The sequence below is a fragment of the Rhipicephalus sanguineus genome, chromosome 9 (genome assembly GCF_013339695.2).
Source record: "Rhipicephalus sanguineus isolate Rsan-2018 chromosome 9, BIME_Rsan_1.4, whole genome shotgun sequence".
NCBI classification, from domain to species: domain Eukaryota; kingdom Metazoa; phylum Arthropoda; class Arachnida; order Ixodida; family Ixodidae; genus Rhipicephalus; species Rhipicephalus sanguineus.
The window spans coordinates 50,303,029-50,375,117 of record NC_051184.2 but is presented as its reverse complement, the minus strand read 5'-3'; the positions used below and the strand labels follow the sequence as shown (position 1 = coordinate 50,375,117).

Sequence of the window (72,089 nt, the reverse complement as noted above, 5' to 3'; positions counted from 1 at the left end):
ACGGGGCAGCTCCTCCAAGCAAAGTAAGGTAATTCAGTTGCAAACGAAATTCGGTGAACTGGGCTCGGCATGGGTATATCAAGCGAGCACGCTTTGCAATAGGCACGATGGCTTTTTTTTATTGCTGTTGCTGCCGGTCTTGCTCAAAGTACGGAGATCGCCACGATTGTCGATGGTTCAAGCTTAATAAAGAGAGAATTGACGGGCATATTGTTGTCTGTAAACCAATTAAGCAGAACGTGATACTTAAAAGGCGAAGCTGAGTGTCCTCCAAATTTTTTTCCCTTTTTTTTATCTTTTGCGCCCCCTCTTCCCATGCTATTATTATTAAGAGTGCCGTAGCTGTAACCTCCCACCTAAACCGTTTATTTGGCAGCTTAGTAAAAACAAGAAGAAAATTCTCTGGTTGGCTCAAGTACTAAAATTCCCTCCTTGTTTTCTTCGTGCAGTTGCGGCTGATTTGTACTACAGCAAGGTCATCATGTGTACGAATAGAATTCACCGAATAATATAAACATGTTTTTTGAACGTGCGACAGTTTCAGTTTCAGGAAATGCATTTCCTAACAGGCCTGAAAGAGCGAACTGCATGTTGTGGCACGCGAAGACAAACACTGAAACTATGGCGGACAAGTCTCAGACTGTTTTCATAACTATAGATGAACTCGGCTGTATGCTCGGATTCCACTAACTTCTAACGCAAACAGCAATCGAGAGAAGCCTCGGCTATGCGCCCCCGGGTATATATTGGTGCGCTCGGTTAAGCAAGACGCCACAGTTTGTTTAGCGTCAGTCGTTATCGTACAACTTGATGAACCGTGCCATAGGCTATGTGTATACCACCTCAGTAGTGTAGTTTATCACATGTCAAGAGTAGAGACAATAAGGAAAAAGAGCCTGTTCGTTTTTCTCCCCGAAGGCAAGCGTTAGTGGTCGTAAGATGACAGACCAAAGATATCGAGAACGCTTTAAATAGTAAAACATCAAACAGGAAGCAGCCCAGAACAGTCCTTGATGTAGACATACAGAAGGAAGGAAAGGTAGGGTGGTTATTCAGACACACATCCAATTTGCTACCCTGCACTGGGGGAAGCGATAAAGGGGTGAGAAGGGAGACAGAAGAAATGGGAGGGACGGACAGAATCACTAGCGCACTTGGGGGAGCACATCCAGTCTACAGACGGTCCCACAGACCTGTTGACTTCAGGTATTTCAGTAGCGCTTTCGTTGCGTTCTGCGCCCTCGACACACATGTCTATGTTCCTAGAATTTCGTTTACATTAACTGGTCTTGAGTCCAGTTTGTCCAAAAGCATCCGGAGCGCGAATCGCTTGGCGTCATAGCGATCGCAGCTGCATAGGACATGTTCGATTGTCTTTTCGGTTCCGCCGGAGCCACATGTAGAGGTGTCTGCCATACGTCATATTTGTGAATGCACCACCCGTCCAAAGGCGGCATAACAGCGTCGCATCGGAGCGGGAAATTCACGATGGTAGCTGGGGCTTCAGCGCACGGTCAAGTTTATGTAGCTGACGCCTTTGGAAGCTAGGGGAAGACCAATACGTGCGTGTAAGATCCCGAGCTAGCAAGTAAAGTTGTCCTGCCGCATCAGTCCTTGATAGAGGAATCGGAACCACTCTACTTCCTTCATGGGCTGAGCGGGCTGCGTCGCCGGCTAGTTGATCACCAGTAATACCGGCACGTCCTGCTAGCCACTGATATATGCTGTCGTGTCCTCTTGCCCGAGCTTGATAGTGACAATCTCTTATTTCATGCACTAATTGCTCGTGCGTCCTCTTGCGCAGGGCAAATTGCATACGCTAAAGTGTTGCCTTTGAGTCGCTGAATATGATCCATTTGCGTGGTCGCTCTTGTACAATGTATTGTAGAGCGGCTCTCATAGCAGCAAACTCTGCTGTCGTGAATGTCATTACATGCGACTATTCAACCTTCATTGTTATAGCTGCAGCTGGAATTACAGCTGCTCCTGATGAGCTGTTGGACGAGGCGAATCCATCAGTATAGATCTGCCTCCGGTCCGAGTAAGTCTCATGTAATAGTAGCAGTGTCAGTTGTTGTAATGCTATTCTGCAGTGATCGTTTTTTTATGCCCGGAATTTCAAGACGTACCTGTGCCTGGTGGAGGCACCATAAGGAACATGACGTTGCTGGCGTATGTCCTGGTGGAATGCTGTTTATGTGCTTCACTATGATGTCTCAAAACGTAGCATGAAGTTTTACGGAGGGCAGAAGGGCCAAGTGGTGGTCGGAGACACGGGAGGTACGTCGAATGAGCGCGTTGAGGCATTCGACAACGACATACGTCGTGACTGGATGCTCCTTGTCAAGTACAATCGTAGCATATGTAGAAGAGCATCGGGACAGTCCTAGACAAATAGGACACAAAGAAAGGAACACGAAGGATGCTGGACCAACAAGGCCAGCGCTCTTCCAGCAAGCACCTAGTCCAGAACACAGGAAGAGTGCAGGACTAACAGTCCGGCAACACACCCCGTTCTGGTATCTCTGTAGTGTATGGATGAGGTGGGGAAAGAATACAGGAATTAACACCTCCATTTAGCTCACCTTCAGCACGAGAAATTGAAATGTGAGTGAAACAGGGAGACAGGCAGATACCATGCCTCATTCTAAATAAATAACCACTGAATTTTTTTTTTCTTTTAACAGCGAAGCTGTTTAAGCTAGCCGACCGAGAAAACATTCTGTAAAAGTGCATATAAAATAAAGTTGGCCGCGTATCTGCGTGCTTCGCCTGCAAATGTCGTCGAAAGACGATAGAGGAGTGCTGCGTGAGTTATGGGCGCCATCTGGCAATACATCGGGAAACGAGCTTGTGCAGAGGGCATGGAGGAGGAAAGTTCTTTCCTTCCTCCGTGTGAGAGGGCTTTCGTTGGCGCGTCGTACTTTCAGCGCAGCCGCATTTTCAGCGTAGCTTAAGAAGCTAGGGTCTTTAGAATTACGTATCTATGTGTTTTCTATTAAAGGAACACACCACCTAATACTTACCTAGTGATGTTGCGCTTCAGATATGCGTAATATTTACATTTAGGGGCGTAGCTTCTCTTAGTCTAACCTTGTCCCATGTCAGGCGTACCCGGCAGTATCTCCCGAACAGTATAATAGATGGCGCTGTCCCATAGAGATGCATGCAAACTACAGTTGGGTGACGATATATTAGACGGCGCTGTCCCATAGATATAGAAAAAAATTAAAAAATAAAAAAATAGAAAATAAGAAACTTAAAAATATATTAAAAATAACAGATATAAAAATAAAAAAAGAAAAAAAAAGAACAACGGAAAAGGAAAAATAATCAAAGCGGCGTATCGCTTTGATTACTGCTGGGCGAAACCCCTGAACATTTCACGGTGTACACATGATTGCTTCAGGAGCTTCGCCCAAGCTCTTCATCATTCACCCGTGGATATGCTGTAATTTTTTTGATCGGCAACGTTCACAAGTATGAACAGCCGTACCTGTTCAAGATGGGCGGTACGCAAGCGGTTCAACTTTGGCCGGGTGGCTGAATCGGGTGACAGACAGACAGACAGACAGACAGACAGACAGACAGACAGACAGACAGACAGACAGACAGACAGACAGACAGACAGACAGACAGACAGACAGACAGACAGACAGACAGACAGACAGACAGACAGACAGACAGACAGACAGACAGACCAAAATTTCTGTGTTTAAGTTCCCCAAGAAAGACTATCGTCTTTAAAACTATCACCATCATGAACGGGTATGCGCCACAGAAATTGGGCAAATCCCACTACTCACCGCTGGTCCACTAAATACGGGCGGCAAACACCAATTAAGACTTCTAGAGAGACATAACCAGCAATTGAGAGGAGGAGGGGGAGGAAGAAAACATGAAAGGAGAAGGCAGGGAGGTTAACTAGGAAAATTTCCGGTTGGCTACCCTATACTCGTGGATTGGAGAAGGGGAATAGAAAGATTAGAGAAAGAGAGAGGAGTGAAGGGAAGAAGGAAAAAATAAGAGAGGCAGAGTATTCACTGCAGCGTGCCGTATTTCATCACAAGTCAGAGGCGTCCGCACAAGCCCGTCGGCCTCAAAAAAAAAAAAAAAAAACAACAAAAAACACAAGAGTGCTTTCACTGCCTTGTCGGCCATCGAGAGGTGTGGACGGTGCTGTAGTGGTACCTGCACGGAAAGTGGTCGATCATCCAGACACTGCAGTGCGTTGGAAAGTACTTGTCTCTTCGAGGCAAAACGAGGGCAGTGACACAGCCAGTATTCAATGTTTTCTTCGTTGCCGTAAACATCGCATGCCGCGCTGTCAGTCTTCCGATTAACGTAGTATATGCCTTCGTAAAAGCAACTACCAACCAAAGGCGATAGAAAAGCGACGCTTCGCGTCGACGAAGGCCGGATGGAGGTCGGAGTTGCAGTGAGGGGTCCAGTCTGGTATGCCTTGTTTGGCGCGTTTCACTTCGCCAGTGTGAGACAGCGGGCATGCTTTAGTAAAGCGTCACGATTAACCCAGTAATAAGCACCGTGGCCGCACGTTCCATCTTCGCAGAAGCATCTGTACGGAGTGCTTCAGCGGTGCGTACAACGAGAGAATAATAAATAATGGGAAAGGTAGCAGCGACTGCGAGAAGAACCCGAAGCCAAAGAAACCCTACGCGAACGACGACATGCCCGTAGATCTATGAGAGGTGTGAAAGCTTCGTTTCAGCGCGAATTTCTGTCTCTGGAGTTTGGACATCCGTGTCGTGTCTGTCGGTGCTTTAACTCGAACACCTCTGCGCTGAGAAGCAACCAAGAAACAACCTAGCATCATTTAGCTAAAGACTGGCAACAATCTAGAAACAACCTAGCATCCCCTAGTTAAAGTCTAGCAGCAACCTTGAAGCAACCTAGGAAGAACCTAGCATCACCTAGCTAAAGTCTAGCGACAATCTAGAAGCAACCAGATTGGACTTCAGAATCGTCCAGCTTGGATTTTTCAAGCTTTGCGCAATTTAGTGCAAGCTTAGCCATTTTAGATGCTTTTTTTTTTTGCCTTTAACTTCTCCAACTCTACCTTTCTCAAGTCCCTTTGCCCAAAGCACAATTTCTAACCTCGATTTGAAATGCACTACGCAGCCATTCTTTATTTCCCTAGTTAAGATGGGGCGGCATGTCCCACATAAAATGTGTGCCTTATCGGAAACCGATAGCGAAAAACTCGATTGAGCACTTCTACATCTACATAATTTATACATGCAGTGGTATAGGCGCTAGCTCAGTTTCTCGGGTGCATTCCTAATGAACTTGATCCCAAGACAAATGTACGCCAATAAAAGCACGAACAAACATATCTATTACCAAGTGTGCTACGCCTCAGGACAGGTACATAACATCACCTATTCCATGCGCCCGCGTAGCGCTGGGAGAAATACGAAGACGCGCCCAGCATATGTTATGCAGCTGATGGCGCTGTAGTTCATTATGCAAGTGAAATACCACAGGTGCGTCAGGTAACGAATGCCGTTACATAAGGCTCACGAAGTACGCTGCTAGTCAGCTTGCTAAGATTGTAGTTGTTTTGCTGAAGCTGTGGGACGATGCAATAGGATAATCATCTAAGGCAAACATTCACGCATACAATGCAGCAGAAGAAAAGTAGTAGTCTGGCAGCAGCATATAAGGAACGGAAAAACGAAGGAACATTACCGAGTGACTGCAGGGCATTCGGTTAACAGATGAGAAGACTGCGAGAACTGATTGCCGCGGTTGTCCTAGCAAGCCTGCGGGGAAACAGGGAGATCGATTCGCTCCCGAACCATCTGCCATCTCTCCGTTTGCTCACTCTCTTATTTTTTATTTATCTCTTCTTCATCTGACATTGATTGGAACAACCATGTGTATATGCAATAGAGTGGCCGTAGTTTCTTTGCCCCTGATAGCATATAGCAGGAGGTCGCTTTATGCGTTGATTTATTGACGCGAAAGCTTGCTCAAAAGCTAAATATGACTGTCGGCGTCAAGACGAGCGATGCAAAAATCATCATAATGACGTCACGTTGATAATTGGCGTCATCATGTAATGACGTCAACTATCTTAGTCGTTTTATATGGTGCGGCACCTTTCATTTTTAGGTTAACAGTTACACAGAAGAAAGAAACAAAAAAGGTACTGCGGGACAATATTATGTTTTTTTTTTTTTGCTGGTTTGTAAAATGTAACTCGAATGCAGAACTATGGCACAGTTGAATCGTCACTTGTACTGCAGCGCAAATGCGATCGAAGGCCGATTAAAAACGGGCGTAAGCGTCGTGTCCCTTCTCCTACTTTTCTTTTGCTTCAACTCTTTGTTATGCTAGTTTAATCCCATAATATATGAAGACGACTGATTGTTACTAATTTGGCAGCGTCATTCTACACGTACCTACAGAAAGCATTCAGGCTGCCCTCATAGGTGTCTTAGATTAGTAACACGAACTATTATTACCGATTTATGACCGAACAGTGATAATCCAGTGCATGCAGAATTGGTCTTACTCCGAGAGTGGCTAAGATCTTCCTTTTCATTTCATATTTATGCTTTAGTGGGATGCCGTAAAAACAAGAGTAAAGTCACAAATTTTTCTTCACTGGTTTAGTAAGGCTCATTTAAAATCTAGCGCAATGGTTGTGCTCCTTGTTAACGTAGCACTCACAGGGAGGCCCCAACGCAGACACGGTTTTCCATCAGGCTGCGCGCCCGCCGAATCAGCGTAGGATACCACCCTCTCTTACGGGAGCGCTCGAGTAGCAACGGGATTTTTTGTGCGGAGCAACAGAGGAACTTGGAACATAACTACATCGTGGGACCGAGTGCCGCTGGGGAGCAAACGCTCCAACAACAACAACAACAACAAGTAAGAAAAAGCTCTGTGGAAGCTCAGCTGAGAAGAAACGCAGGCGTATAACGGGAAGATGCAGTTGTTGCATAATTCAACGGGATCTCGGCGTGTTATGTCGGCGCAGAGTCTGGCTTTTGCCAATGATGCACGCGCTTGGAAGGGAGGCATATTGGTGTCGTGGCGGCCAACGTCAGGAAATGCATGGATGCGTACGGAGTAACTCCGTGGCGTGTGCTGCGTATAAACGGAGTGGAAGTGCGGGTGCACCCACATTCTGTCTGCCTAGAGCTGGGACATCTCAATATTTCTTCACGAGCTGCACGACATGTGAATGAAATGCCTATGCCGATATTTGATTAGATGTCTGGGACTTTGCCTTTTGTAAGTTGTGTTATTCCTTATTCACAATGTTCGAGCGCAAAACTTTTGATGACGATATCCAAACAGCCAGAATACTTGAGGCGACATTCGTGTTTAGGACGTCTTTTCGTTCTCTTTCTTTTATTTTACTGCACGGTGAGTACGCGTTGTACAAAAAAAAAAAAAGGTAAATCCCACCTGTTTGTCCTTAAAGCACATAAAAAATTTGCGGGGCTTGCACTAAGCCTCTCAAGACTGTGTCACTGCAGAGGTGGTGGGCAACTAGCTGGCCCTGACTTGGCTTACTTACCCTCTCACCTGTCTTTTTCCCACCCTTTACTATACTATACTAAACATGGCTATGCTCACTTCCTTTTTTATCTTTTCTTTAGTCTGTCTCTTTCTATCTCTTTCTGTCTATGTCTATTTGTTTCTGTGTCCTTACATCTTTTTCTGTCTTTGTACCCTCTATTTCTTTCTTTTTTCTCTTTTAAATGCGAAGCATTTCCTAGCAAACTTCTGCGACTTTGAGCGTATCTATCTATCTATCTATCTATCTATCTATCTATCTATCTATCTATCTATCTATCTATCTATCTATCTATCTATCTATCTATCTATCTATCTATCTATCTATCTATCTATCTATCTATCTATCTATCTATCCATCTATCCATCTATCCATCTATCCATCTACTTATCTATCTATCTATCTAGCCGCCTACGACTTTGTGCTCTCCTGGCCGTTTCGTTAATCGGATGTATGCCAAAATTGGTGTGTCATAACATGGCCTTATTACGAACATAAATGACAGGTCATATCATGAAAATCATGACACGCATGTCATGAACAGCATGAGTTACATTCCACGACCTTAGGCTCTTGCGGCCGTTCCGTTAATTTCATATACACCTAAATTGGTACGGCGTGACAAGAATTCATGACGAACATAATGACAGGCCCTAACATCCAAATCATGACGCGCATGTCATGAGCAGCATGATTTACATGACATGGTCTCTGGGCGCTCGCGGCCGTTTAAATGAAGGGATATATACGAAAACTGGTGTGACGAGACATTTCTGTATGACGAACATAACTGACACGTGGTAGCATGAAAATCATGACATGCATGTCGTGTATGACATGATTTACATGCCACGCTCATGGCGCACTCGCGGTCGTTTCGCTAGATTGATATACACCAAAATTGGTATTGTGCTATGTGACTGTATCAAGAACATGAATAATAGGTGGTAGCATGAAAACCATGACATCCATGACATGTATGTCATGATTTACATGCCACGCTCATGGTGCATTTGAGGCCGTTTCGCTTGCATGATATACACCAAAATAGGTATTGCGCGACACGACCGTATGACTAACGTAAGTGAGAGGTGGTAACATGAAAATCATGACATGCAAGTCATGTACAACCTGATTTACATGCCACGCTCATGGTGCGCTAGCGGCCGTTTCAGTAGATTGATATACACCAAAATTGTTTTTGCGCGAAGTGACTGTATGAAGAACATGAATAACAGTTGGTAAGATGAAAACCATGACATGCATCTCATGTATGTCATGATTTACATGCCACGCTCATGATGCATTCGCGGCCGCTTCGCTAGGTTGATCACCAAAATTGGTATTGCGCGCAGCGACTGCATGACGAACGTAAATGAGACGTGGTAACATGAAAATCATGACATGCATGACATGTACGACATGATTTACATGTCATGCTCATGGCGCACTCGTGGCCGTTTCGCTTGCTTAATATCCACCAAAATTGGTATTTTGCTATGTGATCAAGAACATGAATAACATGTGGTAGCATGAAAACCATGACATCCATGACATGTATGTCATGATTTACATGCCACGCTCATGGTGCATTTGCGGCCGTTTCTCTTGCATGATATACACCAAAATTGGTATTGCGCGACAAGACCTATGACGAACGTAAGTGAGAGGTGGTAACATGAAAATCATTACGTGCAAGTCATGTACAACCTGATTTACATGCCACGCTCATGGTGCGCTAGCGGCCGTTTCACTAAACTGATATACACCAAAATTGATATTGCGCGAAGTGTCTGTATGAAGAACATGAATAAGAGTTGGTAAGATGAAAACCATGACATGCATGTCATGTATGTCATGATTTACATGCCGCGCTCATGGCGCATTAGCGGCCGTTTCGCTAGCTTGATATACACCAAAATTGGTATTGCGCGAAGCGACTGTATGACGAACGTAAACGAAAGGTGTTAACATGAAAATCATGCCATGCATGTCACGTATGGCATGATTTACATGCTATACTCGTGGTGCACTCGCGGCCATTTCGCTCGTTTGATATACACCAAAATTGGTATTGCGCGATGTGACTGCATGACGAACATAAATGAGAGGTCTTAACATGCGAATCATGTTATGCATGTCATGTACGGTATGATTTACATGCCACTGTCATAGTGTGCTTCCGGTCGTTTTGTTAACTGGATATATACCAAAATTGGTATGGCACGACACGAGTGCGTGATGAACATAAACGACAGATTCTATATACCAGAACATGCGTTTCATTGGTATGGTGTATACTAGATTGTGCATGCATGCGTGCATGGCAAACATGCGATATATCGTGGACTAGATGCCATGGCGTGAATGATTTCGTATGGCTCAAAGACAAACAAGGCGATGTATGCAGCTCTTTGCTGGCTGCTTCGCATTACATCGATTCTCACAGTGCGTGGAACCTGCCGAATTTCTCTTTAATTTGATGTATTTCTTTCTCTATATCTCTAGATATTCTCTCGCCTTCTATCTTTTTCGCTCGCTCTTTCTTGCCTATCCTTCGATCTATTTCTCCCTTGCCATTTCTTCTATCCCTTTCTACCTGCGACACACGCAAAGCTCAACCATAAAGGCTCTGCTGTGAAACTCCTATAGCGGGTATGTGCCACATAAATTGGGCAAATCCCCCTACAGTCCCTACACTGGTCCACTAAAAATTAACGAGGGAATACACGGGCGCACGTTGCAGCTTATCCTAACCATCTGTACAGAATGCTTGGGCGGTGACTGAGCGCGTCCCATAACCATAACAGCTGCGCGACCATAATAGCTGTGCTGCAAAAGTTGAGCAACTCCCACAGACTATGTGGATGTGCTTGTCTGCTGCCCGTCTAAAAGATCACGTTATCATATTCAACGGTATTGTCTTTATTATGGTCATCAGCATTATCCCCGTGAACATATGATCAACACCATCATTCGAATAGACTGATATTGAGTGATGGTACCCGAAGCTTCCTACCAATAAAAAGCATAATCCCTCTATAGCTTAAGGCGTTGTGATGGGGCGAAGTTCCTCTATTTCCTTTGAACCTCCAACGCAGCGCTATTTTTTTTTCTGTCGAAGTTTTCTCCGGAAATGCGCTGTGCGAACAAAATTCCGTGCACGTCTGAAGAGACCCCGAAATAGATCCTTTTTTAATGCTGGATGCCCTACGCCTGTGGCAAGGCGGAAGCACCCAGACATGATGAAGGTGAAGAAGGAGATCGAGAGAAAGAGGTCGGTCGCGAACGGACGGAATGCGAAAAACAACACCCACTGACGTCTCCTGAGTGGGCTCCCTTTGTCCAATAAAGCCGGGTCGGATTCAAGGACGGAGGTCCGGCTTCTGTATAATCCGCTTGACGCGAGTTGACCTCCCGCCTTTGGGTTCGCTTCCAGGGCCGAGTGTCGTTTTCGCTCGGCAGTGTTCTCTCTTTTTTCTTTTTCGCGCCTAGTGAAAGTGTTTTGATGTTGGATGAAGGCTTCCTTCTTAGATCCAATCGCATGTGCGGCAGCCGAAAGAAAGTGAAAGGAAAGAACAAATACTAACATAGCAACAACTGCAAGCAGTTGACAAAAGTTCACAAGAAATGTTTAATGAAAGTTTGATAAAAACAACTGCGATTCGGCTGTGAAGCGCTCACTCTGTGGAAGAACTTGCGAACCTCCAATGAAGCTTCCCTCGATTAGCTTTGCGCAAAGTAGATCTTGAAGTCAGAAAAGTTGATAGGGCTAAGCGAAATTTAATAAAGGCTGCCAAATCTTTCTAAGCGCTCTTTTGCATCAAATAGTCATAGGGGAGACTAATATGTTTACACGCAAGAAAACTGCAGATATCGCCAGAGAAAATGCTTTTTTTTTTGCTATTTCAACTCTATCTTTTGCTGTCAGCGTTTAAGGAGGTTTTGATGCCTGTATAGCCAGTATGCCTGAAACCGTGAAAAAAGCTTCATTAAAGATAACAGCAAAAAGAACATTGAGATTACAGATGCAAGGTCTCTTAACGCTCTCAGAACTCGCGTTCCTGATTAGTTCGCAATACGCGGACTTTCAAGCGGTAGCACAGACAATGTCCCTCAGTGGCGCCGTTCCAAGCACAACACTCGTGAAGCGCACATGACAGTCATGGGAACAGGATAACGAACGGGCTTACCAATTTGTTTCATTTAAACGAGTGTAAGGGGAATTGATCATATCGGTAAACTGCACATGATCTGCAAATTAAGTAATGTACGAGATAATGAACTTTAGTTCATGTGGGCGAAGGAATTGTCATTGTATGTGGCTCGTATCAAGACTACATTAGCGCGCAACAGAATCACGTCAGACCCGCTATGCGAGTATGGCGGTTAAACCAAGCACAAACCGTGGAGTGCACTTTATGCCTGTAGTGGAGTACACGCTACACCACTGTGAAAAACGGAACTTCTGTCTATCTGTTCTGACAGCCTTTTTTGGTAAAGGTGAGTACCGCAAGCGCTGTTGATTGTTCAGTTTGTACTGAATGCGAATGACAGAGGCTCCGCTCTTGGAAAAGAGGAAGACGACGATCGGTGGCTGTGGTTGTCGCTCGCGCTCCCGTTCGACAGTAGCCAGGCCTGCCTTACCAAGACCCTTCCACGAAGCAACGTCTGAACTTGCTCGAAGTGAAACACCCTCATTTTAAGTTGTTCTCTTGGTAAATAATCTTGCTGACAGAATCAAGTATCTCGTGTTAGAACAGAGTACAAAGAAAACCACCGATTTTTGCACTGAAGTGTTCTACTTTATCGAGGTAGCATAAACGCATCACGTTGAACGACGCAGCAGCGAAAGGGTCAGGCGATAAAAGAAGAAAAATTCCTTCAAATTGGCTTAAATAAAAGAAAAGTGCCTCAAATTGCTGTGTTTAACAAAACACGCTGAGGGGGTGGTTGGTGATCCATTTTTTTTTCTTTATGGAAGTTAACAAGCGCTAAGTTGTTCCAAAACAGACACAGCGCCCATCGTGCCATGTGGTTCTGTGTACTTCTTTGAAAAATTATTACTTCACCCTAAGGAAAAAGTCCAGTATTTGGGGAGTATTTCTTGCTCACGTTTCCCGCGCCATGTTCGCGTTTTTTTCCTTGAAAACCCGGCTCTCTTCACTTTCCTATCAAGAATGCTATGTCACGCTGATAACGCCCGCTGTTAGTGACCGAGAAGTGCCGGGACCTTCAGTGATAACACGGGGAAAGTACGCGAGGTGGATGGTGATTATAGCTGTGTGGCAGAAATACTCCCCAAATACTCAATTTTTTCTTAGTGTAGTAAATTTCACAAATCTTAAAGGTTATTCTGTCAGCGGAGCCAAGAGGTGGTCCCGTGTATTACCTATCGGCGTCTTCAACTGGCATGTGCGTAGAATACACCAAGCACACATGGTTTTCCGACCAATCACGTCCGCTCCCCTTGGGGCTCAGAATCTGTGGCCAATGGCAGCGACACGCTGAAACAAGTGGAACGAAAGCTCAGACTGAAGCGCTCGACGGAGGCTCTAACGAATCAAGCCTCGCCGGATGTTTTGCTTCCATGCGCTGGCGTCCGCCCGACAGTCGAGCCAATTTAAGTTCGCGATGCTTCCATCAAGGCACCCTGCACTATCTCCTAAACAGGCCTGCCTCCACTTGGCCTTCGTTGTGTTTTTCTTTTCGCTTTCTCACTCGAAAATACTCGCGCCTGTTACGCGCGAGAGCCCTCTGTTTGCGCTTTGTCTACATGAACAACGATCTCTCACAAGCCCATGCTGCCTCCTCGACTGCAACGGTTGCTACTCGCTTGCGCGTAATATACGTGGTGGTGGGTTGGTTGTGGTGCCTGCTGCAACACGGCTCGCTGTTCGCAGGCAGAGGCGAGACGCGTGCTTCAGTTGCACGTCACGTAGATAACTTCGATCGCGAGGGGAAACGTGCCGCTACCAGTTTACGGGAGCGGCGGGTCCTACTGGCGGGAAAATCACGTCGTCGTGGTTGGAAACCTGGCTGCAAAACCACGTTGTGTCGTGTTTACCTTGTGAGAGGCGTGGCGTAAGCATCAACCCCTGGATTTATCGACGCGTTTGCGCCACTCCCTCCACCCGTATCTTTTTGCTACATGTACGCCGCCTTGCTGCGGGGCGTTTATCCAAACGCCAGCCGAGTGGGTAAGTGAGTTTACTTCGCGTTGTTCCTTCGTGTTCTTGTTTTTTTTTTTGTAGATTTATCCTTTCGAGAGGACAAGGCAGCAGTTAGCCTTGGCTTTTTGGTGAAATAGTACGGGTCAACACTTCAGGGGATGTCGAAACAGTGTCGCTACCCTCACGTTTGATACCGCTAACCAGGCAGTGTACCGACCCACCACACCAAGAGCAGTTAAAGAATATGACAAAAAAATGCTAGGAAATATGCTGTTTAACTGCTGGTCCTGTTTCGCGCGAATTGCCTCGAAGAGGCGGCCCGTTTCATGTTTCGGCACTACTAAGGATCACACGTCAAGGAGACAACAATGAGAGTTGCATTAGCCTCTGATTTTGACGAAAAAAAGGACACCCTAAAGAATCAGTTCCACCCCCCTTGAAGGAGAGGGAGAATAAATTTAAAAGAAAGGCAGGGAAGTTAACGAGGGCTGTGCCCGGCAGGCTACCCTGCACTGGGGAAGGAGGAAGGGAGAAGGAAAGTTAGGGAGGAGGAGAGAATGGTCACTGTTGCAGCCGACGTAAGACTTCCACGTTTGAGATCACAGATGGTGAATGAGTCCGGTATGCTTAACAAAACGCAGCAGCGCTTTGATTGCCTTTCGGAAACGTGATCGGCTGCACACACCAAGTGAAAGCTGTACGAACTGCAGAGCATTGGTTCGCCTGTGTTTCCCTTGTGTTAGTGTTGTGTTTATCTGCTAATTTCGGTTCTTTTGTGTTCTTTTCTTGTGCATATCTGCTTTTCTGTGCTCTTCTGTTCTCATCATGTGAGAACCTATTTTTTTCTCTATCCTTTTCTGTTCTTTTCTCGTGATTATCTGACTTGTGCCGCGATTATGTATTTCCTCTCCTACATGGTCTCCTTTTATACTGTTTCGCTAATGTTTGCTGCTCCGAGCGCGGTGCGTCCAACTCCCGGCGCTGGCGTTTCGATGTCGCTTCGCTGGCTCGGACAGACGAATTAGCCATTCGGCGATCCTGGCGTTCGCAAGCAAGCGCGCAGTCGCGTTCAAAACGCGCAGCCTGCTAGCCTTATCTTTATCAAACGTGGTACCTGCGCAATGCCAGCGCAAGACGTGAGACTGCGTGACACGAACGCGAGAGATAAGACGACGACAAGGCGGTCCCTTAAACTGCTCCGCAGTTAAAGGTTAAACTACTGGCTATCAAGCGGACCCATCTTTTTACGAAGCAAGCTCTAAGTTTACCAAGACTGAGTACAAGGTTTATCTAAAGGCTACTACTCGCTTGAATCAATGCTGGTGCCTCAGAGATACAGGGGTAGAGAGAAAGAGGCCAATAGGCATCCTTAAAGAGACATTAATTAAAAATCAGAAGATGGAATTGTTACTCGCCTTACAACGAAAGCCTGCATATTACACTATCAGCGGTCTAAAGCTGTGACTGTAGTTAACTCGCATCCGACAAATATATCGTATATCTAAATGCACTATGCTACCGCCACAAATGGGCTGGTTCACCGTTGTATTCTGTACATTTCCAGGCGTAATTAACAGACGCCAACAGTTACATCATTCCTTTAACCAAGCTAATAGTTTTCTATAAGCGTTCGACTATTCTTTTCTGCTGGTACTCATTCGGAATAGTTTCTGCCGAGTTTTCGTTTATTTACGATTGACTCGCCTGTCTCACTGAAAAATTGCCAGCAGTACCCGAGCTCCAAACATTGTAAGCGCTAAGCTATTTTCGTGCCCGATATACACAGTTTGAAATAAAAACCTAACGCGCCTAGTAACGAACAGCCAATGGCTTCCAGTCATACATAAGCAATAGCTGATTAATTTAACAGGGTTGCAGAAGCTGAAGCAGAACCACGCACTACTGCTGTCGACGAAATGAAAGGGCTCTGCAATGGAGTGCTGCGCTATCTGCTCTATTAGGCGTTATTTGCTATTTTTTATCGTTTTATTTGTCGGAACATGCATTGATGTAAAACACTTTTTATAGAAAGTGAACGTGAATCTATGTGGACCGCAGTCGCAGTCAAACAAGGCATTACATGCACTAAAACTGGAAAAGAATCTCCTACAGTAAATGCAAAGTAGGGCATATACAACTGTAGTGAAGGCGTAAAACAGCTTTTATTTTGGAAAAAAACGCATAATTTTTTACGAACGCTACCGCATTCACACGAACAAATTGAGCACTGGCTCATAGGCGTGCGCACAGGGGGGGGGGGGCTACTCACCTAACAGTGGGGGGGGGGGGGGCAAAGTCAGCCCCACACATTGCCACAATACGGATGGGGGGGGGCGCTGCGACGAACCTTCATCTCCCCTTGAAGGGGAACCCTGCGCACGCCTATGCACTGGCTAACATGTTCACTATCCACTCCTAGATTGACTTGATCAAAATGGTATGTACTCGTGTTATGCAATGTCGCACACCTTTGAACAATTAGCATAATAAGGTAGTTTCCCTGGGAAAAAATAAACAGCTCCACTACTGTGAAAGCTGAAGAAGTACGTAGCGCGGGCACCCAGCTATTCCCGTTCGTAGAGTTCTCATTGCTCCGTTTACCAAACCGTCGATGACGCCAGTGTTTGAAGTGAGCGTGTAGGGTTTCGCCGGCAACGAGTAGAATCTTGTTAGGGAGATTCGCAAACTCGGTGTGCGACATGTGCGCTACCTCTTGTTGCGCTTTATCGACTTCCTGCTTGTACCGGCACTTGAGATGCGTGTCGTCTGCATCGACTTCCGTCACGTTGTTTACCCCTAGAAGTAGCGCCCGTAGACAGCCGGTGAGAGGAGAAATCATGCGCTCTGCGAGGCGGTGGCGCCTTGCAGAGCGCATGATTCAGCGCATGAAGTCAGAGCGCGTGAGGTCAGGCAGAGCGCATGAAGTCATGAGCTGCATGTTTCGAAATGTTTGAAGCGATTTTAGGTTAATTCTTGTGATCACTTCTTGGTTATTTCTGTTATATTGGACCTTGTTCGTTCATTTTAACCCGCTTTTGAGCATTGCTAGCCTTGTTTTAGGCCTGTATTGAGCGCTGGTTTGTGAGCGTGATCACGCCACATGAGATCCATGGGTGGACAACAAGCCGGGCCCCTGAAGTGCGACGCACTTATAATTCGCCACACTTTAAGGACAAGAAAAGCTGCTTCTCTAAGTAATTGTGCGCATCCGTTACTGGACGTCCATTGACAGTATCTTCTTTTTCCGTAAGAGCCAAAGATGGCGAAGGGCGTCAAGACAAGAGCCATTTATGCGGTATTTGTAGCATCGTCTGCGCTCCTTAGTTTATTAGTGAAATGAAAATAAATAAAGAGTCACGACGGCTGCCCCTTTCACCTTAGTACCTAACTCTAGGAAAGCAAAGGGTACTTTTCCGTGAAGTCCTGAACTGTCAGACATAGAACCAGGCCCGTAGCCAGCAATTTTTTTTCGGGGGGGGGGGGGGGGGGCACTTCCTGAAAACCTTGACTATTTCAGAAAAACACCTATTTTTATTATTTATTTTTGGTAAAAACACGTACTTCACCAAAATTTCGGGGGGGGGGGGTGGCCCTAGGGCCATCCCCCCTCCATTGTTACGGGCCTGCATATAACCCTCTTTAAGGATACGCGTTAACTCTCTTCTTGAGTCACGCACCCAACGACACTCCGAAGAATAGTAAAAATATACACTGTGTTTAGATGCCGGAACCACGATATGATTTTGAGGCACACCGTAGCGGATGGGTCCGGAAATTTCAACTTCTTGGTGTTTAACGTGTACTGACGTCGCACAGTACGCTGGCTTCAAGGATTTTGCCATGGCCGGGATCGAACCCGTGACATTCGGGTCCGCAGCCGAGCACCGTAACCACTGTACCGCCCCGACTGACGGTGAGTAGACTACAACCACTACTACATGCCATACCAGAAACCAGGCATGGGCTATATGCAAAAATGATATCGCGATCTGGACCCCCAGAAGCTCATACGGCGAAATACAGGTAGCAGTACAAGCGACATCGAATGTCACCAAACTATGATACGAAAGATCCTACTAAACACTGGACACAGTGAGACTGCCATATTGGGGAGTCAGAAACAGTGTCACAATCGGAATCCACTTTAATTACAGTACACCTCTTGGGGATCCCCCAGGTAAAAAGCTGTGCAAACAGCTTGACTAGACCTGAGGGCCTACAGAGGGCAACATATGCAGGGCATTTCACATAGTTCTGCTCATTGTAAACGAAAGACACTCAGCGTAAAACAAAGAAAATATAAAAGATCGCATATATACAATGAACACCAGAACACTGTTTCAATATAATATACACAACGTGAAAAGTTTCAGTCGCGTTTCAGTAAAAGAAAAAAAAAAGATTTATGGCTTCTTCAGGCATTCACGCACTTCTGATTTAAACAGAGTCCGATGAAAATCGTTGCTTTAGGCCACGGACTTGCGTCCCTGGTGCTGAGGCACTCGAGCACTGCCGCATATAACATACATCTACCCGGATATACTCGTCTCGGTCGGCTCCTGGCAATACACAACGTGGATGTGGGAGGCGCCAATTGCCGATCTGTTCCTGGGAAGCCAGCTTGGCGACTCTAGGTCAGGCCAGGCGAGCCGCAGTGGCCAGGGGGGCCCTGGAAGAGAGGGGCCTCGCCCGCGGTAATACATCTATATACTGCTTTGTTTCATTAAAGTTTACTCTTCTTCATCTTCTTCAGCCAGTCGTAGCGGCTACAGAAGATCTGCGGACCAATCAGAGGTGGCAAATAGACGAAGTTCCTCACCAGTGATTGGTCCACAACATTCGGTAACACCGCCTTTTGGAAATATAATCGTACGGAACAAGAAAACAAATTAGTCATTCAAATTTTCGTCAAGGCGAATAAGTTATGCGTGCCGAATGGGCAGGCTCTCAGCCGCGTAACATCGATGTCCATTGCGAGGATTCTCGAAAGCTACTGCCGGAAAGAAAAGCAATTCAGCCAATCATTCCGAGAGTACGGCAAGAATGGGGCTTCATTCAAGAAACCTCAACGGGACGGCGCGCGGACAACTCAAGAAAACGCGAAGGAAATCCGTAATCACGTGGCAGATGGGGAGTGTTCGGAAACGTATTTGGAGTAAGACTGCTCCGAATGAACTGCGTGGGAGCGAATGCGAAATTGGATTGAGCGACGGGGATTAACGTGGAAAGATTACCACACGTTCGGACTGCAGTTAGGGTGAATGGCGCGGACAGAAGCTGCCTCGAAGTGGTCTTGATTGACTTCGCAGAGAATGGAAATTTGCACTCGGCCCTCCACTACATTGCGTAGCGCGCCACGAGCGCCAATCCGGCGAGCATATCGGGTGTGCGCGGCAGGTATTGATTGATCTAGCGTATTTCTTCACATTTCTTTTTTTATAACAACATTTTCGTTCCACCCAAAGTAACGTAATTATATTGCAGCGCATAGAAATGGTCGCCGTGCGACTACAATCATTATTGAGTCAGAGATACTAACAATCTCATTATACCTGCACTCCGCTTCGAACATCCCCTCTGTGAACTTATTTCATTTACACCTTTATGCCCTTGCGTTAATTCTGCTAACGTAATAGCGCTAATTTTCTTTATTTAAAAGTTTTACCAAGCAAGCAAAGCGCGGTGATATACGAGCACTTTTGTGTTAACCAAACATGTTTCCGTGATCATTCATCCGCCTCGCTATGCAGCAGCGTGACTTATTGTGTTCTGTGCATCCACAGCGCTTACAATAATTCACCTGGAACGAAGTCCGCCTCTCGAAAGCTCGTCTGGAGAATAATATGAAACGTCAACGCCGGATTCAAGTTGTTCGTATCCACAAACTAGAATTTCTCTTCGCAATCGACAGAGCGTGTTATTGCACAGTCAGCTGGTCAGGACTTGGAGCCTTGTGCCAGGTCAGTCATATACATTCGATTCAATTGTTAATCACAGCATGATCTCTAAAACGCGGAGTTTTAATTGTCTCGCCGATGAACAATTTTTTCCATTATGGTTTTTATTTTTGGTGCTCAACCTTGACAAAATAGTCTAGAGCCCCAAGAAAAACACTGGAATCTGCGGCAGGCATTTCGTGGGCAATATTAAGACCACTCAAGAGGAGCACATTGCGTGGTTGCTGAAGCATTCTTTTTTTAATATTAATTTTCTTTACAAGAAGGCCGGAAAATCTGACACTTCAGCGGATATTTCAATTCCACTGAATGTGCGCCGCTTACTTTTCCTGCCGTGCGCACAAAGCTACGTGTTGCGATAAAAGTCAGACTCTCGTTTTCGTTTCTGTTCTTTTTTTTCAGCGTAGCTATATCCGAGTTTTCCGGGCATTCTTTCCTGACATTCGGTAATAAAGTTGCTTCTCTCTCTCTCTCTCTCTCCTGACATTTGGCATACATATAAAATCACACCATCTCCGCTAAAGGGAACCATGAGGCGATGCGAAGCACCGTTTCGGCATGTCCAGCCCGCCTTTCAGAGGGGAAGTGGAGAGGGGGAGGAGAGAGGGAAGGGGAGAGGAAGTGGAGATGAAGAAAGTGGGAGATTGGAAGTGGGAGAGTGGAAAGGAAGAGGGGAAGGGGGAGGGGAATGTGGGAGAGGGGAAGGGGAGAGGATGTGTGTGGAGGGGGTTCGCGCATGCGCAGTAGGGGTGGTCACGCCTCACGCCACCACCCGATTGAACTCCGCCATAAGACGCTACGCATCTAATACCTTTGGATGACTCGCTTACATCTGCCAAATGAAGCGGCGTGTTTGTACTTGCTGGCTATGTCCGCTCTGCATTGGTAAGTCGCGTTAAGTACGCATTTCTTTCGAGGAAGCTTCCATACAGGATAAAGCGTAGCGTGTCCAGGGCATAAAAACCCTTATTTACTATTAACTTTGACGGTTCTTCGGCGGGACATTGGTCGGCGTTCGGTAGACACACCGACCTCGGTAATCTTGCATCGGTCCGCTAAGTTACTTCTTTTACATTGGGGACGCGGCGTGCTTTTTTTTTCTAGTGTCCTGCCTTTAGCGACGTTTATTCGAGCCTTGCATTATATCCATTACAGGCTTCGACATTCCGAAACCCAGCGCACAGTTGCAGCGGAAAGCATGCAGAAGGTGTGTGCTCACTTGCACGGTACGAACCGAAGGCAGGGGAATGTTATCACCCAAGTGACACGGAAGCGACCGCGGCGGCGCTGAACCCCGCCGCGCGTATAGCGCCGCCTGTTCAAACGCAGTGTGCCCATTTCTAGAAGCAAGCTAGACTGCCGCTGACACAGAAATGAGTGCGCATAGAAATGATCTACTCATATTCGGGAAAATAAATTTCGGTTATTATTGAAAGTGCTGATAAAACAATCATTGAAAAGTTCCTTCAATATCGCGATGGACACTGCACAACCAGAACCTCTGGTATTGCCTGCCGTAATTTAAAAAAATTTTTTCGTTTCCGCGCAGACACTGTCACCCCACACATGCGCATAAGTGGGGTTCAGACATCACGTGTCATAACTCCACTCACGCATTGAAACGCAACGATTTAAGGTTAAGTATTGCACGCACTTACGTTTCCACCACCTGCACTTCTTGTCATATTGGTGTTATTTCGTCTCGAATGGTTACATCAGAGTCAGTGTTACATGAATAATAATTGTTGGGGTTTTATGTGCAATAACAACGATATGATTGTGACAGACGCCGTAGTGAGGGGCTCCGGAAATTTCGACCACCTGGGGCTATTTACGTGCACCTAAATCTAAGCATATGGGCCTCTAGCATTTCACCTCCATCGAAATGCAGGCCGCCGCGGCCGGGCATTGATCCCGCGACCTTCGGGTCAGCAGTCAAGCGCCGCCATATCTACTAGACCACCGCGGCGGGTCAGCATTGCCTTTAACGGCCAGATTCGTACCGACGTGACGGGGTTATATAAAGCAATCGCGCAGACCAGTGGCTATAGTAACTTTCAACAGTGAAGCCTTTGTAGCTGGCCGTAAATTGTCTAGCGTTGCAATAAAATATCATCATTATGCCGGTGCGCGCTCTCTTCGTCGTCTTCTTCATCTCCCCTAGCACGTGTGGCCGACGCGCGCTCTCCCGCTGCGTCGGTTTCTCCTGCGTGGTATACAATAACTCGGATAAAAGGAAAGAGACAACGAAAGAGAAAGACTGGCATAGAAAGGAAGAAAGGACACAGATAAAAAGATAGAAAGACAAAGAAAGAGGGAGAGAGAGAGAGAGATATGAAGAGATAGAAGCAAGAGGAAGAGGGAAATAGAGAGAGAGAATGAAGGAAAAGAAACAGGAGGGGAACGTGTCGCAAAGTCACGTAACACTAGTCACGTGACAGGTTCCCACCAAAATCACGTTACACTAGTCACGTGAGGTAAAATCACGTACCTCTAATCACGTGACATGTTCTCGGCAAGATCACGTAACACTTGTCAAGCGACGATAAATGACGTGACACAAGTCACGTGACATGTGTCCACCAAATCACGTAACACTAGCCACGTTACATGTTCCCGCCAAACCCATGTCGTTTAAGCGCGGAAGTGGCACGGGCTTGGGAGGGCAGCTTTTTCCTCGGGAGACCGAGCAATCGCTCTACTGTTGCTGCCAGCCTTGCACCAATAGTGCAAGCTAGCTTCACTACTACCTCAGCCTTTGCACCACTAGTCCGAAGCTGCCCCCCGCTTTTATTATTATTTTTTTTTTTCGCTGTAGCGGCTCACTCCATGAACACTAACCTACTTCCACATCTGTCGCTGCACCACGAGAGCCTGCTCTCGCGTAGTGTCCTGATATAATACAGTCGGTGAATGCGGCCGCAAACATGTGCGATACATTATGCAGTGGGGGTGTGGATGCTTCGCGTCGCATTAAAGTTAAAAGGTTTTCTCAATAGCTCGCTTTAAGTCAATTCCTGATTGTATGCCCATAATTTGACCTGACCGTGTCGCGTTATGAGTCGCTTCATATGCAAACTTATTCTGTGTCGCTTTGACTCGACTCGGCGCACTTCAATATTACGGTACTGGGGGTTGTGTAATATTTTCAGTATATACGGCGTTCGTGTGACTGAATTTTATGTGAACTATAGTGTTATGTGAGTGGAGTGTATTTTTGGAGTGCATTTTGTGACTTATATGAACCCTCCTCAGGTGCTCTACTTATGTAATATTTTTTTCATTGCTGTGATATTGATGAATTCTATTACCTGTGAAAATCAGTGACCAGCGCTGTATAAAATCGCTAACATTCCCAAATAACATATATCAAATAAAACAAGTGCATACAATGAGGAGGCTCGCGACTTTAACAACTGTACTACAGTGACGGGGGAACATTTATTACACACGTGCGGCGGCTGAACCAGATGTTAACGCACGCGGAAGTGCCACGATCACACTAGTGGCGCCTAAAAAAGTGCCGCGTCGCCATATGGTTCGGCCGGCGCACGTGTATAATAAATAGGCAGTTTTAGAACAGCGTATGCAAAGCTTTACGTTAGCGTTCGTCGCCACTACGCATGAGTCATACGCTAACCTCACGGATGGGAACGTTTTATTTCGAATACAGCATACGTACTCAGGCAAAGCTAATCATATTCTAGGATTGTCTAACGTTGCCCCATCATTATAGCGCAGTTCTTAAGTGGCCGGCCCCCTTGCCGTAGTGAAAGCCTAACGCAATACACGTGCACGCACAAGAATGGAAATTTACTTGAAGTCTTAAAGAGGCCCTGCAAAATTTTTCCAGCATGATCAAAAAAAAAAAAAAAAAAAGCTGCCGATCGGTAATCGATGATGCTGAGAACACGCGAGCCAAACATTATAGCGCAGCACACGCCCTGGCATTTACAATTATTTCTCGAAATCAGCTACAAATCGTTGCCTCTTCTCTCAACAAATGAGGTCATAAACCCAAAGTCCGCGGCCATTGGCTGGTTTGAGCATCGTGTGCTGCATAGTTACTGCGGCAAGCGTGAGATGTCGCCACGTGCCCGCGCACGTGCTCGAGATCACGCCGTAGGTAAGCCGCGTGCTCGAAGACAAAAAAAAAAAAAAAAAGGAATGTACTCAAGTTCACGACACGCGCTGACGAAGGGGCGCATCTTCTTGCCCACTAGTCATTCCCCTCAGTGCGCACCTTTCAGCGCGTTCGCTGGTATGAAAGGAGAGAGAAAGCGCTCGGAAGCATGCGACAAATTCCCGTAACTCCGCTCGCACTGCACGAATTAACAAAAAAAATTCGGCAGCCGATTCGCGAGGCAACAAGCTCTTTTAAGGAAGCCATTTGATGATTACTTAGAAAAGTGCTGCAGGATATTTTTAAGTCTCGCTGACGACTACGATTTATTATATTTCACTAGAGCAGGAACGTGGAGCAGGAACGCAGCGCCATAAAAACGAAGGTGCCAGCTGTCTGATCATTCAAGTTTATTTAGAAAAGCCTTCGCAGATAGTAGATGTATGGGCGGGACTGTACTTTCCAGTAAACTGCTGTCTGTGAATATTGACGTAAACCGAAGTGTAGATTACACAGCAGGCGCTGGTTGACAAGATGAAGGAGACTGATTCAGGCAGGTTACATGGCGCGAAAGAAAATGACACGTGTACACATATCAGATCTACAACGCAGCATAATGGGCGCGCATAAGCAATGAATAGAGTGGCAGTTAAGGTAAGTCTGTGACAAATTGAAGGAATCAAATGAGAAGACTCCTACACGTATCGTGTACCTGGATGATCCAGCACAGACGGATCATTGGCAGGTTCTTAGAGAGGCCTTCGTCCGGCAGCGCACATACGTGCGGCGTGTCATGCTTACAGCAACTCACGCTGAGTAAGAGAATAGAAGATTAGTTTCTAACAAGTTGAGTCTCTAGTGGTTGGACCTTCTAGTGCGGGAGACCATTGGCTCTTGCAGCCGTCCGGGCTCTGTCGACTAGGGCTTGCTGCTGCCCTGGGTCAGAGATGGACATGGTCGACTCCCATTGGACTAATGTAGGATTATGTTTGGTCGATATATTGGGATTGTCTGGGCACTGCCAGACCATATGGAATAAGGTGACCGTCTGGGGACAGAATTTGCATTGCGGATTGTACGCCGAAGGTTCTATCTTGGACAAGACATAAGGATTTGGAAAGGATAATGATCGTAATCATCGCCACGCGATCTGTGTTGCCGTATATAAGTTAGGATCCGGTGGGGGTAGAGTGCGTCTACTCAGCCTAACGTGTTGGATATCGGTATAGGAAAAGGAGGGGCGCGGGGGGGTCGTCCTGTTCAGCGAGAAGTTGCGCTGTCGAGGAAGCAGCGGAGGTCCGGTGTAGCAGTTTGCGGGCGGAGGCGTGAGCAAGCTCATTGCCTCGAACTCCTGCGTGCCCTGGTATCCATAACAGCTGTACGCACTGACCCTCTTGACGAGTAGCCGCAGTCTGCTGCGGTATTTAATGCGCTAAGCGACCGACTGGACCTCTTGCAAAATTACGATACGCCGCCTGGGAATCCATGAGGACAAAGGTGGCTCTTGTATTACGCATAGATAACCCTATACTGGTCTTTTCTATGGATGTAATTTCAATTCCGCTAGCCGAGATGCAGTCCACGACCTGTCCCCTGTTTACCACGGCTGCCATGGCACGGCTGTGCAGGTGTTTCAGTGGCTATATGCCCAAACGTTGTAGCAGGCAATCTTCACACCAGCTTTCACTGAAAGTACTACTCGGCGCTAACACGGCTACCGAGTGCCTACTTAATTGCTAGTCGCTCACTAAGACTCATATATACCAACATATTGCCTTAATGGCACGAGCATAGCACGAGAGAGCATAGTTTTACCGGCTCAGTTCTATTGGATACAAACGCACCAGTACTTGACTCAACCGGGCTTAATCACAAACTTCGCGAAATTGTGTTACCCCGGGCTCACTCCACGTGATAATTCACCAAATTTATACTGAGCCTGAACCAACTAAAGTTCATAACTCATTAAAATTCTACTCAGCTGGTCACACCAGATTTCCTATTAATAATTATAATTTCAGGGGTTTCACGTCTCAATACCACGATATGGTTATAGGGACACCGTAGTGGATATCTCCGCAAATTTCGACCACCTGGGGTACTTTAACGTGCTCCTAAATCAAAGTACGCGGCCCTCAAGCATTTCGCCTCCATCGAAACGAGGTTGCCTCGGCAGGCACTCAATCTCGCGACGTTCGGGACAGCGTTCGAGCGCCATAACCACTACGCCACCGCGATGGCTGACCACATCTGGTAACCCTACTAAAACGTTCCATATATCATTGCAATAATTCCATGTATTTCCGTACGATTCTTACGGAAATATATGCAAATATAAAGAAAACATATGGAATATGTATGGATTCCGTACGAAAACATGAGGAATTACTGGAATGACATACCGAACGTTTCAGTAGACACACTGAAAGTTCCAGAAGAACTTGAGTCCGGCCAAGTTAATGCTTACTGTTTGACATCTTTTCGCCCGTGTCGTCGTACCTCCCTCGGTCCTCGTCTTTTGTGTGCGGTCAAAATGTCAAAGACCAAAAGTTACACTGAGCCGGGCCCACATGGACTCAGAGGGAGAGGTCGGTCTCATTCTAAGTGAGTCGTCATACGAACGATATCGCTGACCTATGAATAGCGCAGCCAATAGATTTGGTCCGCTGACACCGCACAATGCGCTTCCTGTAAATACCGTCCCAATAGAACAAAACAACTCGGCTGGAAAGAAACAACCGAGAGCTGCCGACGGAATGGCGTCTGGCGACTTTCACCAACCACTGGCGCTGCCCGGGAGGAAGGCGATCGCTTCGCTGTAAGCAACCGGACCTCTCTTCCGAAGAGATAACTGACGTTACTCCGGCATTTCTCGGCCGGCTGCGCTTTATGCAGTGGCCAGCCGGCTGTGCGCGGGATGCGATTCGCGCCGATGAACGCGCGGTGGGGCCCCGCGAAAGTGAGCCTTCAACTCTGCCCTTCGGAAAGGGCGAGACCGATTTATGGCACCCGCTTGTACCACGCAGCGCAGGTACCTCTGGAGCGGGGGCCCACCTTTTAGCACATATCGGGTGAAAGTGTATGCGTAACGAGTGTACCAAGTAGGCCCGTAGCCAGGGCCTGCTTGGTGCACTGTAAGAATGCTCTTTAACTTACCTTCATAAGTACGTTTTGTGAAGCCAAGGTGGTAGAAAACATACTACAACCATTCACTGTGGCACTTCTCGTGGAGTCTGTGTTGTCCTGTAAGGTAAGAACACCGCTAATCAATGAAGAGAACAAACACCTAGCTGGTTGTATACAAAGAGGCAAGGATGCGAGAACACTTGGCGTCGTTTGCATAGTTTTAATTCCTTGGTCTTTTGTGTCTCGAGCTACGGCTGATATGGAAATCTGATCGCTTGTCGAGGTCGCTTGTCACTACTCGTTGCCGCGTTTCATTGCTGCCTTTTACTGGTTCATTTCATTTATTCATGAATGACCGTCGTTGTTGCTTGTGGCAACAACGACGGCCCGTGGCAAGCTTCGGTACACATATTTTCCCGATAGGGGAAGGAATCCTAATATTTTCATTCTTTCACTAGCGCTAAAGAATCAGAATATCCTTGGCTCTATTAAACGCATTTTCAGCCCATTCTGTAAATCTTTGTGCCTCTCCACAAGCAGCTATCTCGATGTTTGCAAATAAACGTCTCTCGCTTTCGATTGTTCTGTTGAATTTATAAGGAGTATTATTCTAGACTATTTAACGATGTTAATCGCCAATAAGTTGCCGTTAATAATGATGGTATTCGTTAATAACAAAGAAAGGATCAACGTTCAGGAGAAGAATGGTCATTCCGGCTCAGAGGCGAATGCTGCCCATGAATATAGCCAGCTAAGAGGAAACTGCGACTGTATACTGTTTTCATCGCCAGCACACTAAGAAGGCTTTGTGCTGTATATACAGCAAGGGCAGGAATACGGCCATCGGGATGTGAATGCATGTGGGCTGATTAGAGCAACGAATGCACAGAGAAAGATTTTTCTTTTTTTTATATAAATTCACAGTTCACAATGTCCCTGTTATTTATCTGCAGTCTAAGAAAAGAAAAAAAAAAGATTAGGGGGATGCTAAGAACTTTGTCAGAATGTGAAGGCAGCAGCCTAGGAGGACCCATGTGCTACATTCATGCAGTACTTTTGTAATAATATCGCGCGACTGTCGACTTCAGGTTACGGCAGTTTCTAATATCGACGAGAAGCAACGTGATCAGCGATACGACGATCAGTGTCACAGCTGCTTTCTGAACACATGATCTCTCAGATAAGGCTGATATTGTGTATGCATCGCTAAGTGCGCACTCTGGCCTTGCGCATCATGTGGGAAATCACGCTGCTTCTCGCCTATATTAGGCGCTACCATGTCCAGGGGTGAACGCTCACGCGATGTTATGAAAAAATTGCAATACCTGTACGTTTACCAATTATAAAAAAATTGAAGTACCCGATTCCTGAAACATACGGATCTAACGCATTCGCCTAAAAGGGGCCCTGTCACATACTTTGAACATGTTCAGGAATTGCGGCCGATTGGTAGTCGAGGCTCCGCGAACATGTGAGCCAGGCATTATAGCGCAGCACGCGGCATGGAAATTCCAATGAGATTTCAAAGTCAGCTAGAAATCGCCCTCTTTTCTCTCGACAAATAATGCCATATACCCAAATGAACTGCGTCATGTACCCCGAAATCCCATGGACACGGCGAGTTGTTGATTTGGGCATCCTGAGCGGCATCGTTACCTCGGCCGCCGCAGTGTGATGCGACGTGCCCGTGCCGCGCTCTACATCAGCGTGCACCGGTGCGCTGGTTATCACGCTGAAAGTAAGCCGCACGTTCAAGAAACCCAGAAAATAAAGCACTCAAGGTAATGACGCGCACTGACGCACGGACAAAGCTTCTTGTACAATTGTCATGCCCTCCTGTCGAGCTTTCAGTGCGCTCGCTAGGAAGAAAGGAGAGAGGAAGCGCTGAAACAGTGCGACCGATGCGTGTAACTCCTCCGTACTTGACGGACTCCAAAGGATTCGCGAGGAAAAATCTCACAGGGTCCGTTATACATTCTCCTAAGATGACTCGAATGTGAAAACCATCATCTTTTTTCTTCTCAGTCGACGTATTTGATCCCCCCCGCACCCTTCCGAAAGCTTCTGCACATAACGTGGCTTTGCAGTGCCTCCGGGATCGGAGGTATACTGCAAGCTTTCTGCGCCTCCCCTGGTTTTGCGCTGCCTCTGTAATCGACCCACCTCTGACCAAGCGACGATGTCATGTGATGACGTAATCATGTGACGCCATGTTATGTGACGTCAGGATGGCGTCACAAATTTTGGCGACATGTGACGTCGTGAGATGACGTCATATGGTCATGTCATCCAGCGAGGATTTTTTGCATCCGTCATGTTGACGCTGACGCCGCGGGACGCACGCCGACGGTCTATATTGCCGCTTGAGCTTTCGCCTTAATAAACTTCGACAGTGAGGTCATTAGATGTTTTCTTTAAAAAGTGTTGCAGGGCCCCTTTAAAAGTGAACTGCTACCTTTACCTATTCTACCTGAGAAGCAATCCCGTAACTTTTGCGTAAGGAATTTTTGTACACAGGCATGCATACATATATATATATATATATATATATATATATATATATATATATATAGCACATCTGCCGAGCCCTTATTGAATCTACATATACTAAAGCTACTATCGCATATACTGTATGCGCTGTGTCCTTGTCCTCTCGCTCGTCTGTTGCCTGTTTTTTGCGCTGAACTACATTATGATTAAAGCTACCTTTCGCAGAATGGGCAAGTCGTTGTGATTGAGCGCGAAATTTCTCTTGCTATCCTACAGCTCCGATGTTAACGAACTAACTAATGCAGATTTAATGCGATTACTATGTGGGAGTTTCGAGAAGCTAAGGTAGCTTTCTGCGTCACATCTTTCGGATGCCCGGCCTGCATATCATCATGTTCCTCGCATAAAGAATAAGATCTTAGAATAAAGACAGACGTGGTTGTTAGTTTCTATACGGGCTGTGTGATGAGATTTGTCCCATGTTGCAAACTTCGAGGCAACTGAGCAGAAACTTGCGTAACAACACCAGGGAATGAATGATGGTTGAATGAAATAACAGCAAGTCAACTCCCATGGCCTAATGTCTCTCTTGGCGATTGACAACCATGTGACAACGTTCATATCCAGTTAGCAGCTCCATGCCGCTTTACGACTGTATTGTGCGCATAACGCCATCCATCGCCACGCTGTTGTCTAAACAGAAAAGCTATTGCTCTATGTGGAATGAAATTACGTGCGACACTTAAAACTTCTAACAATATGAATGCGAATGGACAGTTCGCCCAATATCGATGGGAATTGAAGCTTTGAATCCACGCGGTGACGTTATAGACACTATGCGATGGGAGTTTTCGAAATGTGACAGCAGCGCAAGAACCCACAGCGTAGCGAGCAGAAGCAGGCGAATTGGGCCCGCCACCGGCTAGACGCGAACGCGACTCGCGCGTCTCCCTTCTAGACCGTGTATGCTTTGCGGGGCCATCGCTGCAGGACCGGTGTAGATAACGCGTCTCCCCAATCTACCCTTGTTCACGGCCCTGCTGTGCTGATGCTAACCCGACGTCACTAAAAGGACGTGGACGAAGAAGCTCCGATGAGCACCCGATCATCGTAACCGCTGTACCACCGAGGTGGCCTTCGAAAGTTGACACTCCGGTGCTTGCGCGGTATGGCTGCAAGTACGAAAACAAAAAAACAAAACAAAAAAACTAACACCGAAAACGTTTTCGACATTGGTGAAAACCATGGTGGACGCCGACCAAGGTATAAAAAAATATTTACTGACGTTTCGGCTCCCACATGGGAGCCTTGTTCCCCATGATTCATTGCGAACGAAATCAAACTTCATTGTTAGCCGAAACGTCAGTAAATATTTTTCACCTTGGTCGGCGTCCTTCAATATTTGCACCGATGTTTCATCCCGACCAGGCCAAATTTCTTCGGACCCTCGACTTCATAAACCTTTTTAGGTGTTGCTCGCTCGTTTCGCGGTAACCTTGATGCGTCAAGTTTTTGATATTTATGTTGTACATCACCAAAACTATGAACCCACATGCTGCGACCGCACAGCGCTTTGGGTGAGAGAAATTAATATAAACAAGTTCGATAAGCGCTAGGAGAGAGGGAGAGAGAGAGAGAGAAATAGATGAAAGAGAAAGGCGGGAAGGTTAACCTGGTAAACCGGTTTGCTACCCTGCACAAGGGTGAGGAAGCAGGCGTCGAAAAAAGAGAGAGAGAGAGAGAGAGAACAACTTTATGAAAAATGCTTGCAGAGGCGATGAGGCTCCTTCCACGCAGGGAGGACGAGCTTTCATCGGGATGCGACCATTACGTCAGTCTCGTGCGTTGTGCTCCTCGAGACCTTGCTTTCTCGCTACTTCCGCGGGTCGAAAAAAGGATAGAGAGATATGAACAGGCTCGATAAATTGGACGACCGAACTCTTTCGGAAGAAAAGATCCTGCGCCGTTGATAGGAGTTACCGCCACAGAAGAAGGCCGTGCAAGCGCTACCGTACTCTCTGCGTTCAACCGGTCACAGCACCTCTGATTGGAACGCCCTGCCTATGTGTGCGTGTGTGAATTTTTTTTCGCTTTATTTTTCTCTCGCTAGCAGAGAACAATCGATAGTGCCAGGGCGAGGATATAGGGCAGAAAACAGAAATTTCGAGCCGCTAGAGGGCGTTGCGTGAAATTGATCAAGGTTTCGGGCAACGACAGCAGTCGCGTGCATCCTGGTCATCTACACACATGCCCCAGAGGTATTGCGTGTTGTCGCGGCCAACACAACATATTAATGGGGCATGTTCGTTCCGCCATCCACTAGAGATGCGTCTCTTTCGTGCGCTAAGAATGCATACCACGCCCATGTAGGCTGATATCTGGGACTAAAAAAAGGTACAAAAGAGGTGCAAAGAGATGCAGAGCAAAACTAAACAAAGAAAAAAAGGACAGGAGTACGTGCGTCTCTAATGGTACTGAAAGTTAAACTCGCAAAATTCGGGCGCTCTTAATTAAATGCATTCGGGGGTTTCGCATGCAAAACCACGACCTTAGTTTAAGGCGTGTCCTGTGTTGGAAGAGTGAGTGAAAACGTTATTCATGATTCCCGGGAGGTGGGGTGCCAGTACCCCCGCCTATATAGTGAGATCCTCGTGCCCTTGGACACTAGATTAGTTTCGACCATCTGGATTTCGCTAAAGCACGACTACATCCAATAACACGATGTTTTTCTTGTTTTTTTTCTTGCATTAGCCTACCTATGCTGTACTATAACCAGTTAAATCTCAAGACCAATTGATACCAAACGTTTTATTTTTTAAAGATATCAATGTATTACGTTGAATACTCCTTGCCTCGATTCGTGTCTACTGTAATGTATTATCCATCTTGTTCCTGCACTTTGTGTTACATGTTTTAAACTGCTGTAAGGAATGTAGATGCCGCATAGTATTTCCTTTACGAAGATTTTTTTATGTTTATTACTTGTTTGTATCATGTTCTCGTAACCATTGTTCGTGCACTCAACGAGAAGCCAATTTCGTATGCCGCAACTAGTTTGAACTTGTGTCCAGGGTAAACAGTCCCCCTTTTGAAACTGGAATGAACAACCGAGAGAAAAGACAACAAAAAAGCTGTCTGTCAACGCTTTGTTTTCTTCTTCCTTTTATTTTTTTCTTGTTCTTCGCTGCTTCAACATGTTGCGCTATTAACCTTGAATAATGCAGAACCGACTGCATAACTAACGCTATGTGTTTTTGGCCAAAATGCAATTCAGCTTTTCTTGCGTACTGAAACATAACGTGGACGTCTGACACGGAGAAGTGTTTAGTAATAGAAAACATTGTCACTGAAAGAAGTTGTCGGAAATTGTCATCTGTCATTGACAGAAACTGAACATGTTCGCTTGCCCTCGTCCGTCTGGTCTTCGCGTGCGTCTTCATTGGCGCTAACTTGACTTTGTTAAAATGCAAGGCCAACCTGCCTAACAGTCTCCTATACTGATGAGATCGCAGTTGGCAATCTACTTCGTAACACAGTATGTGGACAACATGATCATGATAAATACCGGTGCACATAATATTCAAGCTGGCGTGTTGCAGGCGGGCCTTCCCTGCATCAGGCGCGATTTTACTACTTTGCCAAGAAGGAACGCATAAAGCTTACCTGGATACATAACGTGCGGCGGCAATAAAACGAGACGGGACTCCATAAACCTACCCTGCAAGATTTCCGCATGGTGAGTCAGAAGACCTCTATTTATGAGGCCCGTATCGCCTCGCTTACTGTATTATTTATAAACGTTCGTTAACGAGGGGTACCTGCATATCACTTTTGCACGACTCTCGCGTTTGCAAAAGACTCCATTACACTTCATGTGTAAATGCGATATGCGACTGGATTCTCAGGCTCAATGAACACATGCACTGCGGAGCTTACCAGCGCTGCTCGAAGCATACAGTCAACGTCAAAAGTTCAGCGACCATTATGTGTTCAAAATCTTTGAATTTCCCAGCAATTTTATTTATTTATAGTATTTTATTTATATGATACTGCAAGCCCAACTGGGGTCCTAGCAGGAGGGGCAAAAGGGCACTCAGAAATGCAATACATAGACATATTTACATAAAGTGCATCGAACTAAAAAAAAAAGACTTATTGCCCCATTCCCACAGCCAATGGAAATGAAGCCGTGTAGAACAGAACAATAGTAAGAAAAATACAAAGCAAAATGAAAAAAAGAATAACAGAACGTAACATCAATGCTGAATATTTTCTCTTGTTCGTATGCTTTGACGTCACGACATAGGCAACGAATTCCAGTCAATAATTGTTCGCGAGAAAAATGAGAACTTGACAGAGTTAGTATTGGTGCTATACGGTGTTATTGCTTCTTCATGTCGATGCCTTGTAGTTCGTGATGTCAGTGGTGTTACGTAAGGTTCAGGATTAAGTAATAAGTCACGATGTTTCAGATGGAAGAGAAATTTTATTCTGTCAGTTTTCTCTCGTAATTGTATTGTTTTTATTCCATAACGATTCATTAGCTGAGTAGGAGAGTCAGTATGACGATACTTAGAATAAATAAGTCTAACTGATTTCCGTAAGATCATCTCCGGTGCTTCGATATTTCGCTTATTACGAGAGTCCCAGACAATGGACGCATACTCAAGCTTGGGTCTCATAATTGGATGAATATGCTAGCAGTTTGACGTCAGGTGGTGTGTGCTTCAACTTGTGTCGCAAAAAGGGTAGCATATTAAACGCGGAGGCGCAAATGTCCGAAATATGAGCGTTCCAACTGAGGGTATTAGTTATCGTGGCGCCGAGGTATTTGTAATGAGTTAGCGCCGTTGGTCGTTGTGACGGTGGGCTATACGGAAGAAATGAAATGTTTTTATTTGTGCTCATGTTCATAAAGACCATTTTTCAGCATTAAGTTGCTTGTTCCACTCTTGACACCACATATGTATGTTGTGCAGGTTAGCATTCAACGAAGCTTGGCGATACCGACTTCATCCTGGATTTGGTTGCCCTGCACAGTCCATGTTGTTAGCTCGTTTTAAACAGGCCGGAAATCTAAATAAAAGCGTGCCTGGTGAAGCAGCGGAAAGATTCTCGCTTTTCCTGTGTCTCGTGGTCGCTAAACACTTTACGCTGACTGCACGTCACAGTGAAGACGTTCATGCGAGAAAGAATAGAAGCAATTATCGAAGCGTGCACTGCGCAAATTATTATTGTAGCAACGAGTGTAAGGCTGCTTCTCGTATTCTGTGAATACTTCCCCGATTTCATTGCCTAAACGGTGTCCACCGATAGAGGCGAGGGGGCTAACGGTAAACAACCTTAATATAGAATAGGTCCGTTAGAATGCGAGTAAAATAGAAGCTTTAGGATAGAATAGCTTTCCTGATGGTACAACTAGCATGCTATTACGGATTGGTTTTCTCGAAAATGAAGTGATGAATGTTGTGCGTAATAGAGAAAGGACAAAAAAAGAAGCTTCAACGCTCTTCGCCGTACATAGGAGCCTCCGTTTCGTCCTCCTTCAATTCGAACAATTCGAACCCGATTAAAGGTACGAACTAGCATTTTGGTTTGCCTAGTGTAAATAAAAAATTTTTTTGCGTGGAATCTCTTTGTGTATAACACGCACCTGTTCAATTTTATATAGTTAATCAACGCGACGAAATCTACCAATTGTTTACAAGATAGACTGAGGTTGTGCTGTTTGAGGCAGTAGAGCACTGGCTTTAAACAGGGTGGACCCAGTTTTTTTTTTTTAAAGTGCCCCGTAGTACCATAAAAATATAACAATGAAATCTACTTAAACACTCGGCAAAGGGGTTGTTTTCGGCTGCAACTACTTGACAACAATGTGAAAGGCTAAAGATAAAACACATATCGACAGAGGAGACGTATAAAAAAAGAGAAAGCTACGAAGTGCTCAGAGAGAGTCGTAAAGTGCAGCTTCAGGGGCGGCTCTAAAAATACCGCCCACAAGTCAGCTGTGCCACGCGTCACGTATTTAAAGCCCACGCCTGACCCCCCACACCCTTTGGTTTGAGGCAGTAAGTGTCACTGTGCGTGACTGGGTTGCAGTTTGACGAGATGTGCAGTTATTTACGTACGCGCTGGAATACCTGCATTGAGCCAACAGCGTTATCTATATAGGCAAGGTAAGGCGTTATTCTCGGTCGTTTTATTTCCGTCTTCCCGGGCGCCGCGTCATCAAAGATCCCCGCCCTATTTGCTCGCTCCCTATGGTCATGGTCGGCGGCTGAGTCCGAGGTCGCCGGTTTGACTCTCAGTCATCGCGGCTGCATATCTCAAGGAGCGAAACGCAAAAGCATTTCTATAGTTAGGCTTCGATAAGTCGGCAAGGACATGAGGTGGCCGAAATTAATGTGCAGTGTTACACTACATCGCGTAAATAAGCTCACTAAGCCGCTCTATTGACGGTTTAATATCGGATTGTGATCGGAAGGACACAAAATAACCACTCAGCCTATCGCAAACTAAGTTTACATGGAATCTCTTCAGTGGTGGTGAAATAATATATTATACTATATTATATGTATATATATATCGAATGTTCGCCTATAGGATTTGAAAAAAAATGGTGATTTGTTTTTTTCTTCCTCTCAGTGTTGCCTTTAGCAAATATTAGATAACGTACCTACAAAATGCTCCGTAACGGTATCTGTATATGTACCAAGTAATATGTACATTATATGTAGCAAATTACGTGTATGAAATATATCTACATTTTAACCTGTTGTAGTCAATTGTAGGTAGCATGCATTGAAAGGGAATATGCATTACGTTAGTAAAGGCATTTTTCCGTTTTCATTGTGTGCTACCTCCATGTTCACTCTATCTGTACGTACACTGGGGAGGGAAAGAAACGCGAATGGTGCGGCATCTACATTCTCTGCTGTTCGGTATTTCTTTTCAAACGATCGTAGCCTGGATGGTAATAAAAAGGCACTAGAGTCATCAATGATACAATCAATAGCCATTCTAGCATCTTTTTATGGCCACCAAGGCCAGAGCGAGATGAAAACAGCGCACCGCGCTGTTCGCGTTTCTTTCCAACCCCCCCCCCCCCCCTCCCCCCTGCACATCTACATATAGATGTACACATACAGAAATATGTATTTTAAGCTTCATGACTCTGTCATGGTATAGCCGGTTCTATACTAAAACGTACCTTCTTCAGTTCTTAAACCAATGCAGCAACTTACAGTAACTATATCTAAAAGTAGTACGTATTCAATTGTAAACATAAAAGTTTACATTCAAGAAAGACTTAACAGCGCATAAAAGACGGGACACACAAGAAAAACGCACGGATATAGCGCGCTCTCTTAAGTATGAACCAACACGTCCAAGCATCCATTTTAGATAGTCTACACAGGAGGCGGAAACTCCCTATGCCTCCCATGGGACGCGCACTCGCATGCTGATACGCTGCGGCAGCGTCGCTTCCACCACTGGCGGCTGCCGGGTTTCCAACTAGACATAATTCTCAGACAAGTCGTTTCTTTCATGAGGTAATTGGTGAGGTTATTGGTGAGAGATAAAGGGCGTGAAACCGAGAGGAGGAGGGTTGCCGCGGAACATTTCCTTTCCCACTTCTCATGCAAGCGGATGCGTTCGTGCTATCTTGCAGGTCCGCTGGCCGCTCGGGCGACGCGGCCATTCGTTAAATTTATTTAATCATTTTTTTTTCGTGTGTTGTGAAGTGAACAAACTACAGCTGACCGACATCTCAATAAGACAAAGCTCGAGCAACACAAGTAACATATAAATCGCTTTTTTTTTTAATCATACGTTTCGTACTAAAACTTCCCCACTACGAACACGTAGTGGGGAAGTGTCAATCTACAAAAGCAGCCTTAATTAACAATATGCGTATAATAAGCTAACAATAATCCCAGGATATCCGAACCAATGCTAAAATTGTTAACAGTCCCGTGCAGGTTACGTCGTGCTTGACTCAATCACGTCTGTTACGACGGCGCACATATATTTCTTACATAACTTGAGTACCAAACAAGACAGAAGTTCGGGGGAAAATGGAGGCGTGAAGGGATGAGAAATCGTTGAAAAGGGAATGCCGCTGGAGACAATGTTTCGGCAAGTTGACTTGGCTTCGCCAGGGCAGCAGCATTGCCTTGGACGAACAAAAGTCCACTTGCCAAAACGTTGGCTTCAGTGACACTTCCTGTTAAACTATTTCTGGAAGCATCAGTGAGTCCTTTACATGTATTTCAGTGTCAGTATTAGAAGTAAGCGCGCACAAAGTTTCAAACTGGCTACATGCATTTGCATGGACGGGAAGGAGCCTACAATTGCTTCACACCATTTGAATTACACGCCGAAAGTAAAAGATGAACAACTTGTGTAGCCGAACCAACACGCATTCAAGCCGTTCATTAAACGTATTTTACAAGCAGCAGGTAGGCTGCGGTCATGACGAATTAGCTTAGCGACACAGCGCCTATGTCAGTCCAGTCGGGATTGCAGAGACCTGGGTTTACTGATGTAGTCATGCAAAATGAATACCTGCTCAAATAATGGAACCAAATACTTGTGCTCACCCGTTGTCACCAGGACACCTGAAAAACCTTCACGGAACTGGAAATTCCTGGGTTAACACACCACAGAGCCGCGCGAAACATGTGATGCCCCGATTTAGCCATTTTCGTCTAATGCATGATTGACCTACTCGACTTGGCTCACTGCGGCTTTCGTGCGCTGCACGCAACATCAAATATCTTATCTTTCCCTTATTCATACTTCACACGCCAACCGAGCGAGATAACCGAGCGCGAGCCAACTTGTGATATCGCTGAGCGAGTGGCAAGGGTGAGCGGAGGCAAGCGCTACGAACACAAGTCAACCAGTTCGCAAGCTTCGCCCGATTTAAAATTCACAAGATAAGAAATAGAAAAGACAACAAAGAAAGGGCTCTTTACAGTTGAATCAAATTTCTTTATTTGTAAGAACTTGTGAAAGACAATAACTGCCAACATCCGCATCAACGTCACTTCGTTCAACTAGATCTTAGACTGCCCGGCAACCGCTACGAGCGCGCATGTTCCTTGAAACCGAAACTGGCGCTCAGTTTCTGGGGCCTGGTTTAGAGGTGAACCCGCTGATTCAAGCGCTCTATGGTACCGAGCTTCTTGACACTATGTTCCGCCCACTTTGTCGTGTCCCGCACGTTCTTTGTATATTTCTAGGTTACGAAAACATCGAAGCGGAATCAGCGAACCACGGCCGCTACTTGAAGTGGCGTTCACCATCCCGACGCCGCCGTTTTGTGGATACCGAACGTGTGTCGCCGCTAACCGTGCTTAGCGTCACCGCCAGCTGTTTCTCGCGAATGGGCGCGTCATCCACCGCATTCGAATCGCTCGCTGTATCCCTCACACGCTTTTCCCTCTGAGCATATTTCCACGACAGTGCACATGAAAACTCGCATCGATGCGGCAGAGTTCGAGCGCATCGTTAGAATGAACGACGGCCCCGCCACGGTGGTCTAGTGGTTATGGCGCTCGACTGCTGACCCGAAGGTCGCGGGATCGAATCCCGGCCGCGGCGGTTGCGTTTTCGGTGGAGGCGAAAATGTTTGAGGCCCGTGTACTTAGATTTAGGTGCACGTTAAAGAACCCCAGGTGGTCGAAATTTCCGGAGCCCTCCACTACGGCGTCTCTCATAATCATATCTTGGTTTTGGGACGTTAAACCCGAGATATTATTATTAGAATGAACGACGAAGAATACTGCAATACGAAGAGCCGTACCCCAATTTCCAAGAAACCTGTTTCCTTCGAGTAGTTGGGAAAGCAAGTTCACTTGGCTGTACCTAAATAATTGAATTTTCCATCAGATAGCGGGCCTACTTAAAACTTTACCCGAACGTAAACGTCTCTGCATAGCGCTGTGAGGAGAGTGGCAGGAGCCTTTTTTCCAAGGTCTTTTCAGTACCAGAATGGTCACGTTGTCGGCCATTTCTAAACAAAAAAATGCCCCCACCTCCCCGAAGGGAATCGTGAGGAAATGCGAATGCATTTCTTGCGCCGAGAGTACACGGCGTAGTAATTGCCTTGAGAGGCGCCCAGCCAGCGAATGGTCGAGAGTGAGGCGCGCGCTTCACTCCATTTATATATAAGTGCGAGCGAGCGGACGGGAGAGTGGGGCGCAGGGAGGAGAGAGAGTGAACGGCGAGAGAAGGAGCGGCGAAGCACTGCACCTACCCTCTCCTACGCTCTCTCCAAACACGCGGGAGCTCCGCCGAGCTCCCGCGATGCGAGCGCCCTCACTCGCCAGAGCGCGCTCCTTCACTCCACTCACTCTCCGCTACTCCGCCCACACCACCTGCTCCGGTTGCTAGGGGCGAGGATAAGCGCGCGTGCCCGCAGCTGTTGCTATGGGAGAGGGAGTGAGAGCGGCGAGATAACACCTGCCGGCGCGCGGACACCGACAGACGCCTGACATGCCCCGACTAAGAAATGCATTCGCATTTTAAAAAAAAAGACTTCGTGAAAGCCACTCTTAGTCATAGCCGGTATAGCAGAGTGGCCTCTCTCCGGCGGAGTCCGATCGGCATTCGAAAACCTAGCAAAGCGCCCATGTGGTGTTGCCGATAGTGTTGCCTAATTACACTATTCCATGTGGAGTGCTTAATATCTTGTTTGATCGCTCTGGGTCGCCTTGAACAAAGACATATGCCGCTAGCAACTATCCCCAAATGTCATCCTGAAAAATCATCGAGAGTGAAGGTGAGCAGGCATTGTAAAAATCTTTAGGACAAGAGACTTGGAACAATGACTGTAAGCTGATAGTGAAGCCGTATAACGCACAAGACTGACGGGCTTTGACGTTGTGGGTTTGCGCTCTCTCACTAACTTTGTTTACTCTTCTAAATTTCAAACTCGATCCCTCGTCCCTTTCCCCTGTACAGGGTAGCATACCGGTTATTCGAAACTGGTTAATATCTCAGGGGCGCAATCTTGTACACGTTCTGTGATAGAACGGAACGCCACGCCACGAGAGAAAAAGAGGGAGCAAACAACCGAAAGTCAAGCGCCCCGGATGAATGTGTCACGTTTTGATTATCTGCTGGGAGATTTCAGAGATAATTTCAACGAATGAAGAAATATAGAATCATTATAACTGGATGTCAATATTTTGGGGGCATTGTTTTTCAAAGCTAGAAATTGAAGAACGCGATTACTTCAACAATCTATACATGTTAATGTCTTGAGTGGGCACAAGGTGGTGTCGCAATTTCACGAAATTTTCAGTGGGGCCGCTTGTTGCCATTTTCCCAAACTGTCGGCGCGGGATTGGATTAAGCCAGACACAAAGCAGGCTAATTTGCTTCTCCGGCCTGAACGCTTACGTTTCATTCCAATACAAGTCGTCTCGATACCGTTTTACACCCGTTCTATGAGAAGGAACGGTGTCTCCGTTCGTTCTGTGCCCGTTCTTTGCCTAGCAGACGACAAAATGATTGACAGCACTGCCATTTCCGGCTGCGGTTCTCACGCCTGACCATCACCCGAGCGTCGACAAGTCCCACGCGGCGTGATAGAACGTTCTACCACAGCACGTGTGGAAAATTGAGCCCCTGCCTTTCCTTTCTCTCCTGTGTTCCATCCTTCCTTGGCCGAATGTAGCGCTTTCTAAACCTGATTACGCACACACATTGACCTCCCAGCCATGAATGGAACACGCAAAAAGCTCCACAACCTGCTTAAAGATCGGTTCTTGTAACATTACGTTATGGGCTTCGCTCGCCATGTTCTGCAGGGTGCTCACGGATTGTACCCATTGCGCAACATTAACAGGCGCCCGGTGTTCACGAAACGCTAGATGTTGTTCTACCAAAGCACAAAAAGAAAATGCCTAACCCCACTGCTTGTACGCAACGAAAAATGATAATTTTGTTTTATTAAACGTACATAAGGAGAGGTTGGCGCCAATGCGTGGCTCCATCTACTCCTCTTCTCTTGCACAATATTTGTCGTCGCGAAGTAGAATACAAACACAAAGCTATAAAAAGGCACACAGTACAACACTCACGCACTCAGTCTAAGTTCTTCAATACAAAATGTGTCCGTGTACGCTACTTGTTCTTCCAGTGGTTTGTGTGTATATATATATATATATATATATATATATATATATATATATATATATATATATATATATATATATATATATATATATATATATATATATAATATGAGCGCGATTGCTGCCATATTGCCGCCTCACTTGCCGCTGATTTCGGAATTGAGTATACTGGAAGAGGCTATAAAAGAGCAACGCCACACAATAGCGAAGCTACAACTGTTCGTTTGATGATCATTCGTTGTTATTTTTTCGTTTTTTTTTTTCTTTTTCAGAATGCAGTCGCGGGTGATGACCGCGATTCGAGTTTTGCAACCAATATCGCGAAAGAAAGTACACCTCTCAATTCGCACATCTCGAACTCCTGTAATCGCCTCAGATTCTAAGCGTGTTGCCCAACTCTTGAAGACGGCACCGACGATACCGCGACGAAGAAAAACGAGGAGGACGCGATTTAGGAGGCAGCTGTGGCCCGTAGTTGGCGCCCATTATTCGAAGAATGCGAAAAATATTGTCTCTAAGTATCGCAATCAAGCCGAAAGCTAAAATAAACGGGTGCCACAGCACCGCTATAAAAATATTGATTTACATGTACGCCTGCATGAACGACATAAAAAGTATCGACGTAATCGCGTGTGCTATGTATGCAATATACAGAGAGACAACGCTGGAATTAACGCCCTACTGCAACGTTCCGTATTACGTTCCAATGATTAGATACGTTTGTTTACGGAATTCATCACTTTTCCTATACTTTTCATACATTTTCCACATATTTCCGTAAAAATCTTATGCAATAAAACTTGCTGCTGGGCGAGTTGGTTCATACTTGCAAGGAAAGAATATTGATGCGCTCACACATAAAAACACGGGCTCAGGAGACTCGGACGAGCGCAAAGCTCCGAGTCTCCTGAGTCCTGTGTTTCTATGTGTGTGCGCATCAATATTCTTTTCTTACGCAAACGTAAGTAATTATTAGAATGGCACGCGGAGCTTTCCAGTAAACGAGATCCTCAAAGTTTCGACTATGACGCCTTTTATAGAATACACCGACTATAACAAAACAAATTTGCCATTAGTGATGTCTGAAACCAGCATCATCCCGTGACTCCGATTCCCGCGGCAAAATCTCAGAGGCCATGCGCATACATCCACCAGTACAGCCGATCCTGGTAAGCATATATACAGGGTGATCCTGCTATCTCTAAACAGAGTTTACAAATATGCTGACCCACTCAATGACGACGCGACGAAATGCATGTTGCAGTCACATTATTTTTTTTTTGTTTTCCACCTAACTGCCCAATTAGGAATGTATAATTAACAAGTTTTTCTAGCAACGACGCTGGCTGAAAAATTCAATAGGAAAGTTGCCGATCGGTTTGCAAAACCTCCAATTAGACAGCTTCTGACTCTCTATATAGGAAGTATTAACGTTTTTCTGCTTATTAGATATGCCCGCGAAATACAAAACACAAAAAAATACTACGTGCCATCCCCGCTCGCGCGCCTAGGCGCGTAGCAATTCTAATGCTCCCTAACGTTCCGCGTAGAAACGATATGCTTCCCACGCGACGCTTCATGACAGCGATGAGCAGACGCAGCGGTTATCGCTTGTGTTGCCGCGAGCAAAACGTATTCGTCGCACAGCCACCACCATCGTCGCTGGCCTGTTGAGGCAGCACACCCGGCCAAATGCTATAGTCGTTGGGACGGCGGAATAGGAAGCACTCCAATCACGGCGAACATAAGCACGCGAGCGGTCATGCCACTTGCTATTTTTTTGTTCTAAAAAGAAGGGGCGTGTCAAACAAGTAAACAAGAAAGAAGTCACGATACCACAAGCGCCGGCTAACGACGACACCATTTGTGGTGTCGTGACTTCTTTCTTGTGTCCGTGTTTGCACGCCCTGTCTTTTTAGAATGAATACTTACCAACCCGGGCTGGGCAGAGATACTCGGAAAAGTATTCCGGAATACAGATATCGAAATACATGAACCGGAAGCCTAAAATACAGATACTGAGATACATTTGTCTTTAGCGTAACGGGATATTTCGGAGATACTTTTGCAATATGACGAAAACAGTATTCCGGAATACAGATACAGCGATACAGATACTAGAATACTTCTTTTTATTTCAAAGATGCTCCTACTCCGCAAATACATTTGTAAGTGCAACATAATGGTGTAAGTAAAGTTGCAGTGCATTGAAACTTTTTAGTTTATTTGTTTATTACAGTGCCCTCAGCGCCATTAAGACATCACAGAGGGGTGGGGACGGCTTACAAAGTACATAATTAGTAATAATGCCATGATTACACATATCAATCGCAATAAAAAAGTACACTATTTCACAGTAACGGTAACAAGCATTGGGTACCGAAATCGATATGCTTGGTGACAACTAAATGGCTGTGCTAGAAATAGCATAGTTTAAGCAAATCACTCGAATCACTAATGAACACCAGTGAATTGAGAAAAAGTATACGTTTACTTTGCATATAAGATCGGCTTTACTGAGTAGGTTGCTGTGTGAGCTTCTGAAGCAGGCTGTCTTCTAGATAGCGTCGATTCGGCCACAGCACAAGGCTCGCGAAAGAAAAAAAAGTCCATCTAGTGCTGCAGACGGGCACAAATTCGTGTTATAGTGAATAAATACCGTCTTCATAACCGGATAGCACTGGAGCGCGGCGACATCTCTTCTCGGGCCATCTAGATACCGAAACACTTCCTCCCTAACGTGGGTTGCTCTGACCGCTCAGAAGCCCAAGTCGGTCCCCATCTTCGGAATCCTCAGCCGTCTGGCCCGGTCGGCGCCGGGTCAGACGACTGAGGATTCCGCTGGGCCGGTCATAATTACATACGCGCAATGGAGCCCAATATGTCGAAACTGCACAATCTAAAAATTGGCTTCCTAAAATCACGTTCTTTGGGGGTGAGAGGGTGTAAGCCCTCCCAAGTCGCTTCTACAAGCTCTCTAAACAGACGTGGAATAAGGGACAGCTGCTCAGAGCGCCCCATCAGAAACTAAAGCAAGAACTCGTCGCCTGGGCCGAAAGGGTCACTCTTCAATAAAGGTGTCACCACCACCGTGGCTACACTCTAAATATGGTAACCTATGCAAAGGTGAACTTTTTCACATTTTTGTGCACCTATAACCTAAAAGTTACATAAGTGTAACCTTTACATTTGTAACCTTTCTAATGGTTACAAAATTAAAGGTTAAATCTTGTTTATATAGGTTACACCCTTTTCTTTCGGAATGTAACCTTTGCAAAGGTATACAGCAATCGAAAAGACATAGGTTACTTTCAAAACGTCCTTTATTAAAATGTCCTTCGTGCTTTCTCAAGGACTCAAAAGGCAACTCTCATATATGCTGCAATGTGACCTGTATACAATATAATATCCAACCAGCAAAACGGTGCACAAAACCAAGACGAACAAAAATATCAGTGGAGTACAAGGTTAGCACACATTCTTCTTTCTCAAGAGCAAAAGAAGATTCCTCAGGCGGTTTGTGAGCAGTCCACGAGGCACGGGTGTGTCCGGCAAGGCAATCTTTTGCAGCAGGACAAGGACTGGTGAGAAAGCAGGCGGGTACTCAAGATTTTTGATGTAATATGTCAGCAGGCAAAAAATGAGGGCCCGCTCTATATTTCTATTAGCTATCCGGATTATTTGCTCAGCGCTTCCAGCGTAAACGCAAGTGTGTTCAGGACAGGTATACACATGGGGTGCAGTGATTTGCACGTCATCCGGTAGAGCCATCTGTGAAATATCACAATAGCACCATTAAGAAACAGCACGGCAAAAATTCTTTCTCAGCATACTCAAGTGAGATTCGTAAAAAAACAAGAATTTGGAGCATTCTTATATTACTGTGATAATTAAAGCGAATTTCAAATTGTGAGAAAGCGCTTGATGCAACAGTAATTGATAAGTGTATGCATCTAGTAATCATTCCACAAACCTCGTTGATAAGCGTGTGCCTTGAATGGCCTTGCAAGTGCTTGACGATGTCGATGAATGTGCATTCACGTTGTTCTTTGCATGAAAACGCTTCCGACACTGCTCTTAGCTTTCTCTCCAGGTCACCAATGCTGCTTTTAAACCTAAGCTCGACTTCGATGCAAAGCTGGAGAAAAACAGTAAAGATAAAGCAAGAGTGATGATTAATATTAACGACAAAATAAAGCTTTCTTTCTGATATCCCTCATGATATGAGGACGTAAAGCAATACAATATTAATTTCGACCATTTAATAACAATTATTACTGGATAAGTGCACTGGTCCCCCTCACGAATCGAGATTTGGAGCAACAAAATGTTAGTTTTGGAGCAGTTTGGAGCACCTAAATATGCATTTCGGAGCACTTAGTTACTGTATGCACACTGCTTAAGACTATTTCAATACTTAGATTTCCAAGCATAGCTCCAAACAGTACTGGCATGCTCCAGAGCGATACTCCTGTGCCTTTAAATTTAAAAAAGAAGGTAACTAATTTGTTTCTTCTCAGCTGAAATAATAACAACCAGCCTGTTCAGAGAGCCTGCACGTTTTTGGTGTTTGATTGAGGAAGGTGCCAAGACCTTGGTTTATACATCTCGTGAAGTTTTCAAGCTAGGCCATATTATTTTAGAGCATGGGCGTAACGAAACTAAAGAAAACATTTTTATATATGGGATCCCTGTTGAACAAATAAGGTGCTTTTTTTGCTAGGATGCCAATGAATGCGTGATGTTCTGCTGTGCTGAATACCAATGAGGCTCTCAGTTCTGCATTTTGCTGGAATCTTTTTGCATAGAGCATTTTCGTTTCCAGTTTTCCTTCAGAATACGGAAGGGCTATTCCAAGTTTACAGCATGTGGATTACCGCAAGATCAATATGCGCGACAGACAAAGGACCATGCACTACGGCTGCGTTATGCTCGAGGCTACTTTTGTGCCAAAAATGACATGGATCATTCGCTAGACGACCTTGAGCGCGAGAGTATATGTCCTCGGCGCACGCGACCTCTAGCACTGTGCGGGTGTTCACGTCGAATATTCCGACTATCGCATACTAGATATACCATGGCCTCCGAGATTAGCCGATCTCAGGGGTCATGGTAGCGCGGCCACTCGCGGCCAGGCAAAAAGGGGGCGGCCTGGCTTGCAATGATGCACCGAGAACGCTCTGCCTGAGCGCTACAGCCGAAACGACCTCGCGCTTTCTCCTGCATGTAAAGTAATGCATCGACGACGGCACGGCCTCGTAGGCCGCCATCACGTCGCCCTTTCCCTCTATCATCGCGATTCGAATGATTCGTCCGCTCACTATTTGAGTATTCGCGCACCCACAGCAAGACGTAGTCGTATACAGAACACATTGCTTCAAAATAGTGTGAGATTAGGCGCACTGGTGACGCCAAATACAGCTTAGAATGACAAAAACCTCAGCTTAAACACGAGTCCACATACGTTTCATGTAGATGAACACGTGCTGTCACGCATAAACCGTTTTTATTGATCAAGTGCGCAAATATACCGCCTGCGCGGAATCAATCGACCCGTAAAACAAAACATTTAGTTAGAAGAGGTTGGCTTGTGCACGACTCGTGAGCTCCTTCCGAAGCTGTTTTTTTTTGCTCCATGGTTCTGCATGGCGGAGCACACTACGGCAACAAGATTCACAGGCCGTGCGATTGCAAAACGTCTTAAGTAGCAAAGGAGAATTTCGATAACTGAGAGCACAACTTACTCAGCCGCTTCTGATACACGTGACGTCTGCAGAGCACTAATATATTGACGCATCTGTTTCGCGCTGTCGCTAATCTTGGTCATGACTTCCGAGATCAGGCTGCGCATGCCGTCTCGGAGGCAACGTTTCGGTGCATTTAGGCAATAAATCGCGCTCCTTTATCACGATGGTAGAGAAAATCTCGCTTGGCGCAATTCGACGCGAGAGTAGGATCGGAATTTACAGAATTCACAGTTTTATATATCAGTAACCTGCTATTCCGTGCAGCAGAATATTAGAAAATGCCGGCATGCATTCTTTGCCATGCACTCTTTGAGACTCGGAAATAGACTTGCACTTACAATTTCTTCTAGCAAGAAATACTGGGGCAGTGGATCATCATGGCTTTTGCAGCGTTCTTCGTACGTCACTTTAAGGAGGGCCTGCATCCTTTCTGTGTCAAGCGTCACGGCGCTCAAATGGGTCGCTTTTAAGGCCTGAAACACATTGAAAGAAAGAAAGTGACTACGAGTTACCAATGTTCAAAACTATGTAATCTAAATTGCACATGCAAACAAACCTGTAGCTCGGCAACAGCATTCTCCTTTGTGATCTCAGTGGTGGGTGAAAGAACAGTGACATGCGCTCTTTTCGATTTTCTGTGATTCCGCACCTTTCGAGCCACAGTCAGCCTCTTGATGAATAGGCTCTGAAAGAAATTAAATATGCTTGCGACCTCCAAATTAAAAACTGTTTTTTGTTCTACCTAAAGTGGCACATATTTAATAGTCATATGCACTCTAAAGACATTAACTTAGAACAGCTAGCACCACCAAATTTGCTGCATTAGTTCTTTGAGGAAGTAAAAATGAAACAGAGCACACTTGTAAACCTTTGAATGCCAATGAAGGACAAGGTGTGCTCTGACATGAACCAGTGAAGCGAACAGAACTGCCTACAACGATTGGAATAAAAAGTATACTCTCATTTGAAAGGAGCATCAGCTTGTTATACACAGCGCTTTTCAGAGTACTTACATAAACATGGGTCCTCGTAGCCAAAAGGTGCTCTTCAGGCTCATCCCACAACATCATTGGGTATTTCGCGGCGAGTGCTTCACCAAGGACTTTGTACATTGAGCGACGCTCCCCTTTGTTCCCAGTGGTAATGAGATTATTCTCACTAAAAGAAAAAAAGATGCAGATCCTTCTATCCCTCGCCACAGAAAGATGATGCACAATATCAGCAAGGACCACTGATATAACAGAGTAGCACTTGCGACTTAATTCAAGGTTTAATCGCATGCTGGCGCTATGATGTACCTTTTTCCGCATTCGAGAATACATGTGATATCTGAAAAACACAGCGCGAGCACCTGCCCATGCACTGTTAGAAGCTCCACCGTGCATTATCCAAACCAGTGGCTCATGCAAACTTTCTGAATGGCTACAGAGCCATTCAGGAATGCGTAACCAGTAACTTTGTAACCAAGGTTGTAACTAACCATATGACTTAAGCTGCGTGCTGTGGTGTATCTTTAGATCTAAAATTAAGATCTGTGAACTCAATCTAAGACAGCGAAATAGAACAGCATGGTTCAACAGCGAAGAGGAAAACTTACTCCAGAAACAAGGTCAATTCTGCGCGTAGCTGCCGGGAAAGTTTTTTTTGCAGCCTTTCTGAAACTGCTTTTCCTTGCAGGACAGGCTGAACGCTGTCAGAGAATTCTGGCATATTGTGAAGGAGCCAGTCATGAAATTCCTAAGCAGAAAGAAAACAAGCTTTATTCACAAGGGATCTCTCACACCAAGTACATGCTGCATTTTATTCGCATGAAGCAACGATAGGAATAAAAGGCGCCAAAATCACAGGCATTACAAGAAAGGTGACTCATGGATACATTTGTGACAGCATAAACGACATCATTTCTGGCGTAAGTATAAAGTGGCCAGGGATACAAAAGCAGTTCAGGTTTAATCACAACACTGTGCGGTGTCTTCAGCAGCACAAATGCATTCAGCCGTTGTGAATAGCTCACTTTGGCTAAGACCAGAAGAGAGATGAAAGTCTTGCCTAACCAAGGTACAATTGTTTCTATTTCGCCAAACATCGGAACCTCATTTTGTTGAAATACAACCACATCAGAAACAGAGATTTTGACACCAGAGACAAAGGCAGAGTGCATGGACATAGCTGTCAGGCCAATAGCACAAGGGTCCAGTCCAGATGGCAAAAAAGCCGACGTCAAGCACACTGGTGCACCTACATCTGTTGCAGTGACACTTTCCGTAGCCACCAGCTTGGGCTGACGAGGCCCCTCCCACAAGTCATTGGACATTCTCATCTGATAGTAATTGGCAACAGATAATGGAATGTTTTTGAAATTCCAGAACTTTTTTGATTTCGGAAGAGCATTTTTACTTTCAAATCGCATGGTCCAATGGTGGTGGGAAGGACCAAATCTCCGTATTTGAGAAACCATATGCACCAGCATGTGCAGTTTCGGTTTGAATGAATCAGAACCATATAGTTGCACAAAAAGCTCGTTATGGCGCGCTACCATGCATTCAATGTCCCTCAGTGCATCTGGCGAGATAACAGGAGAAATGAATAATTGTGTGATGACGCACAGCAGCCGAAAACATTCGCAATGAGGATCTTGTGCAGCCTCTTCAGGCATATATCCATCGATAATAATGAGAAAATGCAGAAGTAGTATTAAACTGGAGCTTGCCGAACATGGAAAGCTGAAGTCTGACTCAAAGCTCCGGGGGTAATCACTTTTACTGACATGTCTATGAAAGCAGAACTGTGACAAGGCAGCATTCAGTTCGCTGAAACTCATCCACATTGCCTCCCTGACAACAAACTTACTGAACAATGCCACCTCCAGAGGAACGACCCCCTCTAACAGAATGTGCATTGGGTCATATAGCAAGTCTGTGAGGACTGAGAAATTAGCGATTTCCGCAAGGACAGATCTTGACTTAATTCCGCACTGTGCTGACAATTCAGTACGGTCCTTTTTTGAAGTTGCTGCCTCAAGCGCTTGCAAATCCTCTTGGTACTGGGACTCTGTACGTAGTGGGCATTGTATTTCATAATGAAAGTTATGAAAATCAGTTGTAGGAACTTTGCAGGTCCGGCACGCCAAACGGACATTCTTACTGAAGCTTTCTTTAAAGCCTGCTATATTGTGGCATGCCAAGGAGTCCCCAACATAGGCGAGCAAAAAACCAAAAAAGACTTCTTTACCAGAGGCAGTCTTTAGTGCACAGCCACTTTGGAGTGAATTTAACGTGGAAACAAAGTCTTGAAGGAGCAAATGCTTTGCTTCTTGTGATTTAAGCGCACTTGCTTTTCCCACTCCAAGTAAGAATATGCTGGCTACTTTGGATCTTTCTGACGGCGGAATGTTAACAAAAGAGACATAAAACACAGTTAGCTTGCCTCTACGGCCTCTTTTCATGCCTAGAGGATTGGTCAATTCAATATCATCGCTGTACAAAAGCATCACAATAGTGTTCATCTGATGAGAACTTGCAATTGGGTGCATTTGAAAACGTGTTCCGTCAGTGAAATCTCTTAGCAACGCATCATTTGACGTCTCCAATGCACACTGAAAGAGGCGCGCATAGCTCGGGTGATGTAGCAAGTTCTCAATCAGTCTCTTCAGTGGCACAAAGTAACCTTTCTCACCATGCCGAAGTTTCACTTCCTCTGCTGGAACATAAATTCCTTGAGAAGCATATAGTGCCTTTCTTGATCTGTCATTTTCAACTGCAGACACATTAACGGATGTTCCAGCAGTCGATAAAATATCTTTTACCCCCGCAACAACTGCATCGACTCCCCCTATCGGACATCGATAGTGCGACTCAAGCTGTCTCGCCAGACATGAGAGCTTTGTGAGGATATCTGTACTAGAAAAATCGTCTACCGCATTGTGCACATCATTCTCGGCATACCCTGATGCTGCATCGAACGAGGCACTGCATACATTTTCGGCCGTAGAAACAAATGTCTGCGTCTGAGCCGGGAACACGCTCGGTTGCTTTTTAAGACTACTGTGAATGCCACAGTCATTGATTTGAGATGATGCGCATCCGCTGTCCGTATGCAGTTTGTACTGCGCCATGTTCAGGAATCTCTTTCTGCACCTTGTGCATATCAAATCAACCTTGCTCAGGTGCAGTTCCCGTACATGTCTCACAAAGGTGTAAAAATATCTGGTGGTAAATGTACACGCTGAACATGTGTGTTTGCCGACCTTGCCGGCTTTTGAAGACCGAGGTGCTTCACTGACGCTTTCCCGCGGTGCTGAGGTGGAAGGAATTTCTTGCGACACCCCTGCAAACACCGACGACACTAACTGTACACACGTGCAGCAAAATCCCTCTCTCTCTCTCTATCTTCATGTACATTTTTACACACACACACACACACATATATATATATATATATATAATATATATATATATATATATATATATATATATATATATATATACATACGGCTTTAAAGTCCTAAAACGGTATCATTACAAGCGGCGATGTGGGAAATCTCATTCTCCACGGTTGCCACGTAACAGGCCCGTAGCCAGAGGGGTGCCCCCCCCCCCCCGAAATTCTAATGGTTGTATGTGTTTTACCGAAAATTAATAAAAATGGGTGTTGTACAAGGCTTTCCGAAAGTGCCTCCCTCTTCCCGAAAAAATTTCCTGGCTACGGGCCTGCCACATAATATGCAATAGCTATACCTTCGAACAGTTTCATGCAAACCATAACTAAATGGAACGAAAGTACACCATTCAGTTTATAGAAACGACAGCTCTACTTCATAAGCAATGCATTAGTGAGAAGGCAACGGTAACAAGCACTGTTCGGTGGTTCTTAATATTATTGGTTCCTTATAATATGGTTCTTAAGTGGTTAATTCGTAATAATATTACTCCTTGAAGAAAAATAGGCAATATACTAACACGCCACCGTCTACTATTTGCCGTTATGCTACGCGTGTGTTTGCAAGGAATGACTAGTGGGTTGCAGCACAATTTACCTTCATGGCAAGCGACGCCAGGCTGTTCCTCAAGGTCTAGCTCATGTTCTGATACGTCTGATAATGGATGGTCTTCCGAAAACATTGTCTCATCTGCAATGAAAAGTTGCGAACAAATAACCGATTTAATGCCTGCCAAGGCACTCTATGCAGTGGTTCCTTGTAACGCACTATCCTCGTTAGCCATGCTCTTGTGGTTTTGTATATAGCTATATGTGTTCATGAATTATGCGCCAGGGAGTGGTCAGAATAACTTTTAATGTGCAGCGGCGTCAAAAATTTAATAAAACACTTCACCGCCTTATGCTGTTTAGACATCTGCACTAAATAACTTATCATGTATCCAATACCGGATCAGTAATTGCGACGTTTTGGAACAGAGTTCCGTTTTCAAAGCTGCGATTTCAGAAGCATCAACTGCATAAGCCACTGGTAAAATGCCCATAGATCAAAGTTTTTGACGCGTCTTCATTCTTACAGTGATACGTAGTACTAGAAAACATGCAAGGTTACGTGGTATTGGCCTACGGTGCTGAACTATTAAAAATCAAAATTTCTATCGTGCGATTTCTGTTTCGGCAGGCAAACGTGGCTTCGGTGTGAAATTCGATGCATCGATCACGCGAGACATGAAACGGTTTCAGTATAATCACTGAATACGTACGCACGTCACAAACTTCACTGATGGCTCGAGAGGGCCATAACGTGATTAAGGTTTTGCGAAATTAGAAGTTGCTAAGGGCACCCTAAATCTGGCGTTTGGGCTTACTCTCCCTACTGCACTGGCACCTTAGTCGAACGGGCTGGCTTAAATGTTCAACTAAGCATGGACTGCGCAGTGGCCACACAAATACGATTATTCGTGCCCGCAGTTGGCCTCTGAAAGGTTGCGACACATAACTCAATGCACAAGGAGCGAGATGCGCAGAGATTTCGAGAAATCATGTCAAATAAACTCCGGCGCCGTAAAACGAAGCGTGCGCATTCGCGACCATGCGAAAGCATACAGAAACAAGCCATAGGAAGAGGGAGAGGCAGCAAAATAAGAACTTTTTTTTTTGGACAAACAAACATTCTAATAATCATCATATCTGGGGTTTTACGTCCCAAAACAAGATATGATTATTAGGGACACCGCAGTGGAGGGCTACGGAAATTTCGACCACCTGGTGTTTTCTAACATGCACTGACAACGTACACGGGCTTCTACCATTTCGCTTCCACCGAAATGCGACCGCCGCGGCCGGGGTCGTACCTGCGACCTGCGGGTAGGCAGCCGAGCACCGTACCCACAGAACCGCCGCGGCGGACAGAAAAAAAAATTCCAAGTGTGCTGCGCCCACTAACCTTTCGAGTGCTCAGGCTGCGCGCTCTGCGTAGGCACTTCAACAACTCCACTTCCTTGTTCTGTACCACCTACGTAGAATACACAATGAAATAAGAGACAGAATCGTGTCGTAACAAAACGTAAAATTCTGTCACGCTATCGATGCCGTCTGCACAATATGGTGCGCTGAACCCTCAGACAACCAGTTTCGTTTATGTGTTGCATAAAGCATAATTCTGTGGCACCACACATTAAGTATATTCACTCGTGCCCCAAGCGTATCGTCAAAAGCTTACGGCGCAGAACTCACTTCACAAGTACAGAAAGCACGCACAGAGTTCTAGAACTCTGGTTTAAAATATTGATGCCGCAGCCATGCACTGGAAGATTGCGCATTTATGACTACACGAAAACCCGTAATCACCGCTGCGCACGAGCACACATGAGAAGGCGATATTTATTTGGAGAAGGATAATCACCCTACTTTTCAAAGATAGCACATGACAACATGACGCAGTTGCGCTGGTACTCTGCTATAAAAAGGAGCACAGATAGCACATAAGTCGACAAAAATATCTCTCTACACTGTGTCGCGAGCAATAGGTCAGTCATGCGCAATGATAAACTGACTAAAACTCATATATATATATATATATATATATATATATATATATATATATATATATATATATATATATATATATATATATATATACAGCTAAGACAAGCACTCTAACAACAAAATCCACAAACGAGGCCGCTCTTACCAGCTGAGAAAGGTCCCGATTTGACAAGTATTGAAATCAGGAAGACCTCACATGCCGTCAAAGTGTATCTGAAACAAAAGCCACTTACCCAAGTCAGTTATTCGGCCATGAGCCGCTGGGCAGTGGTTGCAGTAGTCGCAACGAATGGCGTTTGCTGTGGAGTCGTCCGGTGAACAAAAAACGACGTAACGCCGACAATCACAAGGAGTTTCGTTGCAGCTGCCACGCAGCACACCCCACATGTCTTTGCTGCTCAGCGGCATCACCGGTTTCACGCAACGCACACAATCCCAAGGAAGCGAATTGGAAACAAAGTTTGCAAGCGCCGCCAGAAAATGGCGTGCCTCACGCGTGCTGCCCGGGCGATTCGGCCATTCGGCGCTGCACGCTGCATGCTATGCACGCGGTGCGCATGCGCTGCGCCTGTCGTGGCGGCCCCTTCCCGCGGTCTAGACTTCATGGCGCCGAACGCAGCCGACCGCCAAGCGGAGGAGAACCCGCGCTTGCGGCTGCGGTATACTTTCACCATGCTTTTACCCTTTCTTTCTTTTTTGGCGAGGGACGCGGTGAGGAAGTGTACACATAAGTTACAGCGTTGTTCATAGGTTACTACGGACAGGTTACACTGCGCTTTTCGCGCTGGTAACGTATGCATTGCTCGAAATGTGGATTTTGTAACTTTTAGGCACCGCAAAATAACGAAAACATGAAAATAAACTCCTTTGTAACCTTTATTTCATAAGTTACTCACGCCCAAAAGTTACATTATAGGTAACCGTATTTAGAGTGTACCAGCACCCATTTCAGCAAGCCGGGACAGGCGAAGTCACCTCGGGCGGTGGGGGAGCCTGGTACCACAAAAGACCGTTTCACGCTTGTGATCAGTTAGGAACGCACCCTGACCCGCTGGAGAGGCGGCTGAAAGCGCGACAAAGATAGCCATCTTCTAGTCACTTCCGCCGCAACTATGGGGACTGCTTTTAGAAGTGCCGCCGCTTTGAGAACTGAACGCACGCGAAGCATTGTAAAGCCTCTGTTCCAAGGCGGTATCCACGCGGGGGGAAACCAAGTAAAGGTTTGCCACCCGAAAAAAACTAGGCGAGCTGCACTGGCCTTGAGAGACATCGACTTTCGTCGGCAGAGGCCGACAACACCGCCTCCGCGATTTTGCCGTCTGCGGCGTCGCGCGCTTTACCATATGGGCCATTCTGTGCTTGAGGGGAAACCATCGCTGCCCTTTCTGTCGGCAACCGGCGGCGCGCCTTTCCTTTTCTTGGCACAAAAACAAATGAAAAAAAGACCGTCAAACCCCCTCCCCCTGGAAACACGCGTCAACTCATTTCCGACAAAAAGATAATGTAACGAGATACCCGTGTCCTGCATTGTATCGCGATACAAGCGATACATCGTAAAAGTATTTCACTACTGAGATACAAATATATTTTTCAAATGTATCTCGATACAGAAATACAGATATTCAAAAGTATCTCGGAAATACTATCGCGATACTGCCCAGCCCTGTTACCAACTAGCTCAGCTCTCTGTTATTCTAATATTCTTTTTTTTTGCATTTGGCGGGCATCTGTATTAAGCAGAAAAACACTAATAATTAATAGATATAAAGATAGAAACGGTCTAATCAGACATTTTGCTAGCCATTCTACAACTTTCTCATTGGAAATTTTTGCCCAGCTCCGTTGCTTCAAAAGTTAGTTATCTAAAATTTCTGATTAGGCAATTAAGTAGAAAACAAAAATAGTGTGACCTACTTCATGCAATAGCCGTCAGCATACATATGGTCGAGTCGTCATAGAGTGTGTCGGCATATTTTTAAACTCCGGCTAGAGATAGCGGGGGAACGCTGTATGCTTGACAAGAAATTGAGAAAAATTCCCGCAAACAGGATTCCAGTGGGCACTAATCGCACTAAAAAACACAGCACCGTGTTTGTCTCCCTTCGACATCGTCTCGTTTTACCGTGTGTGTTTTCTTCAAAAGCAACGTCAACCGTTCCTTCAGTGCCAGGACTTGAAGCAAACGTTATCGGGACTCCTGAATTTTATTCGTAAACGAAGCAAAACGTTCACAAGTATGGCGATAAGCAAAATATGGCACGTTTGCCTTTCAGGCTTATTGTTATGTAAGACTCAACTGAAACGCTATCGGAATCTATACAACCTTTTGTGGAAAACTATTTGAGAGCTCTCCATAAAGGCCGAGTAGCACGAATGGCTTTGAGCGCTTCAAGGGACTCTTTTAAAAGCGCTGAATGGGCGCCACATTAATACCTGAGATCCCTCACTCCCACACATGCACAATAGAACGCTTTTTTTCGCGCCACAGCAAATGCCTGCTAGCCGTACAAAATTCATCAAACAAAACAAGCAGAGGCGGCAACGCGAAATGCAAGCATGTAATCATTTTTTTTTCCACAGCAACGTTTCATAAGACTCTTAGCGCACTGCAAAAGAAACAAGAAAAAGCAGTCAACAGCGGTGAGTCCTTCAGTATTCGAAGAGTCTGAACAGTGCCATGTATTACGGAATGGCATTCTACGTAGTTCTGTTGAGAGCACTCGGTTAGCTGACCTACTTTTTCGTACGTGAATTCAAAGCCTACGTTTTGAGGACTGATGGAATGAAAACACTCCGTGCACTATACAACTGAATCGAGCGAAGATAACATATTTTCAAACTTCATGAAAGACAGAAAAAGAGTTCTTAGCAAGCACCGAACTTGGAGGCCGCAACTATAACTCGAACTTAAAATGCGGCTTTACCCGTCTGAAGAACACTGTCATGGTCCTGTATGTTTTCCTTCTGCTTGAGGTTCGTTTTTTCAGAAAGGATGCAGTAGGATCCGTCGCACACTGAAAGAAGGATCAACGCATGATCAAACACTGGAGTGTTTGAGCAGGTCCCGCTCTTTTGTGCGGATGTAAGCGGCAGATGTCTGCGACTGTGTATTGTTCCAACTGAATAAACGTCGGGGCGATTTGATACCGGCGAGCCAATGACGCGGCATCTATCGCACCGCAAACAGTTCTAGGTGGTTCTTCTATTGGCCTTAGAAAAGTCGACGTGCTCGACTAAACGTCGTAAATACTGCGTCTCTGCCACTGTGAAAAATGCCGCCATTGAAAGCATGTTGAGAAGGTGTGTATGTGTGTATGGAGGAACGCCACCGTTGGTCGAACAAACGCCGCAGGGTGGATGGCGGAGTGATCGGCCGTAACGTAAACGTCTCGTTGAGTTTGTTGTCGCAGCGTGGGATGTCATGGACAGAACAAAAGAAAAACTGTTTTGCAGCTTCGCCTAAGGTGACCTGCGTCCACACGTAATAAAACGTCTCTTCGCGTGAAGTATTCTGTTTTTCTCAACGACGGCTAAAAGAAAGAGAAAACTTAATGCCATTCCCCTATCGGGAAAATGAGGGCAGGTGAAGCTTGGAGTCCTACCACTTTTCTTTCTTTCTTTCTCTCTTTCTTATTTCTTCATTTAGTTCTTTCTTTCGTTCTTTCTCTCTTTCTTTTTTTTAATTCTTTCTTTCCTTCTTTCTTTTTTCTTTCTTTTTTAGTGCTTCCTTTCCTTCTTTTGTTCTTTCTTTCTCTCTTCCTTTCTTTCTTTTTCTATTTCTTTCTTTTTTTCTCCTTTCCTTCTTTCTTTATGCCTGCCTTTCTTCCTGTCTTTCTTCCTTTCTTTCTTTTTTTCTTTCTTTCGTTCTTTCTTTGTTTGTCTCCTTCCATCGCGTTGCGCAATGCTCCCTCCTAACTTTTTCCTCCCACCATATCGGGAGTTGCACCTTCGCTTACGTGCTCAGCAGCGCGACACTTCGGTTGCTAAATGCAACAACGACGGTCATACGTGAAACAATCGAAGGCAACAGTGAAATGTGGCAGCGTAAAATGACAAGCGACCTCGATAAAGCATCAGATCGCCATACCAGAAACGGCTGATCGCCGGCAAGCCCATGCTCGAGAGAGCATCCAGTTATTGGAAAACAACGCATATTATAAATAAGCATGTCACCGGCACACATTCTAGGGCCGTATTTCTATAAGCTCGCCGGCGCCATGTTTTTTGCGTACAACGCTGAAATCTGTGTGTCATAAGACGCTTGGCTTGAAAAGAGAACAGAAATCATTCACATCGCCAACAGCTGAATCAAACAAGCAAATGAAAAAGATTGACTCCCCGGTTACGTTTGCGCACAAGTTGTTCATCAGCATCATAATCGTAATTTTTTTTTCGCTTTGCATAGAGCTCACAGCCTTTGAATATCTACATAGACCATGGCGACATTTTCCACCCCTGAGCTTTATTTACGCTAACAAGCGCATATTAGTTGCAACAGAAATAAAAAAAACATCAAGAGTAATGACAAATATGCTGGGTGTTCCAGACGGCTAAGATGAACATTATGTGACCTAACACAATATTTTCATGAAACACTATCCCGGAGCTACTCTTTTTCTAAGGCATCGTAACTTAAAAATTCAAGAGTTTAAAAATTCCAGAGTTGGAAGTCGAGCCCTGAAGCAGAATTTCTCCGAAAGGTTGCCACTATTTCAGCTGAAAAAAAAAGGAATTGGAGATTCCAACAGTCAACAAAGTTTTAATTCCTCAGGGCAAATTATTATGTTACAGCTACATGTTGCGTCACACGAATTGCATCCCGTGATATCGCAAGGCGTCAAATTATTCTTCACGACGACAGCTGTTTCGGTATGTTTATTCCCTGAAATACGCAACCGAATACACTGGCGTTCACGCGAGTCTCACACTCTCATGCATGAAACAGCGTTCCTTAAGTTTCTCGAAGCTAGTCTCACCAACAGAATTCGTGCCCACTTGATATACATGCAAAACTGATTGGATACGTTTCGTGAATTGCAATACGCGCAGTAAAGTAAACAGACAACACAAATCTTCGCGCTACGACGTTGCGAGCTGGAGTCATGCCTTAAAACTTCGTGCTGTGACCGTTTCTTCGAGCGATCCAGTTACAGGATCTGAACTGCCTTATTAACCACAGGCAATTTCAGAGTAAAAGGATCATGGCGTCGCAGGCCAGCGAAGCGACGTGGGCAATGCAAAGAAGAGGACGAGCAGGAAGATGTAAAGAAGGAAAAACAGGGAGGTTTACGAGACGCGCATGCGGTTTGCTACCCTGCATTCGGGGAAAGGGAATTCAGAGATTAACAGAAAAGAAGAAGGAAGAAGGTGCTATAAGAAGGTGCCCATTGCACGTTCACAAGCGATCGGTCAGCCCGGTCGATTTTAAAAACAGTATCAATGCATGCATACGACCCGTATTGCCACGGTCTGAGGGCGCTCTCTTGCGAAAACGGTCTGTCGTCTAGTTGGTTTAAATCAGCGCGAAGAACGTTGCGTTCGGACACGAAGCGATCACAAGAACTCAGTAGAGGCTCTATCGTATCGTCACTGGTGCACGAGTCACATCTGGTGATGTCTGACCTTCCCAGTCGCTACTGTTCTTAAAATCGACCAGGCTTAGTGATCGATTGTAGGCGAGTAAGGGACAGGCGCGCACGTTCCACTCTGACAGCACCTTTCTCCCTCTTATTTCCATGTTTTCATTCTTTGATTCCTTTCGCGGAAACGTGTCTGCTTGACCACTCCTCATTTTCCTGGCCCTCCTCCTTCTGATCCACTACAGTGTAGAAAATAACAGCTGCAAAGATTCCCATACGCACCTGCCGGAAAAAGCTCCCATAAAACTGAACAGACGCAATCTAGGAGACTCCAAGTCCTCTGTCAAGATTCGTCATTTGTTACATCGGCCGCGTTCGTCGCTGTTCAGTGCACGAGAAGCAGTGCTTCGAGCAAGCAATCTCCCAAGTCTTCGATTTTTGTCGCGGACGGACAAATTACAGCGCGCACTTTTCGGTACGACAAGGGACCTGTCGCGTTCGTGAAACGGACAAGGATATTATCCGCGATACAACCGCAGACAGGGCGATCGAAGAAGGCTAAGGTCTTGGCGAGCACGCGATGTGGTTTTTTCTGCACAGCAGCGCAGAAACAAGGACATTACTCTAGATCGATTACTCTGCCAAGTATGCCTGGACGCACTTTTCCGTTACGTTTTGTTCCAGCGCTGGAGAGGGCCAGTTCTGATTCGGAGGGCTAAGCCTATTGTGTTGTATGTAGAGGAGGACGTGAAAGGGATCGACAACTGATTTTTATGGTACCTGTGTTCTTTAGAGCAACGGAAAGCTTACCGTTCAGAGTGTCTAGTCACGGAAGAGTCACGCGGAAAACGCCGTGAAACATTTAGAATGAAAATTTTTCGACCTGCGGCGACTGTGAGGTCGTGCACACAACAGGTGCTGCAAATAGTGGGGGGTGAGCGCTATGGCGGTTCGTGTTTGTGCGCTGCGGGCTCGCCGCGCATGCGTGCACTCCACGGGCGTGCGCTGCGGCTCGACGTGTTCCACTAGTTGCCGCAGAGAGAGCGCCGCTTCTGAGCGCTGACTCCATCTGCCTCGAAAGCAGCCCAAATCGGCGCGGCGGTGATTAATAATATACGTGCTCTAATTTTGAGTAGTAATTACGGTGCACGTAAAAGCATCACACAACGTATAGCAAACAGAACGATTTCATAGCTCAGCATCAAGGGTCTTCCTCAAGGCTGCGCGTCATACCGGTTTTTTTGTGACTTTGAAACGTAATTTAAAAGTGCAGTCCTACTACAATCACGAAAATGATGCTTCAATACGTCATTATAATTTACGAAGTTTTCATCTCCACCGGTATCTCATCACATTTTCAAGCCAGTTTCTTCCGCTCCTTCCTTCCTTCCTTCCTTCCTTCCTTCCTTCCTTCCTTCCTTCCTTCCTTCCTTCCTTCCTTCCTTCCTTCCTTCCTTCCTTCCTTCTTCCTTCCTTCCTTCCTTCCTTCCTTCACAAATTAGGAGTGAGGATAGTGCGGGTGTTCGCATACCTTCAATTCATTTCACTGCGGGAATGGTCATCCTTCTAATTCCCTGTTCTCTGTTTAACAATTCCCAGCGATATTTCAGAAACACACCCTGCTCAAAATTTTTTTCCATGAAGACTTCCTTTCCACAATACTAATAATACTATCGGGGGTTTATCGTCCCAAAACTCATCAAGACTTCCTTGAGTGATGCGTATATCGTAACGCGCTCCATAAAACTTGTCCAGACTGCCTTACGCCGCGTTTGTTGTCCACAGAAATGTAATCGATTTTATTTGTCCGATGCTTGAACTCCCGCCACTGCATCTATTTATCAAGCTGTCAGTAGTGCATTTTCATGCACGCATATTTGCCCACACTGTCCTACGTCTGTTATTGCCTTCGTACTTGTATCTTTCATTTTACAGCGAAGAACTCCAAACTAAATCAGGCTAGCCAAGACAAACATGGTTGCTTCAATCTGAATAGGTTCTGTCGTCCTCCTTATTTGTATTGTGGAGCGGTAGACTGATTGTAGGTGTAACCAACCCAGGGAGTATATGCCATTCTGATGGTCAAAGCGAGACAAGCACTCTCCATTATGCGTACAAGAAAAAAATGCATAACATAGTTTCGGGACCACTGTACATACTTTGTTTACCATGATCAAGAACGCTCTGTCACGCAGAGAAGCACATGCCGTACGGGAGACCTGAAAGAACACCGAACTCGCAGAGTTAAAGGAGAAAAAAGCGTACGCAAGATAGAACGTGACTATTGTTTGGGAACAAGGTAAGCTCCACAGGGCGGAAGCATTTCTCAGTGCGAAGCATATGTTCTCGAAATGAAAAAAGACACACACGACCTGCACAAAATGCCATACAATACGAACCCTAACCCAAACGCGCACAAGCGACAACACGGAGAAGATGGTATAGCATATTTCCCATGTAATGCACCGAGTTCTTTCCAAATGCCAGAACATACAGGTATATGTGTGTGTATACCAGCGATACTTGTGCGACAGGCTGTGATTAATCAGTCAGCGTCTGTGGTTGATTAGTCTTGTGGCCGACACTATATCGTGCTTTTTAAGGCGAAAACCTTAGATGTCTCTTCAAATTCGAAAATTGATCGTCGGCAGCGTCAGCGTCCCGCGGCGTCGGCGTCAGCCCGAATGATGCAAAAAATTATCATCACGTGATGACGTCATCATATGACGTCATCATGGTGTCACACAGCGGCATAATTTGTGACGCAATCATGACTTTACTTTGTATCACATGAGGTGACGTCACGTGATGACGTAATCGCGCGACGTCGTCAGGTGCAGAAAGCTGGCAATGCCTTCGACCTTGTCGGCAGAACTACCACGTTGGGTGCAAAAAGCATTCGGAGAGTGGGGGGGGGGGTGTATCAGTACATCGACTGACAACAAATAGAAGAGGAAGATGGCTTTCGCCTTCGAGTCGTCTGAGGCGACAGCATAAGGGGCCCAGTGAGTTTTTTTTTTTTTTTTGCCTTTTCTGTAACACAAGAGGTGCAAATAGTTTCATCGACCGCAGAGTCGTTGCACTCGGCGCTGTCGGCCATCTCCATCTTAAATGAGCAGCCGTTGGTGAATGCTACACCCAGACGCGGACGGCATAACACTGCATCTTCCTCCCTTGCTTTCGCGTTACTGCCCGACTAACGCAAACGAGAGGCTTCCCCTCCGTGCTGCTCTAAATCACCTGGACGGAAACGCTTTCACTGCCGAGAAGATATCGGGACCGTGGGACAGCCCATCAGAGCTCTGAAAGCCAACGAAAGCGCTGCTGCGTTTTCTTGGGGATACCGGACTGATTCGCCGTTTGTGATATACAACGCGTAACTGTTGCGTCAGCTGCAACAGTGACTATTCTCTCCTCCTCTCTAACTTTTATTCCCCTTACCTCCTTGCCCTGTGCAGGGTAGCCTACCAGGGTCGGCCCTGGTTAACCGCCCTGTCTTCCTTATATCCCTATTCTCTCTCTCTCTCGCCTTTTCTGTAAAGCCTCTTCCCCTGATGATGTCTGTTGACGCTGTGGACAAATAAACAAATAAACTGAAGTACGCCGCAGCACTTCCAAAAACCCTCGCGTACAACCTGTTACTGCCTTCCCGCGTTTCGATTCGTGATACGCGGTTTGCAGGGAATCCACGAGGTGGCACAACGGTACGGTTTATAAACTTCTCGTGAATCGATCGCCGTCGTCAGCGGAAAGGGTATTCGCTCAGCCGAAGCAATCTAGCGCCAAGAACGCGGTGAAAAAAACGAGGGGGCACTGCCTTGTCAAGGCAACGTCACGGCGCCGTCCATATAAAGGCCCCGTGACAACGTCCTCGCGTATACAAAGAATGAGAATCGCTTCTCTCGAGGGAGGCACGGCTCCCTTTTGGGGAAGGGGTCAAATCCCTTCAGCGCCCCTGTGGCATTCAACGTTTAGACGGCGGCCGTGCGTGACCTTGAGGGCTCGCGTGAGCCCTACGGCAGGGGCAACGGTACAGTAATCCTTGACACTTCACTTTCTTTACTATATGTAGGAAAAAAAATACAGAGCTAAAGAAGCACGGGCAAACGAACGGTTGTGTGCACGTGCTCCTATTCCCGCCCTTTCCTACGTATCGCAGGAAGAATCAATCAACCAACCATTGACCTTTTATCGAATGGATAAGCCATCTACTGAGAATAGTTTCTCAACACGAGCTTTCTCAGAAGAGCTAGTTGCGCTCGATGCGTAGTTTACTAAATATACCTACTCTGTCTCGAGGAGAACAGTAAGTCGATTTGCTAATATTGACTTCCCTGCGCATGCGTGCAGGTTTCTGATGTTGGATACCGTTCATATTTGCACATATAAAATGAATCAGGTAGGTAATAGATCAAAACGAACAAAAAGATGGACTGCTGACCACTACTATTGTTTGTTGAGGAGTCACTGTATATACCAGTACAAAAAATTCGGCAGATCCCACGCACTGTGGGAATCGATGTAATGCGAAGCAGCCAGCTAAGAGCTGCATACATCGCCTTGTTTGTCTTTGAGCCAAATGAAATCATTCATGCCATGGCATCTAGTCCACCATATATCGCATGTTTGCCATGCACGCATGGATGCATAATCTAGTGTACACCATGACAATGAAACGAATATTCTGGTATATAAATGCATGACCTGTCGTTTATGTTCATCACGCACTCGTGTCATGCCATACCAATTTTGGTATATATCACGTTAACAAAACGGCCGGAAGCGCACCATGACAGTGGCATGTAAATCATACCGTACATGACATGCATAACGTGATTCGCATGTTAAGACCTTCATTTATGTTCGTCATACAGTCACATCGCGCAATACCAAATTTGGTGTATATCAAAGGAGCGAAATGGCCGCGAGTGCACCATGAGTAGAGCATGTAAGTCATGCCATACATGACATGAATATTATGGTTTTTCATGTTACCACTTGTCACTAATATTCATCATACAGTCTCATCGCGCAATACCAGTTTTGGTGTATATCAAGCTATCGAAACGGCCGCGAATGCACCATGAGTGTGGCATGTAAGTCATGACATACATGGCATGCATGTCATAGTTTTCATGTTACCACCTGTTATTCATGTTCTTCATACAGTCACAGCGCGCAATACCAATTTTGGTGCATATCAATCTAGCGAAACGGCCACGAGTGAGCCATGAGCGTGGCATGTAAATCATGTCATACATGACATGCATATCATGGTTTTCATGTTACCACGTGTCAGTTATGTTCGTCATAGAGAAATGTCTCGTCATACCAGTTTTCGTATGTATCCCTTCATTTAAACGGCCGCGAGCGCCCCGAGACCATGTCATGTAAATCATGCTGCACATGACATGCGCGTCAGGATTTGCATGTTAGGACCTGTCACTATGTTCGTCATGAACTCTTGTCACGCCGTACCAATTTTGGTATATATGAAATTAACGGAACGGCCGCAAGAGCCCAAAGGCCGTGGAACGTAAATCATGCTGTTCATGACATGCGTGTCATAATTTTCATGATATGACCTGTCATTTATGTTCGTGATAAGGCCATGTTATGACACACCAATTTTGGTACGCATCCGATTAACGGAACGGCCAGGGAGCCCAAAGGCCGTGGAATGTAAATCATGCTGTTCATGACATGCGTGTCATGATTTTCATGATATGACTTGTCATTTATATTCGTAATAAGGCCATGTTATGACACACCAATTTTGGTATACATCCGATTAACGAAACGGCCAGGGGAGCACGAAGTCGTAGGCGGCTAGATAGATAGATAGATAGATAGATAGATAGATAGATAGATAGATAGATAGATAGATAGATAGATAGATAGATAGATAGATAGATAGATAGATAGATAGATAGATAGATAGATAGATAGATAGATAGATAGATAGATACGCTCAAAGTCGCAGAAGTTCGCTAAGAAATGCTTCGCATTTAATACATTCGATTTTGTAAGGTTGACGATTGGGGTAGCTGGTACAATATGATTAGGACTGCAGCGCAAATAAAAAACGTACAAGAACGACTAGGCACTGACACAGCGTTGAGTTGACGCCAGTTGGGATGTATTTGAGTTGACCTGATATCTTAGGGCAACAAGCTGTTGATGGTAAGGTCTCCTTTCTCAAAAAGAAGGGGTCTGCTATGCCACAGTAAAAGTATTTAGACAAGAAATATAACTTACTTTTCAAGCACTTTTCTTCTATGAGTTGCTAGTTAACTTATAGACGTAAACCTACTGTCAAGTATTCGCATACCTCATCATATGGGGCGTTTCTACGTTTCCGAGCCTAGCGTTCAACTTAGAGGCTTCTTTGTCCCTAAACGGTAAATCCTTACGTGGTTCATGAATCTACCAACCTTACGCAGTGACAAGCATCAAGAATAAACAGGTTAACTTCATGTGTGTTTTCCAATAAAGTTCTGAAATTTGTAATTTGTACCTCCTTTGGTTCCTGTGTTGTGATGATATCTCGTTCTAGACGTCCAGTAAAACTCACTGAAGAGGTAATGCTGGCACAGTACTGCAAGACTTATTGGCCAGCATGGGGATAGTCAACTACAGAGAGCACCTCTATGTAATTGACTACTTCCGCTAAAGCGCACCGAAGAAGTGATCCTGGCACAGTATCGTGATGCTTATTCGCCATCATAAAGGCAGTGAATTACAGAAAGCACCTCCGTGTAATTGACTACGACCCCTAAAACTCACCGAAGAGGTGGTGTTGGTACAGTGCCGTGAGGCTTATTTGCCATGATAGAGGTATTCGATTACAGAGAACATCTACAAGGCACTGCTTCACTTTATACACAACACCTGTCCTACGGCCCACATCTAATACACATATACACACAAAATATTATGACTTAAGGACAAGTCTATGTCACAATAATAAGATTACACAGAGCAATCAAGAAGGAAGGAAAGAAGAAACAAGCGGAAAGACAGGGAGGTTAGCCAGTTCTTAGACTGGCTGGCACAGAGCAATCAGCTCAGGAGTTCGAAAGGTACTAAACGCGCAACAGAACCTGCTCTTGTTGCGTTAAAGGGACACTAAAGAGCAAAACGATTTTTCTCGCATTAGTAAGGTAGTCTTCCACGCTACCAAAAACACCACGCTTGCTGCGAGAAGACGCTTAATAAGCGAGAAAACGCGCAAAAAGAAAATACAGGTGGCGACGCCACCTTGGAATTCCCGCACCATTTGCCGTGACGTCACATATTTTTGACGGCGCCTGCTTGGGTCTACGTAGTTCCTAATTGGTTAAATCGAAGTACATTGTCGTCTGAGGGGGCCAGAGATTTGACATAACGAGTTTGTGGAGATTTCGTCGAGCCAGTGCCGCCAAAATACGTTAAATGATTTTTGAAACCTTTTACGTCACGAATTACAAAGTCCGGCGCGAAATTTAAAAAAGAAACTTTGAACTTGGTTATCTCCTCTAATAATAAACCTATGGTGGTGAAATAAACTACACAAGAGTTCTCCGAGCACACTTTATCAATCTAAACCAATTGATTGTTTCTCTTTAGTGTCCCTTTAACATGTACTATGTGTGGCATAGGGTAAGTTTCCGATTTGTGTCCCAGGCCACTTAGTGTGATGGGTTTCGACGGGTCAATATCTGTGCGTCCGGTCGTCTTTACAAAGGGCGCTTGCTGCTTTTTCGCGGGCACGTCATTTTCCTCGTTCCTTGCCTCGCATCACGGCATCCCCACTTTTCCAGTGCAGTCCGAGCTTGCGTGCCACTGGTGGGATGTGATTGTGCAAGATGCGTTTGCATGCCTGTTGGGAGTCGGTGCACATGTTCCGGAGTTTGGCAGCGTGCGCGTATTTTCGGATGCCCGTCTCTAATGGCATCCGTTCTAGCTTCCGTGGTTTGCTTTTAGGGGCAGGCACTCATTGCTTATGTGCCCACCACTGCGGTAGCGACCTGTGCCCTTCGGTCGTTATGGCTGGTGCATGCCATCTGCGAAGACCTGCCTTGCGGGTTGCGTCGCACTTTTCCCGTTAGGTGTGTGCGTCTCATGTTTAGTATTTCACCGTCTTTTTCTTTATTTATTTGCCTTATGCAGGGTTCTGCCGTTGACTGGTGGAGTTCGTTTTCGTTGACTGGTTTTGCATCTTCAGAGGCCAATTCGAGAAGGCCCTGTCCCCAAATTTTCTAGACACAGGACCTAGCGCAGTTAAAGATCTGTTCTGGCGCAGTTAAAACCATCTTAGGATGAACATACATCAACTAGCTCAACTTGGTGCTCTACTATAGTGAACGCCGGGTTGTTTTTTGCTCTCTGCCTCCGTGCCTTCGCTGAGAGCTCATGCTGGCCACTCGCTCCGAGGCGACGGACGTGTGCTGACAAGCGCCACATCCTTCAAAAAGTGGCGCTCTAAGTGCCGGTTGGCGCCACCCATGCTTATACGCGCGTGGAAGCAAGAAGCAAGGAGATCACAGCCATATATACATCGTGCATTGGTGCAACTTAGTGGCCGAAATGCGAAACTCCCAAATATAGTTAAATACACCCTTAAGTCGCAACTGCGCTTCTTTCTTTGCAAGTTATGTTGAATTTCTGCCGCTTCAAAGCAAACGCGCAGAACGTCGACGCGCCGCAAGCCACTAGAGCTGGCCCGCTTAAAAAAAAAAAAGTATAAACATAAGATGCATGTTTGTACAGGGTTCTACACTCGCCGTCATGGCTATTAGCGACGCCGGCTAACACTACCAGCATGACATGCTCAAAAATGTCCAAGAAAGAGGACCGGAAAACGACCGCCGCCGTAGCTCAATTGGGGGACCATCGCACGCGTTATCCGAAGGCGGCAGTTTCGATCCCTACGGGCGGCAAGTTGTCTTTTCGTCCACTTTATGTTTTTTTTACGTTTATGTCATAATTACTAGACTACCCTTAAAGACTACAAATAATATCTCCTATACCTTCCTTCGTTTCATTGTGAGTTGGTATCATTAGGTTGTGACTAACAAAGAAACGAGCCCTTGGTCCACCTCCCGTCTTTTGTGCATGAAAATATTAGCGAATAGGTATATTTCACATCAGAACAATCTGGTGTTTTTGCTGATAAAATCTAATGCTTACTGTTACAGGAAAGTAAGAGACAATTAATGTCATTCGCGGAGGAAGAACGTGCTGAACGTGACCCTCAATGAGGCAAAGAGGTTTTTGTCTTTGAATTCCTATTTACAGAACGAGCAGTGCAAACTGTTGGAAATGCGCTTGTTTGAAACATCAGTGTTTTGAAACAGTTTGCTCGCCGGCGGATCAAAAGCTTTAGGGGAGTCAAAATAGTCCTGCTGAAACAGTAACTCAGACAGAAACCACCTGCAAAGTCTCTCTAATCTCCTGTTTCTACAATACAGTAACTGTTTCGCTATTGGTCCTCTTCCACCTGTCATCTGAGGCTTCAAACTATTATATTAACTTAGTAAATTGGGCCACAGAGGTATCACAAGGAACACTGCAAACGGGTTTGAGCCTTTTAGGGAGTTTCGGGCTCGACGCATAACGTGCATCCAAAAGGTACTACGCAAAACCCCCTTCAAAACGAGGTTCAAAAGGAGGTTTTATTTACATCCTTTAAGGGAGTGATTACACGGAACTAAGGAGGTAAATTTGTGTTTTTATTGAACTCATTTTGAGGGCTTGAACGGAGCGCATTGGAAGTTTTTCTGGTTCTTTTGAGAGCTTTTAAAGCCTCCTTTTGGAGGTAAAGTTGGTGTTTTTATGTAAGCCATTTTGGGGGCTTGAACAGAGCGCATTGAGAGTTTTTCTGCTTCTTTTGAGAGCTGTTAAAGCCTCCTTTTGTACGAGGCCCTAGAGCGGTCGCGAAATGAAAAAAAAAAAAGTATATTTTAGGCAGTATATTACGTTTACCGGCCAATTTCCGCTACTATTCATCACTAGGACATAATAGAAAATGGACATCAAAGTACTTATGCACAATCATGACATTTGCATACAAATACGCACGACACAGGAATCGAACTCGCGACCACACGCACTCAAAGCAAGCACCATAACCATTACACCACAGCACCACCACTTGCAAGCTTGCTTTTTTCGTGGGCTTATATATGTACCAATGTATGTACAAAGCGGCTGGTAACCCGTCGGCACAACTTCGAACTTCTGTTCTTGTACCATCGGCGTGTGTTTGCTCTTGCGGAAGGTCAATACATAATTTGTGGGGCGTCATGCAGGCCGAGCCGATCGACGCAAACACCCTCGGCTCCGAATTCTCCGGTTCACCGTGTCGTGCCGCTAGAAAAACTAAACGTGTGCCCTCTTCGCTCGCGCTAAATTCGTGAATACCAGCGTGACAAAGGTATCTTCAGATGAGCGAACGTATGTGCATTCCATGAGCGTATGCTGTGGAGCAATTTTCGTTATTTCTGCAGCCGCGAACTGCGCGCGTCCAGATGCGGCAGCGTGTTATGAGCGGTTCGAAGACCGCCTGCGTTCTCATATGAAAGTTACACACGCAGATGCCCGACTTAGAAGAACATTGTAACGCGCCTACATTAAGTGCATTTAATGCGCGCGTACTGCCGCGAGCTGCACGCAGGGGCAGCAGCGCGCTCTGAGCAGCTGAACAAAAATCTGTTTCCGCAATTAGCGCTTATTCGCAATGCACCATTTAGCGCGGACCGCCTGCGTTCGCATATGAAAATTACACACGCAGAAAATTCCAGAGTTACAAGGACTATGTAACCGCGCCTACATAAAGTGCGTTGAATGCGCCCGTGCAGCCGCGAGCAGCGCCTTCTGAGCAGCTGAACGCTTATCTATTTCCGCAATTAGCGCTTATTCGCAATGCACGCTTTAGCACGGCATTCAGCGATTCTCTATAACGCATATTCAGTATTTATTTGCTTTCATACTAGGATACTACCTACATTTCTTACTAATTAGCTTTTATTGGTAAGCATCACGCCACCGCGTTAAAGCGAATACCTAACGCGTGCCCCAAGGTCAAGGACAACCTCCCCAGTTTACCAGTGACAGGTCTCCCACAAAAAAAAAAGAAAAAAGTTAATGTACTTGCACTTCTCTCTTGTGAACGTCCATGAGTACTTGGCCCTCCCCTCAGACAGATGATGCAGTACCAATTAAAAAAAAGCATTACCCTCTTCCTCAATGGAACAGCTGTTCTTGAGAAAATATGGTTCTGTTGAATTACTTCACCACAGCAGCAGAGAGGTTGGCTTGTTTGCAATTCAGAATTTCACAATTGTAACACAGAAACGCGAGGACTGTAGCAAACATGCAGAAAACTGGAAAAACTATCATATGTGCACTCCCTCGTCCACCTGCACACTACGTTAAACTTTATTTATACAACAGCAACCTTCAATTATGCTACTATTGATAAAAGATCACCCAATCTACGTTAGAACACAGTGATGACTTTGTCTTTCTGTTGCCTATATTCTACAATGTGTCATAATCTGTGAATCATCTGTTCAATGTGTTTGGTAATAAAACACAAGCAGTTACATTGAGCAGGCAGTGTTTCAGCAATTTGTTTTGCAAGCACAAATTCATTTCTTCATAATTTGCATGCACGACAAGTAGTCATACTTCAATTGATACAAAACCAGTGGTTGCAACATTTTATTGGAATCAAAACAGCAGCTCTTCTCGTGTCAATGTAAGGGTATAGGTATATATTTCCATCGTCGTGCACAGAACCTACTCCCAAAACTGAACACGTGGAACAACATATACAGTACAGCCTAAGCACTATACATAATTCACAGCAGTAAAGCAATACGAAAGCAAGGTGTAAAATTTTATGATGTGCACTAACGTGGGCACTTCACCGTGCCAGTATGTAAGTAGAATCCAAAAAAATAAGCTATTCAAGGAACTTGGTGTCAGCCTACACACGAAGGCAACTAATTAGTACAATAAGGCTAGCATCACTTTTAGGAAATATGAAACCGTGTAGACAGGCAATTGTACAGTTTTTTATTGCACTAGTTTACCCTATGGCATCAAAACATGTCGCACATGATTTTGGAGTTGAGTTTCCGACAAAAAAGCCCAAAATAGACCTGTGGTGTTGACTGTAGGTCCACTTACCAAGGTGCATAAAAGCATTCAGCAATGCCCAC

At 45.5% G+C, this 72,089-nt stretch overlaps 1 protein-coding gene and 1 long non-coding RNA gene across 2 annotated transcripts; both read right to left on the bottom strand.

Annotated features, from left to right (window-relative positions):
- Window positions 1–44,672: 44,672 nt before the first annotated feature.
- Window positions 44,673–48,223, bottom strand: LOC125756241 (uncharacterized). The gene is made up of 5 exons (XM_049419427.1): window positions 48,176–48,223; window positions 47,874–48,059; window positions 47,656–47,790; window positions 45,544–45,708; window positions 44,673–45,341 (listed from the first exon to the last, which is right to left on the bottom strand). Exons 1-5 carry the CDS (start codon window positions 48,221–48,223, stop codon window positions 45,039–45,041), a joined length of 837 nt encoding a protein of 278 aa, XP_049275384.1. The 3' UTR covers window positions 44,673–45,038.
- On the bottom strand, window positions 48,223–54,812 carry LOC119405514 (uncharacterized). The gene is made up of 3 exons (XR_007417526.1): window positions 54,535–54,812; window positions 48,915–49,054; window positions 48,223–48,475 (listed from the first exon to the last, which is right to left on the bottom strand). It is a non-coding gene; the product is annotated as an uncharacterized LOC119405514 (long non-coding RNA).
- Between the last annotated feature and the right edge of the window lie 17,277 nt (window positions 54,813–72,089).

Coding starts and splice junctions, on each gene's coding strand:
- LOC125756241 (XM_049419427.1), bottom strand. CDS start 48,223: ATGTCAGAGCACACCTTGTCCTTCATTGGCATTCAAAGGTTTACAAGT. Junction 48,060..48,175: donor GCATTCAAAGGTTTACAAGT/GTGCTCTGTTTC, acceptor GTGCCACTTTAG/GTAGAACAAAAAACAGTTTT. Junction 45,709..47,655: donor ATTTCTTGCTAGAAGAAATT/GTAAGTGCAAGT, acceptor GTTTTTCTCCAG/CTTTGCATCGAAGTCGAGCT.